At 38.3% G+C, this 72,089-nt stretch overlaps 2 protein-coding genes across 3 annotated transcripts; one reads left to right on the plus strand and one right to left on the minus strand.

The window, feature by feature from the left end:
* Window positions 1–33,317: 33,317 nt before the first annotated feature.
* LOC133803853 (iron-sulfur assembly protein IscA, chloroplastic) lies at window positions 33,318–35,221 on the minus strand. 2 transcript variants are annotated; one of them, XM_062242005.1, is made up of 3 exons: window positions 34,999–35,221; window positions 34,169–34,375; window positions 33,318–33,581 (listed from the first exon to the last, which is right to left on the minus strand). In XM_062242005.1, exons 1-3 carry the CDS (start codon window positions 35,159–35,161, stop codon window positions 33,439–33,441), a joined length of 513 nt encoding a protein of 170 aa, XP_062097989.1. In that variant the 5' UTR covers window positions 35,162–35,221; the 3' UTR covers window positions 33,318–33,438. The 2 variants fall into 2 exon arrangements, with proteins under 2 accessions (XP_062097989.1, XP_062097981.1); XM_062241997.1 differs by having other exon boundaries at window positions 34,169–34,387; window positions 34,999–35,218.
* Window positions 35,222–41,680: 6,459 nt separating this feature from the next.
* Window positions 41,681–42,448, plus strand: LOC133830306 (uncharacterized). The gene has a single exon (XM_062260263.1). The coding sequence runs from the start codon at window positions 41,681–41,683 to the stop codon at window positions 42,446–42,448; it is 768 nt and encodes a 255-aa protein (XP_062116247.1).
* The last annotated feature ends 29,641 nt before the right edge of the window (window positions 42,449–72,089 follow it).

The following is a 72,089-nucleotide window of genomic DNA, read 5'->3' on the forward strand; positions in this document are numbered from 1 at the left end:
GGTGTGAAGCGGTTTGGGAAGAAAGGCAAGCTTAGTCCCCGGTTTATAGGTCCTTTTGAGATATTGGACAAAGTGGGAGCAGTTGCATATAAATTAGCCCTACCACCAACCCTAGCAGATAGCCACAACGTGTTCCACATCTCAATGCTACGCAAGTATGTGTCAGACCCATCTCAATTCCTCAAGTACGATACGATAGCACTCCAGAAAGACTTGAGTTACGAGGAACGACCGGTTAGCATCCTAGATAGAGGGATGAAGAAGTTACGGTCCAAGAGTTCCAATAGTCAAGGTACTATGGAGTAATAATTTCGAACAGGAGGCAACGTGGGAGTTGGAGGAAGACATGCGAGGCCGGTATCCGGAATTATTTGGTAAGTAAATTTCGAGGACGAAATTCTTTTTAGTAGGGGAGAATTGTAGAGTCCAAGAACTTTACTTAGCTAGTTAGATAGTAGTGGTAATAGTAATAGCTAGTAGTAGTTATAGTAGGTTTATTACTGTGGATTTTTGTTCAAGCCGGGACTTAGTTGGACACTCGTAGCAACACTTGTAGATTTTATAAGTTTAACCTATAGTTTAAGAATATTAATTATAACCTAAGGTTTGATTAATATGACTGATTATGAAGATGATAATTATTATACTATAAGGTTTAGATGAACCCAATAAGATATTAACAATTGTCATGTGTATGATTATTAAGATTTAAAGTATTTTTGAGGAATAATTTATTAAGAGTAATATTTGAAAATCCTAGAGTCTGTCAGCAGCTTTGAAATCGTTAAAGGACTTAGTCAAGGCTGTTTACCCAATTCAAATTAGGCTGAAAAAGTGTAATTATGTGTATAATATTTCAGCGTATGCTGATATATCGCAGCTCTAGGGGGCGATATATCGCCACACGGGGATACGAAAAACACGTAACTTCGCACGAAAACTTCGACGAACCTCTGGAATATCAGTCCAGATGATATATCGCCTAGCATGGGCGATATATCGGCTGTGGTGAAAAGTTTTGAAACCGAGGTCATTTTAATCCTTAACCTCTTGATAAGTCCATAATCTTTTTGACCGAGTCTTCAGCCTCTGCTGAACGATTATTCAAATGTTTTTCAATTAAAAAGCCATTATTTTATTCAAGCTAAATGAAGATCTTCTCATTCTTGAACTCTATAAATAGGACCTAGTACCCAGCCATTTCTTCATTCTTCAAGCTGAGTTCAGAGCCTACAAGCTGCTAGGATTACTTTAGAGTGTTAAACACTTGGGTTGGGGTTATAAGCTTTATCATCTTAAGCTTATCAAACACTTGGGAAGTAAGGTTCGATTTCGAGGTGTAGTTCGGGTATAGCAATTTCAAAGGTATCCCTATTCTTAGTTCCATTCTGTATTGTTTCATCAAGTTCTTATAGTTTTTCTCTACTCAATTCCTAACTCAGTATTCTTTATTTCTGGTTAGCCATCTAAGTTCTTTGAACTTGGGGTTCTTGTGGTAAGTATCTTCCTGATGGTTTAGTTCATTCTTTTCATCTCTTTTCTTTTAGAATACTCACCTCTCTATTAATGGTTTTTAGGATTGTTCCAAAATCCCGACCTTGTTCTCATCATCCCGGTATTTTGGTAAGGAAAATAGGATAGTTCTTATGTGATATGTGCTATGTTTATATAAAAGTGTTATGATTATGCTATAGTGTGACTTTATGTGTTATGATATATGTATGTGTGGGGCTTATAGTTGTTATATAGAAAACCCTATTACTTTTATGTTTTGGGGCTTATAGTTGCTATATAGCAAACGCCAACACTTTTATGTTTTTGGGGCTTATAGTTGCTTAACTAGCAAACCTTATTGTAGTCTGAGGCTTATAGTTGCTTAGTTAGCAAACCCCAATAGTCACCATGTACATGGGTTAGAATTATATGTGTTATAGTATATGATATATGTTCATAGTTTATGTGTATGATTATGTTTCATGCTAGTAGTAGATTTTCCTTGCTGGGCATTAGGCCCATTCCTTTATGTTTTATATGTGCAGGAAAATAGTTGTGGCGGCGAAAAGGTTCTTGGCAGCTTAGGAATGTGTATTGAGGCAGAATAGAATCGGTGGACTGCGCGAACGATTCGAGGATGAAGTTGTTTAAGTCTTTTAAATTATGATTTCTATGTATTTCCGCGATTAATTTTGTAACCAATTTATTTAAGTTATGTTCTAATTTATTTCAAATAATGGGATCCCATATCCTAACTAAATTTTATGTATTTTAACTCTAGTTTTAAAGTTTTTAATAAAGTTACGACTGTTTTGTATGTAAGTTTTCTTAAGATTAGTATCTACAAATAGTAGTTATTAATGGTCCAAAGTCTATAATAAGTTAGGTCGCTATAGGTCGCGGCGCGCCTTTCAGGGCAGAGGGCCCTCCTGCCTGGAACCAGGACATGGGCCATGACTTGGCCTAGAGGGTCGCAGCGTGCCTCCAAAGTAGAAGCCCCCACCTGGCCCTGGGTTTGCATGGGTCGCGACGCCCCAAGAACAGAGTCGCGACCTGACCCTACAAACCCAAATTTCCTCTGTTATTCTCCAGCCAAAAACCTACCAAAATCTTCCCAAATGATTCCTAGAACTATAATTCAATCGTCGAAATAATATCAACATAATACCAGCAGCAAAAGCCAACCTAAACTTGATTAAAACCCCATCAAAACTCATAATCCATCACTTGAGCCACAAAGTTCAAGAACACCTCAAGAACTCAAGGAAAACATGATAGTATTCAACTGAAACAAGGATTAAAGCTTTACCTCGACTGTGTTTAATGATCTCCTTGCTTCAATAAATCCCAAATTCTATGCCAAGCCTTCAATTCCCTTTGTTTTCCTCAAGAATTCTCACACCAAAGTTGAGAGAGAGAGAGAGAGAGAGAAAGTCGGTTGGGAAAGAGAACCTGAGTGTTTTTTTGTGTTTTGTTTTCTTAATTCAAGTAACAAAAGCTAATCTCGTGGCTTGGGGTACCAAAAAGGTCCCTGAGGGAAAAATGGTCAAAATCCCCAGTATTCCCTCCTATTTTTACTGACTCCAAGTATATCCTCAAATATTTATTCCCATTACTCGATAACCCGATAAGTTACCTGATACCCAAAATACCTCTTGACTCACCCCAAGTCGTGTATTGGGTCCCGTTGTGACTTTCCAACTAACTTGCTCCCTAGGATCATCTCGTGCCGAGTAACCCAAATAAACCCACATAATAATTTGATCTCTCAAATATATCACATATATGTACATATATACAATTATGCCCATAACAAGCCAAATTACGAAAATTGCTCTTCTAATAAGAAATGGGTCCACATGCATATTTAATACACCTAAACATGCATGTCTAGTCATATTATCATATAACTCACATAATCACATAATTGCACACAAATATATCTCACATAAACATATAATTCCATAAATTTCCATCCCGACCCCCTAAGCCTTATTAGGTGATTTGGGACTGTAGAAATAATTTGAATTATTACTTAGTATTTTACAGCTAAGGTGTAATTAATGTAAATTAGTTTATACCTAGAATATTCCTTTGTACTCAGCCTATTTAAAGGTTATTCCTTTAGAAGTAAAAATAACGATCAAGAGTATATTTTTCCACCTGGTATCAGAGATTTAATTGCTTAAAAATTGAGAATATTTTCCAAATTAGGCTTATTTTTTTGGCCCTTTCTTCCAAAAAATTAGGGTTTGGTACTCTTGAGGTTCAACCTTAGAAAACTATTTTGGAGTTGTTTTCCCTTCTCACCTCCACCACAGAGAGATTGCTCAGCCTCTGATCAACAAAACCCCGACGTCCACCTTCCAGATCACCGGTGAATACTATTCACGCGCATCACTATTCATGCGTGGTACTGTTCACGGAATTTTTTTTCTTCCCATCCAGCACCTTTCCTCTAATTTTTCCTTTCTGACCATTGAAAATCGATCATGATCACTTCTCCAGCTGATCTCAACACCACTTGTGATAATTCCACCATCACTGAAATCTCAAAAATGCTCTCTAAGGTTGTTACCCAGCACTTTGAACAGCCTAATCTTCACCACTCAGCTGCTGAAAACAATTTTAAAGGGTGCGCTATGACTGCTGCTCAGCGTGATACATTCTCTTTCACCACATATCAGATTGTTCCACTCCATAGGTTGCTCAAGTCAACTTCCACACTAGATCTGAACTCTCCAAGATTTTTCTCCACTCCAAACACTTCTACTGCATTTAATGCTCAAACTTCGCCATGGATCGTCGACTCTGGCGCATTTGAGACTGGTCAATCTCATCAGTTCATTACTTATAGTCCTTGTCCAGGTACTAGTAAAATAAAAATTGTTGATGGCTCTCTATCAACTATGGCTGGTAAAGGTTCCGTTTATCTATATCCTCTCCTTACTCTTAAACATGTCCTACATGTGCCAAATCTATCTTGTAATCTCCTCTTAATTAGCAAACTTACACTTGATCAAGGTTGTATTGAAACATTCTCACCCTTACATTGTGATTTCCAAGAATTGTCCTTGGGGAAGACAATTGGAAGTGCGAGAGAATGTAGCGGGTTGTACTACTTTGATGTTGACCCTTCATCTGCTTAAGGAAATAAAAGGTTGCATTTTGGATGTACTGCTTCTAATATTGAAATTATGAGATGGAATTATCGATTAGGACATCCTAGTTTTCCCTATTTGAAACATCTGTTTCCTTATCTAAACATGTTCCAATGTGAAGTGTTTCAATTTGCAAAACATACTCAAAGTGTTTTTCATTCTCGCCCCTATAAGGCATCTCATCCTTTCACTCTCATTCATAGTGACATGTGGGGGCCATCCAGGGTTACAAATATCTCTAATAATCGCTGGTTTATATCCTTTATAGATGATCATACTCGTTTAACTTGGGTGTTTCTTTTAAAAGACAAATTTGATGCCGCTGCCACTTAAAAAAAATTTCATTCAATGATTAAAAATCAATTTCAAGCTAATCTCCAAGTTATGCACACTGATAGTGGTACAGAATATTTTAATTCCATCTTAGGTGATTATCTTATCTCTAATGGCATTGTCCATCAAAGTTCATGTGTTCGTACTCCCCAACAAAATGGGATTGCTGAAAGGAAAAATAGGCATCTGTTAGAAGTTGCTAGGGCGCTCATGTTTACTACTTTTGTTCCTAAGATTTTTTGGGGATAAGCTATTTTCACAGCAGCTTATTTAATCAATAGAATGCCTTCTCGTGTCTTACACTATCAAACTCCAATATCTTCTCTTCTTAAGATTTATCCTCAGACTCACCTACTCTCATATATTCCACTAAAAATGTTTGGTTTTACAGCCTATGTTCATGTTTTAGGACCTAATCATACCAAACTTAATCCTCGTTCTCAAAAGTGTATTTTCCTTGGGTATCTTCCACCAAAAAGGGCTACAAATGTTACAACCCTCTCACTTGTCACCTTAGTGTCTCATCAGATGTCACATTCAATGAAGAGCAACATTTTATCCCAACACTTCGCTTCAGGGAGGGATTATTAAGAATACTCACTGCTGGGATACCTGTTTACCAATGATAGAACATGAATTCAATCCACCCATTGAATCTAATCCACCAACTGAGTCTAGTCAGCCAATTGAGTCTAACTCTGTGCTAAATTTTGAACAAAACTCTTTTGAAATGGAAAAAACAAACCAAATAAATTCAGAAAAAGAGTTGTTAGTTTATACTAGACGACGGGACAAACATCAAATAATGCCGCCAGCTACGGATCTCGTCTCCCATGAGTCTGAACCAGTGACAAATCCCAATGTAAGTGATTCTTTAGGTCCAATTTCATTTGATTCTAATCCTAGTTCGAGTGTGATAGAATCAGATCTGCCCATTGCAAAAAGGAAGGGAGTGAGGAATTGTACTTTACATCCTATATCTAAGTATGTGTGCTAGTCACACCAAAATTCAGAGCCTTTGCTGCCAAAATCGAGGAGACAATTATTCCAAAGAATATTGATGAAGCCTTGTCCATTCTTGAGTGGAAGAAAGCGGTTGAAGATGAAATAGGGGCGTTGGAAAAAAATGGTACCTGGAAAATAGTTGTTGAGCCAAAAGACAAACATGTTGTAGGATGCAAGTGGGTATTCACGGTGAAATACAAAGATGATGGTACTATAGAAAGATACAAGGCGAGACTGGTTGCAAAGGGGTTCACTCAAACTTATTGGGTGGACTACACAGAGACATTTGCACCAATGGAAAAACTAAACATTGTAAGAATTCTCCTATCAATAGCTGTTAATCTTGATTGGCCATTGCAGCAACTTGATATTAAGAACGCCTTCCTAAGCAAAAATTTAGAGGAAGAGGTCTATATGAAGATTCCTCCTGGTCTCGAAGGAAAATATGGAAAAGAAACAACATGTCACTTAAAGAAATCTCTCTATGGCTTGAAACAATCACCACGAGCATGGTTTGAGAGGTTCAATCAAGTGATCAAGAAGCATGGGTACAAACAAGGTCAATCAGATCATACATTATTCTTCAAACATTCACAAGATGCTAAGATTGTAATTCTTATTATCTATGTTGATGATATGATTCTAACTGGAAATGACCTTAATGGAATGGAGGAGCTTAAAAGACTACTAGCCCAAGAATTTGAGGTAAAAGATCTTGGTCAGATGAGATACTTTCTGGGTATGGAATTTGCAAGAACCAAGTAGAGGATTTCAGTCTCTCAACGTAAGTATGTTATTGATCTACTCAAAGAGACTGGTATGCTCGGATGTAAACCAGCAGCAACCCCAGTTGAACCCAAAGGGAACTACAAGAAGAAAGAAAAGGAGAAACCTGTAGACAAAGGGATGTATCAACGACTAGTGGAAAAATTGATCTATTTATCTCACACGAGACCTGACATTGCCTTTGCAGTTAGATTGGTCAGTCAATATATGCACAATCCTTTTGAAGAACACTTGGAGGTAGTTTACAGGATATTACAGTATCTAAAGAAGACACCTGGAAAAGGTCTGTTGTTCAGAAAAAATGGAGAAAGAGGCATAGAAGCTTTCACTAATGCAAACTGGGCAAGTTCAATTGAGGATAGAAGAACAACATCTGGATATTGTACCAAGGTATGGGGAAACCTTGTTACTTGGAGAAGCAAGAGACAGCCTGTTGTTGCAAGAAGCTGAGCTTAAAGCTCTTGCTCAAGGAGTATGTGAATTGATCTGGATCAAAAGAGTTCTTGATGAACTACGACTTCAAAGAGAGAATCCTTTGAAACTATACAGTGACAATAAATCAGCTATTAATATAGCACACAATCCGGTTCATCATGATAGAACCAAACATGTGGAGGTGGACCGTCATTCATAAAAGAAAAAAATTGAAGAAAAAAAACTATGTGTTGTTTATGTGCCAAGCAAACAACATGCTGTTGATTTGCTAACAAAAGGATTATCAAAAGAAAGCTTTCATGAGCAAGTGTGCAAGCTGGGCATGTGGGACTTGTATGCACCAACTTGAGGGAGGGTGTAGAAATAATTTGAATTATTACTCAGTATTTTACAACTAAGGTGTAATTAATGTAAATTAGTTTATACCTAGAATATTCCTTTGTACTCAGCCTATTTAAAGGCTATTCCTTTAGAAGTAAAAATAACGATCAAGAGTATAATTTCCCACAGGGACGTTACAATTATCCCCTCTTTACAGAAATTTCATCCTCGAAATTTTACCTGAACAGCTCGGGATACTGAGTCTGCATATCTGCTTCCAGCTCCCAGGTCGCTTCCTCGACCTTGTTGTTCCTCCATAATACCTTAACTAAATGTATAGTCTTGTTCATTAGGACCTTGTCCTTCCTGTCTAAAATCTGAATTGGCTGCTCCTCATAGGACAAATCTATCACCAGTTCCAGATCCTCGTAACTCAATACATGAGTCTCATCTGATACATACTTCCTCAGCATGGAAATATGAAATACGTTGCGCACACTAGATAGTGTAGGGGGTAAGGCCAACCTATAGGACCCCTGGCCGATCCTCTCTAGGGTCTAAAATGGTCCAACAAACCTAGGGCTCAGCTTTCCCTTCTTCCAAAATCTCTTCACCCCTCTTAGTGGTGAAACCCTAAGGAAGACATAGTCTCCCACTTGGAACTCCATGTTCCTCCGCTTTGGGTCTGAATAACTCTTCTGCCTGCTCTGAGATGCAAGCATTCGAGCTATAATCTTTTCAACAGCCTCAGCAGTCCTCTGAACTACCTTAGGACCCAAATATTTCTTCTCACCCATCTCATCCCAATGAATGGGAAATCTGCATTTCCTACCATATAGCATCTCATAATTTACGACTCCAATAATCGACCGGTAGTTGTTATTATAGGAAAACTCTATCAGAGGCAAATATTTACTCCAGGACCCTTCAAAGTCCAATACACATGCTCTCAGCATGTCCTAATATCTGGATAATCCTCTCAAACAAACCATTGGTTTGAGGATGATAAGCTATACTGAACTTCAGTTGTGTACCCATCGCCCTCTACAAGCTTCCCCAAAACTTGGAAGTAAAAATAAGGTCCCTATCAAACACGATAGATCTCGGAGTCCCATGAAGGTGAACTATCATTCTCACATAGAGATCTACATACTGGTCAACCGTGTAATTCATCCTCACTGGTAAAAAGTGAGCTGATTCCGTATACCAATCCATAATGACCCAGATTGAATCATGCAGGCCCACTATTCTGGGCAGTCCTACCACGAAATCCATCATGATGTCCTCCACTTCCACTCTGGGATATACAAAGGCTGCAACAGCCTTGCTAGTCTTTGATGCTCTGCCTTGACCTACTGACAGGTCAGGCACCTTGCCACACGGTCACATCCATCTTCATCCCAGGCCACCAATATAAAACTTTCAGATCCTGGTACATCTTCGTGGTGCTTGGATGTGGAGAATAAGGGGTAGTATGAGATTCATCCAGAATCTCCCATCTGATCTCAGTGTCCATCGAAACATAGATTCATTCCTTGTATCTCAATAAGCCCATTCTTGACACTGTGTAGTCCTTAGCTACTCTAGCTAGGATGTCACCTCTGATCTTTCCCAACTGTGGGTTGCTTAATTGCTTCTCCTTAATCCTCTCCAAAAGAGTAGACTGCAGGGTGATGTTGGCTAACTGGACCACCACTAGCTCAATACCTGCTCTAGTCATATCGTCTGCCAACTCGCTGGATATCTGACTAGCACTATAAAAATGTCCTGGACCCTTCCGGCTTAAGGCATCTGCTACCAAGTTGGCTTTCCCCGGGTGATAGAGGATCTCACAATCATAATCGTTTACCAACATAATCATAATCAACGTCTTTGCCTCATATTCAAATCCTTCTGGGTGAAGAATTATTTTAAACTCTTGTGGTCAGTGTATATCTCACACTTCTCACCATATAAGTAGTGTCGCCACACCTTTAGTGCAAGAACTACTGCTGCAAGTTCTAAATCATGTGTGGGGTACCCCTGCATATACTCCTTCAGCTGATGTGATGCATAGGCAATCACCTTCCCTGTCTACATAAGGACACAACCTAGGCCCTACCTTTAGGCGTCACAATAAACCACAAACTTGTCCTAATCTGTAGCAAGACTCAGAACCAGAGCAGTGATCAAACTCTTCTTCAATTTCTAGAAGTTGTCTTCACACTTGTCTGACCATATGAACTTCTGATTCTTGCGTGTTAACTCTGTCAATGGTGACGAAATCTTGGAAAACTCCTCTACAAAGCATCTGTAATAACCTACCAATCCCAAGAAACTTCTGATCTCTAAAACATTCTTCAGCCTTGGCCAATCTCTAACCGCCTCAATCTTCGATGGGTCCACCTTAATTCCATTCTAACTAACTATGTGACCTAATAAAGTCACATGTGGCAACCAGAACTCACACTTCTTGAATTTTTCATACAGCCTGTGCTCCCTCAGCCTCTGTAGTACCATTCTAAGATGCTACTCGTGCTCTATCTCTAACTGAGAGTATACTAGTATATCGTCGATAAAGACGATCACAAATCGATCCAGGTAATCTTTGAACACCCTATACATCAGATCCATAAATGTTGTTGGGGCATTAGTTAGTCCAAATGACATCACCAAAAATTCATAATGCCCGTACCTAATGCAAAAAGTTGTTTTCAGTATATCTTCCTCCCTAATCCTCAGCTGGTGATAACCAAATCAAAGATCTATCTTGAAGAATATCGTCCTACCCTGTAACTGATCAAACATGTCATCAATACTTTGCAGAGGATACCTGTTCTTGATGGTCAACTTGTTCAATTCTCTATAGTCGATGCACATCCTTAGAGAACCATATTTCTTCTTCACGAAGAGAACTGGTGCGCCCCACAACGAGAAGTTGGTCTTGATAAACCCCAAGTCTAGTAACTCATGTAGTTGAACCTTCAGTTCCTTCAGCTCTGCTGGAGCCATCCTATAAGGTTCCCTGGACACTAGCTCTGTCCCTGGTGCCAATTCAATCACAAACTCTATCTTCCTGTGTGGAGGTAACTCTGGCAGATCCTCTGGAAATATATCCAGAAACTCACAGACCAATCTGGTATGTTCTGGTCCCACTGGCTTGACCCGAGTGGTATCCACCACACTAGCTAAGAACCCTATGCATCCCCCCTGCAATAGGTCTCTAGTTCTAAGTACAAATATCATAGGTATACGGGGTCCATGCACAGTGCCAATGAATACAAAGGGGTCATCGCCCTCCGGCTCAAAGGTTACCATATTTTTCTTGCAATCTATTGTTGGCCCATACTTCTCTAGCCAATCCATACCCAGAATTATATCAAAATTAGTCATAATCAGCTCTATCAAGTCGACTGACAACTCCCTGCCATCCGCTATCACTAGTAGTGATCTAACCCATCTCTTGGAAACCACTAACTCCCTAGTAGGCAACATAGTACCAAACCCCACAAGATAGAAGTCACATGGTCTACACAATCCATCTATAATCTTACTAGCAACAAAAGACTGCGTAGCACCCGAGTCAATCAAAACAGTATAAAGGGTCCCAGCACTAGAAAGCTGACTTGTAACCACCGAGGGACTAGCCTCGGCCTCTACCTGGGTCAAGGTGAACACCCAACCTGGCTTTGATACCAAGATGTAACCTTCTCCTAATCCAGGACCGTTACACTGTTATTTTAAATAGTGTCAGACTTGTTAATCAAGTCATTTGGTTATAAACGTGTAACTAAGTTTAATGTAAAGGGTTAGGGTTAAAAATTTTGGTCAAAAGAACTGTTGACTTTTCATTTAAAAGTTTAATACATACATAGGATCCCAAAATATTACATACGGATGTTTAAAAGGGTATATACAAGCAAAAGTACAATCAGCCAGCCTAAGCGACAAAATGAGGGATACGACCCTAGTTCCTCTGAGATATCCTCAATCGTGGGGGATGAGCAGCCGCAAATGTACATGTTGCCACTCAAGCTCTCCAAATCATGGCTAGTCAAGCTTTCCTTTTCTCTTACGTGCACCACATAGCACCCATGAGCCAAAGCTCAACAAGAAAACTTAAACATGTGCATGAATAGTAAATACAGATTCCAAATATATTTCTAGCATGCCCAACAGTAATAACCTACTCATGCATGCATACAATTATAAATAAATGATCATTGGATCATTCTTGGGCCTATTGCCCTGAATAGTTGACTATAGAGTTAACCCGGGGCCCTAGGCCCTAGCTACGTGACTATAGAGTCACCTTGGGCCCTTGCCCTTAACTCTGAGTAACTAGTCATAGAACTAGCCAAGCCCTTTTTTTTCCAATTACCATAGGGTCGGGCAATGTAATAGTATGTCCCTGATTGGGCCTAAGCCCCTCGACCAGCGCGCAGTGCGCTATTGCCACCCTTAACCAATAAGTCAAGGCTTTAATCAAACATTCAGATAATCATATACAGATACAAATAAGCATACCTCAAACAATACAAGTATGCATGCACATAAATCATGGTATCTTAACCAATCAAACACAAAGTTATAACTATGTCCTTTAACAAGGTCGAGCCCTACTTATGCAACAAGGCAAGCAGTCATTAAACAATTATCCATATATAGAGCATTCAAGCATAACCAAAATCATGTTCATTCTCAGGGGTCGAGCCCTATTCATAGTTATAATCACCAATCAGGTCAAGCCCTAATCACATATATCACATATTGGGTGCAGTTTTCTTACCTCAGGTCCGAGTGCAAAGTATAATAAGAACGACCATCTAGCACGATCCCAGTTTTGAGCCCCTAATGACAACCTAGTCACAACCAGAGTATAGAATCTTGTCAATAACGAGCAAATAAAGGCTTCCAAACCGAGTCCTAGCCTCCGGGACATTGAACTCTACTAAACTAGGTAGTAGAATCGATCCCGAGCCCTTATGTTTAAGTTCTCGTTTCTCAAGACCTAAGGTGGCCAAAATAGCTACGACTTGCCCCTAAGGGTAGCGATGCGCCTCCTGCCTGGAACCAAGACACGGACCACGACTTGCCCTAGAGGGTAGCGGTGCGCCTCCAAAGTAGAAGCCCCCACCTGGCCCTGGGTTCGCACGGGTCGCGGTGCCCCAAGAACATGATCGCGACCTGACCCTACGAACCCATAATTCCTTTGTTTTTCTACAGCCAAAAACCTACCAAAATCTTCCCAAATGATTCCTAGAACTATAATTCAATCCTCAGAACAATATCAACATAATACCAGCAGCAAAACCCAACCTAAACGTGATTAAAAACCCATCAAAACTCACAATCCATCACTTGAGCCGCAAAGCTCAAGAACACCTCAAGAACTCAAGGAAAACATGATAGAATTCAACTAAAACAGGGATTAAAGCTTTACCTCAGCTGTGTTTAATGATCTCCTAGCTACAAAAAATCCCAAATCCTAACCCAAGACTTCAATTCCCTTTGTTTTCCTCAAGAATTCTCACACCAAAGTTGAGAGAGAGAGAAAGAAAGTCAGTTGGGAGAGAGAACCTGAGTGTTTTTTTTCTTAAGGTTCAAGTAACTTAAGCTTATCCCGAGGCTCGGGGTACCAAAAACGTCCCTGAGGGAAAAATGGTCAAAATCCCGATATACCATCCTATTCTCACTAACTCCAAGTATATCCTCAAATATTTATTCTCGTTACCCGATAACCTGGTAAGGTACCTGATACCCAAAATACTCCTTGATCACCCCAAGTCGGGTATTGGGTCCCGTTGTGACTTTCCCGCTAACTTGCTCCCTAGGATCGTCTCGTGTCGAGTAACCCAAATAAATCCACATAATAATGTGGTCTCTCACATATATCACATATATGTACATATACAATTATGCCCACAACGGGCCAAATTACAAAAATTTCCATTCTAATAAAAAAATTGGGCTCACATGCACATTTAATACACCTAAACATGCATGTCTAGTCATATTATCATATAACTCACATAATCACATAATTACACACAAATATATCTCACATAAACATATAATTCCATAAATTGACATCCTGGCCCCCTAATCAAGGCCCTAAGTCTTATTAGGTAATTTGGGACGTTACATCAGGGGTCTCTCAGTGTATTTTAAGGGTCTCTACTAAGATTGGCACATGCGAATCAGGCTCTCTTAGTGCATTTTAAGGGTCTCTACTATTGATACACGCGACTCGGGGTTTCTCAATGCATTTTGATATTCTGAACAAGAGATCTTTGAGGATTTAATCTAAAATCAATAGGGTATCTTTTAATTTTATATGTGTATTCATATAATTTTCAAGTCAGTGATTAAATCTAACACAAATAAACTTAAAACTACAAGTAATTTCTCCTTTTCAAATTGTATATCAATAAACTCAAAATGAAAAACATTATAATCCATTAAATTGAAAATTCTTTCTTTTTCATTTGATGAGGACTGAGAAAATGTTGTTTAGTCCTCCATTGTTGATTTCTTTAAAAAGAAAAAGTAATTTAGGGCTTTACGAGATTGGGTCTTCTTGTTGTTGTTGAAGGTCGCTGGTGACTGTTTAAAAAATTCAAATGATGAAGCAATGGAGAATAGAGAGAAAGGGGGAGTGAGAGAGTCACGAACGAGGGAGAGGAGAGAGACCTAGGTCTTCAAAAAAAAAAATTAAACAACGTGGGTATTCGACTTTTTGATCTCACTTTTCTTTTTTTATAATATATTTTAAAAAAAAAAAGAGTTTAGGCTACAAGGACTCGGTTAATATCATGTTAATCACTGCCACTTTAGCTTTTTTTAATTTATTAAAAAAAAGATAAAGTCATTTTGCAAATTTTAGTTTTTCATTAGGTTATTCATGCCAATTCCTATTGATAAATTCCACCAACAAAAATCATACAAAAAAAATAACACAATATCCACAAAAATTATTTAACTCCACTGACAATTACATAAGATTAAAGTCATCCAAAACGACTCTTCAACTGAATCATAATCTCTTTGTATATCTATCAAGTTCTTGTGTAAGAGCAACGTCAATTTTTACAAAATATATTTACCCAATATATGGAAACTACATCGTCTACTCTAAAAAAAAAAAGCAGTCTACAAATGTCTCTCAATTTTTGTAGAAGTCTTCATGCCTACCATTCACCATATCAATGCCAATTGTATGATTTTTCAATTAGCATATTTGTTACTTTGTTAATGCCCGAACTCAATATTCTACCAAGAACAATTTGCCTATCAAACTCCATTGGCACCTTAAAACCAATGAAGACAAATAATAAACATATTGAATTATACTAAACAAAAGAAAACATAGATTAACAAAACAAAACAAATAAACCACAACTAATGTTTGTTGGTCCTGTTCGAATACATTTTCCAAGTTTTAGTTCATCAATTTCACCATCTCTTCCTCCACTTAAAACTCAAGGCACATATTATTGTAGAAGCATCTTCATCACGTACACATCACAGTCATACTCTACGCACTCCTAGTGAGAGACTGGTTGATCAATACTAAATTCACAAAAATAGAAATTACTACCATGCAACTCCTTTAACTCTCACTAAATGCATTGTCCGTTGAACATAGTTGCAACACATAAACACATTTTTAAAACGCAAACCAAGTTAAACAAAACAATCTCCTTATGAAAATAATGGTTGATTGCCAGCAACAAAAAAAGTTAACACCCACCATCATCTCAATTATGACAAGCCCAAATGCTCTAGAATGGATTTTTAAGTTATCACATAGTTCGACTTCCTTCTTTGCCAACTGCAATATTGCAAGGAATCAATGTCTATTGGCAAGCATAGGGGCATATGCCTATGAACATCAAACAACCCACATTTCCCTAATGATATAATAAATAATCCCGAAAACTAACAAAAAAAATTACATGTAAAACCTACTGCCAATAAGTACCTTCTCACAATCACTTAGTTCTCCACACCACTCTCGCCATCTTCTTCCTTCACTGTTAGTAGAAAAACTTGATGGATTTGGAAACTACATAGAAATAAATAAGAATTAACATAAAATATAAAGTACTTATTAAACCATCAAACCTATAAGTAAATAATATAGCATCGAAAAGATAAAACTAGATTAGTTAACACAACTAAATCACACTCAACGATAATGATGTAGGAATCCACCAACACCTCATCTTCTTACCACGTCCATCCACCTCATCTGCTGCTAAAATCTCTAGTAAGCAATTCGAATTTCACTAGCTGGAACATCAAACATATGACAATCAAATTTGGAACCACCATACTTCACCACCAACTCTATCTCATCTTTGAAGTGCCACTTTATTTCATCCTTACTAGTGCAAAACCTCCGCTTACATTTTTTCTTCCCACCACTTAACTTTATTCCATTCACATGCAAAGAAAACTCATCTACTGACTCATTATTTCCATCACACACACACACACACACACACACATATATATATATATATCTAAACCCATACAAGGACTATAAATTTTTACACCTTCCTTCTCTAATATCAAAGCTAAATTACTATTCACGTTGTTCTCCTCCAAATCTACTACCACAATTCCATCTCCTTCCACAACGTCTACCTCAACGCAATTCCCTTCCCTAACCATTGTAGAACATTTAGATTTCAAATTTTATTTTACATCTACATCATCGCCTTTCCCAAAATTACAATTGTATTACTTCTTTGAATCAAGGTTCAAATCACTATACTCCATGTTGTGTTCTACATTTGAAACAAGCACATCACCCAAATAATTCAATTGCATGTTAACAACTCCCCTTTCTTCATTCAACTCACCAAAGCCACTAACCTCCCCTACCCTATCACAACTATCATTCGGATGCATATTATTCAACTACACCTCAAAATCTAATGAATTTGTATTACCTAACCCAACAGGAACAAATTCACCTCGCACGCTGTCAACGTTAAAACCAGTCTCCCCATTCAAATCACTTGAACAAGTGCTTCGAATAACTTTATTGCCCACATTCACCTTCGACTGACCAAAAGGAATCGTAAATTTTTCACTGCAAATTTTTAATTCAAACATTATGCGAGTTGCTTCCTTAACCAACCTATCCAACGAATTCTCGTCTTCGACTTCTCTAAATGAATGGACCAGTAACTCTGAAACATCATGCCTTATAGAAGTGAGTTTACGCTTAAATTCTTTTACTTCACCCTGATGTGAAATCAAGGTCAGCAAAATATCACATAACTTACGTTTGTCCATAATTACCTAAGATAAAAGTATTACAAGTGAATAAATGTTCTATATCAATTATATTAAAAGACATTTTATACACAAAGGAAAATGATTCAACGTTCCCATGTTCATAATTTCACTATATACATACTTATATTTACAAATATATGGAAAAAAAAATATATCACTCCATATCCATGTACAAAATTATTTTTCCCGATAAACCATTGAAATTAGTTCTAAGCCCTTGAAAATAAGTTTCTACAATATGCCCATTTTAATTTACATCTTTCAAGTTCACATTTAACAACAATAACAAGCTTTCAATTACATAATCAACATAAACATGGAAGTAGGAGTTCCTACATCAGGTAGAACCCTCAACTATTTCTACTACGGTTCAATGAAAACAATGCCCATGTGAATGTAATTGATGACCTAATTCAATCACATTTAAGGTAAGATCACATAATGAAACAATATAACAAAACTAATATACAAAATTCACCCAAATTTTTCAAAATAAGAAGTAAATATTATCGAACATATCCACCCTTACCAACAACTTCATATCAATCTAATTGTTCTCCCTCACAACAATCCAATCAACGAAGTCAGTAAATAAAATTGCCCATTCGGTACAAATTCAACCCCCAACCACTCATTCCAAAGATCAAAGAATTCATATAATACAATCACCTACCTAAAAGAAATAAACTTTTCAATTCCCTCCAACAAAAAATATAACCCTAAAATTTAAGATGAAAACAAAACCTAAATATTTCCAAAAAAAAAACAAAAATTACCGAAGTTCTACATCCATTGGAACAATTTATCCAATTTCGTCGAACCCTCGTCGCCAACTCTCCACAAATATAATTTCAGACAACCGTAGCCCCTTCACTTCAATTGACGAAAATTTTGAAAATTCTTCTTTCTCACTTTGTTGCATCCATAACAAGGGTTTCTCGAGTACAATTTCTAAAATTTTTTACAAACAAATAAAAACCTATATTATAGAGGACCATGTTTCTTTCACTAGGACCATGTGTTAAATTATCACAAGTGACACGGTATGTAACGCCCTACTTACTTAGAGTCATTACTAAGTGAGTTTAAAATGTGCTAATCACTCGCAAATCGAGGTTTTTGGTTAAAAGTGTAGCTAAGTTGAGATAAAGCCCATTCCATTCATTAAATACAAAATATTTGGATACTTATTGAAATCTCAGAAGGTTTTACAGTTGGGATCCCAAAATATTGTTTAGAAAATATTTACAACTCAAAATAAATTTAAGGTCGACTAAACGACAAAATTCAGGTTAATACATATCATTTCCCAAAAATACCCCTGGCCGTGGCAGCCAGGCAGGCCGAACATGTACACGTCGCTTCACGCTCTCTGTACTCATGGTTGATCGACCTTTCCCTTGCCCTTACCTGCACCATAGAGCACCCGTGAGCCAAAGCCCAGCAAGAAAACTCAACACAAATAATCAACATATGCATATCTATCAATCATGATATAATAAAGCACCCAATAGGCTAAACATATAGCGACCATGCCATCCCAGGCGCTTTACCAGGCCCTAGGTTCGCAGTCTACACCGTGAGGATGACTCAAGCATCCGAGAAGGGTCTCACCCTAACGGCTTACACTTTGCGTGCTAAACACCATTCCCGACCCTTTGTCATACTCGGCCTTGCACTCCACGTGCTTAATGCCATTCCCAGCCCCTTGCCGTACTCGGCTTCCTGTCGTTCTCGACCTTCGCCATTCATTCACAAATATGCAATACATAGCATATAATAAACAAATACTTAAACAAATACATAATATAAACAATAGGGCAACGCCCTGCAATACAATCACATAGGGTCGTGCCCTGCAATACAAATTATAGGGCCTCGCCCTGCTCTACGGGTACAACAGTTTTCTTACCTGTGTCCCAAGCTTCTCAAGCACCGATATCCCGAGCATAGTCCTCTAATTCGAGCCTCACTGAAAACCTAGTCACAACGCATTGACAAAAGCTATCCATCAAGCTCTAATCCATTAAATAACTTTGGAATGTAATTCTAGCCTCCAGGACCTTGGATTCTATCAATCGGGGTGATAAAATCCATCCCGAGCCCTGACAATTGGGTTCCTAAGCCAAAAACCTTCTCGGGGTCCAAAAACCCCCTAAGAGCCGCGACCCGCCTCAACTAGAGGCTCAGCCTCCCCAAGCCTCAGACACGCGTCACGGCCCAGCCATAGTGGCGTTGCGGCCTGCCCTCCTCCTTGGCTCCCATCTTATCTAGAGGGCCGCGGCACACCAAGAACAGAGTCGTGGCCCGACCCCTTCGAACCCAGAAAAACCTCCATTTTCAACAGCCAATTCCCAACCAAATCAACCCAAAATCACCCCAATAACACAATTCAACAAACACAACAACTCTAAAATGTTCCTAGCAACAAAACCCAACAGAAAACCAAACTCAAAACTCCAACTCAATTCACAAACTTAAAGAGTTTGGGAACACTAGGAACCAGCCAAGAAAATACAGAATTGAATGATCAAAACTCATAATTCAAAGCTTACCTTGATAAAAGTTTAGTCTCCCAAATTGCTACTGAGTTAATCCCCAAGACTTTAGCTCAAATCCTTGTGTTTCTAACCCAATTCCTCCTTTTAGCTTCAATGGTTCCCTTGGAAAGGTCTAGAGAAAACAAGAGTGAGAGAGAAGGAAGATAGGGTCAGTTTAGGCAGCTCCCAAGGTGTTCTACTACTTTGTCTTTGCCCCTTAAGTGATTAAGTTAATCCCAAGGCTTGGGGTACCAAAAATGTCCCCGATGGCAAAATGGTAAATTTCTCCAACATTCCCTCCTAGACTTCCAAACTTCAAATATATCTCCAATTATTTATTTTCATAACCCGATAACCCAATAAAATATCTATTGCCCAAAATACCCCTTGACTCGCCCCAAGTCGGGTATTGGGTCCCGTTGTGACGTTCTAGCTAAACTGCTCCCTAGGACTATCTCGGATCATGCATCACAAATATATATCACCACTCACACGTGGTGTCAACCACAATATACACAAATATTGCATTTATGCCCTCAATGGGATAAAATTACAAACATAGCCCTAACATGCAAAATGGGCCCACATGCATATTTAATTCACCTAAACATGCATTTCTAATCACATACTCATCAAATTCTCATATTAACATAATAAATCAATTATTGCCCTCCAGGCACGCTAATCAAGGCCCTAGGCCTTATTAGCAAATTTGGGACGCTACAACTATCCCCTCCTTACAGAAATTTGTCCTTGAAATTACCTGAATAACTCGGGATACCACTCCCACATATCTGACTCAAGTTCCCACGTCGCCTCCTCAACCTTGTTGTTCCTCCACAGCACTTTCACCAAGGCGATGGTCTTGTTCCGCAAGACTTTATCCTTTCGATCAAGAATCTGAACTGGCTTCTCCTCATATGTCAAATCCTAGTCCTGCTCCAAGTTCTCATAACTCAGTATGTAATGCCCCAAATTTCCTAATAAGGTTTAGGACCTTGATTAGGAGGACGGGAGGGCCATAATTGATTTATTATGGTATTTAATGATTATATGCATGTTTATGTGAATTATATTATTATATGATGGTGAATGCATGCATATGGGCTCATATTTTAAATGCAAGGGCATTTTGGTAATTTGGTCGTTGGAGGCGTAATTGTGTAATTTTATGCATATGGGTGAATTATAATTTTACCACATTATATGTGGATTGGTTCGAGCCATTCGACATGAGACGATCATGAGATGCAAGTTTTCGGTCTAGTCATAACGGGATTTAGTTCGAGGCTCGGGGTGAGTCTCGGGGTCATTTTGATGATTAGAACATTACCGGGAATTAAAGGGTAATGGGGTATGATTTATTGGCATTTGAGAATGTTGAGATTAGTGGGAATTGGAGAGCGTTAATTATAATTAATGGTATAGGTTGGAGATGACGAAATTACCCTTGGGAGTGTTTAGAAGCTTTTAAATTGGCCTAGGGGCATTATGGTCTTTTGACCTTAAGGATTTATATCAGCTTTGGGGTTTGGAAGGCTGTGGAAACAGAGCCAAAACAGAGACATCCCTCCTTCCCGTACGTTACTTCTCTCCATTTTCTTCTTTGGTGTTCTTGAGCCCAAGGTGGGATTTTAAGCTAGGGAACTTAAAGGCTGAGGTTGTGGACTTAGTTTAGCTGTTGAGGGAGGTTCAAAGCTGGTTTCAAGGTGAGTTCTAGTCACTAAATTCAGGCTGTGCTCTGTTTTCCTTTTGGCTTTCAGCTTATGGTTTTTGATGTAGAAAGTGGGAATTAAGGGGAGTTTTTGTGTATGTTTGGTTGGGTTTTGATGAGGGGGAGTTATGGGTGATGTTTGGAGGTTTAAATGAGTGTTTGGAAGAGGTTTTGAGTTGATTTGAAGGGCTGGTTTGAGAGGAAAAACGCAGGGGAGTTTGTTGGTGCGCTGCTGGTTTTTAGGCTGATCAGGGTAATGAGCCGCGGCCTGGCTTTAGTGTGTCGCGGCCTAAGGTGGTTTCTGAGGCAATTATGTCTCTGTCAAGGAGGTGAGCCGCGGCATGGTTATGGTGAGCCGCGACCCATCAGGGCAGATTTGGCCAAAAATAGGTTTTTGACTTGGGGATGCTAGCTTAAGGCCTCGGGTCGATCCTACTACCCGGTTAAGTGTGGATTGATGTCCCGGAGGTTAGATATTGGTTTGGAAACCTTTGCTTTCATTTTCATTGATGGTATCTTATATTTTTGGTTATGACTAGGTGACCGTTAAAGGATCAACGGACTGATCATTCTCAAAGGTCGTATCTTTTATTAATTCTTGCTCGAACCCAAGGTAAGAAAACTGCACCCCATATGTGACATGCATGGCTATGATTGATGCATGTTGGATGTTTAAATGTAAACATTGATAGCATAATGAATGATTGGCAATCTTGCCCATTTGCATATGATTATTACTGAGGCATGCTGGATGATTAAGTGTGATGCATGTGATGCACGAGAAACATGTGATTAGGGCATGCCATGAATGATGAATATGAGATTGGTCAGGGCTTGAGTCTCTGAGTTTGTGCATGATCATAATTATGCTAGCAACTGTTTAGTAAGCATGTTGAATGCCCTGTTCTTGGATAATTGGCATATGATACACATTGATAGCATTGCTTACCTGTGCATGGTACTGACTAATTAGTCAGGTTTGGCAAAGGTGCTAGTATCAACTGTGAAGCTGTGACTCATTAGTCAGGTTCGGCAGTGGTATTGGGCACTAGTCACACAGGGCTGACTCATTAGTCAGAATTGGCAAAGGTGTTAGTATCAACTGTGAAGCCGTGACTCACTAGTCAGGTTTGGCAGTGGTACTGGGCACTGGTCACGTTGTGCTAACTCACTAGTCATGACAACCCTAGTGTGTTTAGTGCAAGCTATGTCGATTGGACCTAATCGACCCTCTGCATTGAATGACTCAAAGAGCATTAATGCAGGACCGACCTTAAGTTCGATGAATATAAACAAGCATTTATCTAGCCGAGGGCTAGTCACTTAGAGCCATTGCAGGAAAGCCTAGGTAACGGTGTTGTTACACGGCTATGGGCACTGGGCCCCTAGTGACTTGGTTGTCAGTCACTCAGTATGGTTTACCAGGACCTCAAAGTGATATTCACTCATCTGATCAGAGCTATGAGCTCTGTATGATCATTTTGATCATCATATGCATGGCTTTGGGCACTGAGGCCCCAGTGACTTGCTTGTTGGTCGCTCAGTATGGTTTACCAGAACCTGTTGAAGGTTAGAGGCTTACCCAACAGCCAGCCTTCCATTTGAATTAGTGACTTGCTTGTCAGTCACTCAGTATGGTTTACCAGAACCTGTTGAAGGTTAGAGGCTTACCCAACAGCCACCCTTCCACTTGAGTTAGTGACTCGCTTGTCGGTCACTCCGCATGGTTTATCGGAACCTCAAGTGTTGCGACACTCATCTAATTAGGATTGACTTGATAGTCCTCCAATCAGAAGGCCAGGACTTCTTATCCTGGATACCCCAGCATCTGTTTGAATTCATTTGCATGCTGAATAGAGCTATGAGTGCTAGGCATGCCAGATATGATTTGATATCATGATATGACTGTTTATGAGCATATGAGTTTTCTTGCTGGGCTTCGGCTCACGGGTGCTTTGTGGTGCAGGTAAAGGCAAAAGGAAGCTGGGCCATCCTTGAGTTGGAGGGCTTAGGTGATGACGTGTACATATGCAGCTGCTCGACCAATACTTGGGCGAGGTCTGAAAGTGGAACTAGGGCTGAACCCTGTTTTGCCGCTTAGAACGGCCTGTTGTAAACACTTTCTTGTAATAAACTCTGAAATTATATTTTTGGGATCCCAATGTATACAGTAAACGTTCTAGTGAAACGTTATACCCTAACCAAAGTTTTTAACCCCTAAACCGCTAATCATGCTTAGTTACACGTTTATGGCCAAACTACTCGATTAGCGAGTTTAGCACTGTTTGCAATGTGCACTGTAGCGGTCCCTGGAGTTGGGGCGTTACACAGTACATGCGTAGAATCTGATACGTACTTCCAGAGCATGGACACACAAAAAACATCATGAACCCCTGATAGAGCTGGAGGCATCGCCAATCTGTAAGCTACCTCTCCAACCCGTTCCAGAATCTCAAAGGGGCCAACAAACCTTGGGCTCGGCTTGCCCTGAACACCAACCCGTCTCACTCCTCTCAAGGGAGAAACCCTGAGAAACACATGATCACTAACTTGAAACTCTACGCTTCTACGTCCGAGTAACTCTTCTGGCGACTCTGGGAGGCAAGCATTCGAGCTCTAATATTTTCAATTGCCTCATTGGTCCTCTGAACCATCTCAAGACCCAAGTATTTCCTCTCACTCGTCTCATCCCAATGGATAGGTGATCTGCACTTCCTTCCATATAACATCCCATACGAAGCCACTCTGATAGTCGCCTGATAACTGTTGTTGTACGAAAACTCAATCAAAGGGAGATACTTACTCTAAGATCCCCCAAAATCCAGTACACAGGCTCATAACATATCCTCCAGTACCTGAATCGTCCTCTCAGACTGTCCATCCATATGAGGATGATAAGCGGTACTAAACCGCAACTGCGTGCCCATAGCCTTCTACAGGCTCTCCAAAAACTTGGAGGTGAAGGTGGGGTCCTTGTCAGATACTATCGACCTCGGAGCCCCATGAAGTCGAACAATTTCCTTCACATACAATTCAGCATACTGCTCCACAATATAAGTTGTCCTAACAGGCAAAAAGTGGGCAGACTTGGTATACCTATCCACAATCACCCATACTGAATCATTTTGTCCCACAGTCTTCGACAAACCAATCACGAAGTCCTTGGTGATATCCTCCCATTTCCACTCTGGAACCCCTAGAGGTTGCAATAACCCTGCTGGCCTCTGATGTTCAGCCTTTACCTGCTGACAAGTTAAGCTCTTGCCACATAGTCCACCACATCCCTCTTCATTCCCGACCACCAATACAAGGTTCTCAAATCTTGGTACATCTTCATTGTACCTGGATGTAAAGAATAGGGAGTGGTATGAGATTCATCCAAGATCTCTCACCGGATATCACAATCCATCGAAACACAAATCCGACCCTTGTACTTTAGTAGTACCATCTCTGAAATAGAAAAGTCCCTAGCCGCTCCAACTAAGACACTCTCTCTGTGCCCTCTCAACTGGGGATCCTCCCCTTGCGCTTCCTTGATTCTCTAAAGGAGTGTAGATTGAAGAGTGATGTTGGCTAACTGACCAACCACCAACTCTATACCCGCTCCAGTCATCTCCTCAACTAACTTACAAGATATATGCCTCGAACTGAACAATAGTCCTCGGCCCTTCCGACTTAATGCATTGACCACTACATTAGCCTTCCCAGGATGGTATAGGATATCGCAATCATAATCCTTTACCAGTTCCAGCCACCATCTCTGGTGCATATTCAGGTCCCTCTGAGTAAAGAAGTACTTCAAACACTTATGGTCGGTGTATATTTCTTACTTCTCACCATCTAGATAATGTCTCCAAACCTTAAGTGCAAATACCACTGCTGCCAACTCTAGATCATGTGTGGGATATCTTTGCTCATACTCCTTCAGCTGTCTCGATGCTTAGGCCTTCACTTTTCTGGCTTGCATTAGTACACACCCCAAACCTTATCTGAAAGCATCACAATAAACCACAAACTTCTCATTATCTAATGGCAGACTCAATACTAGAGCGGTGATCAGTCACCGCTTCAATTCCTTAAAACTGTTCTCACACCTGTCTGTCCAAACATACTTAGTCTTATTTCGCATCAATTCAGTCAATGGTGTGGCTATCCTGGAGAACCCCTCAACTAACCACTGATAATACCCTGCCAATCCTAGAAAACTCCTAACTTCTGATACACTGCTCGGTCTAAGCCAATCTCTCACTACCTCAATCTTGCTTGGGTCAACCAGAATCCCCTCCTTACTGAAATATGGCCTAGAAAGCCAAAACTCGCACTTGCTGAACTTAGCATACAACATATGCTCTCTCAACCGCTATAATACCAGGCGCAAATGCTACTCGTGCTCTGTCTCTGATTGTGAATACACCAATATGTCATCGATAAACACCAAATAGTCCTTGAAGACCCTATTCATTAAATCCATAAAGGTTGTTGCAGCATTGGTTAATCCAAAGGACATAACTAGGAATTCATAGTGTCTATATCTCGGCGGAAAGCAGTCTTTGGTATGTCCTCCTCTTTAATCCTTAACTGGTGGTAACCTGACCAAAGGTCAATCTTAGAGAACACTATCTTCCCCTGTAACTGGTCAAACAAGTCGTCGATCCAAGGTAGTGGGTACTTATTCTTAATGGTCAACTTGTTCAGCACCCTGTAGTCAATACACATCCTAAAAGATCCATCCTTCTTCTTGACGAACAACACTGGAGCACCCCATGGCGAGAAACTCAATCTAATGAACCCCAAATCCAGTAACTTTTGCAACTAAATCTTCAATTCCTTCAACTCTGCTGGAGCCATTCTATAAGGTGTCCTAGATACTAGCTCCATCCCTAGCACCAACCCTATAACAAACTCGATCTCCCGCTGTGGCGGAAACCCTGGCAATTCTGCTGGAAACAAATCTGGAAACTCACATACCAATCTAGTCTCACTCGGTCCAACCGACACAACTCTAGAGGTATCCACAATGTTCGCTAGGAATCCTATGCAACCTTCCTACATCAGGTCTCTAGCCTTCAATGCCAAAATCATAGGTACTCACGGTCCGCTAACTATCCCCACAAATACAAAGGGTACCTCCCCTTCTGGTTCAAAAGTCACCATCCTGCGCTTCCAGTCAATCGTTGCCCCGTACTTCGATAACAAATCCATCCCTAGAATCATATCGAATCCATCCATTGCTAACTCAATCAGATCAACAGACAACTCTCTACCGTCTATCTCTACTGGCAATGCTCTAACCCATCTCTTAGAGACTACCAGTTCTCCAGTTGGCAACAAAGTCTGAAATCCCCTAGCATACAAATCACTAGATCTACACAGCTGATCTATCACTCTAGCAGACACAAAGGAATGAGTAGCCCCTGAATCAATCAATGCAGTAAAAGAAGAACCAGCACTAGAAATCTGACCTCAGCCTCAGCCTCAGCCTCAGCCTCAGTCTGGGTCAAGGTGAATACTCTGGCAGGAGCGAGATTGTCGTTCTGCTTCAGCTCCTCTTTCCTAGCTTGTGGGCAGTCCTTCTTCAAATGGTTGACACTCCCACAAATAAAGCAGGCCCTGATCCTGCACTCTCCTTGATGTCGTCGTCTGCATCGAGGACACACTAGAAAAATCCTCCAGTTGTCACCCTGCCCTGACGGCCACTAAAAGCACCCCGTGCCCTCATATCTGAGCTAGGAGGGACGAAAGAATCTGAGGCCTTTCTCTTCTGCTCACTGGGGCCACTACCCCGACTAGCTCTGGTAAAAGAAGGCAACCGTCCTCCAAGCATCGCGCCTAACAACGCTCTCTATCCATATCTGATCCTCAGCCCCCTCAACTGTAAGGGCCTTGTCCACTACCTGAGCATGCATAGTAGTCCCCGGATCCAAGGTTATCTTAACATCACGGGCGATCATAACATTCAATCCCCGCACAAACTGATCCCTTCTTGTCACATCAGTCGACACCAAATCCAGCGCGAACTTCGCCAACTGGTCAAATCTCAAGGCATACTCAGTAACTGTCATACGGTTCTAAGTCAAGTTGGTAAACTCGTCAACCTTCACAACTCTGACTGCAACACTGTAATACTTCTCGTTGAAAATGCTTCTGAACTCTTTCCAGTTCATAGCTGCAATGTTCTTTCTCTGAGTTACCACATCCCACCAGATGCGGGCATCCTCTCTGAACATCTAGCTGGCACAAGCTACCCTATCGTTCCCTTCCACCCTCATGAAGTCCAGAATGGAAGAAATCATGTTCATCCACTACTCTGCCCGCAGTGGGTGTTGTCCACCCTCGAAGGTGGGAGGATGCTGCTTCCTAAACCTCTCATACAAAGGTTCCCACCTATTCTCCATAACAGGCTGAACTGGCACTGGCGTCACATCCTGTCGAACCTGCAACCTAATGCCCTGAGGAGGGGCCTGTTGCCTCAGCTGTCGAAGTTCTTCTTCTGTTCGGTGAAGTCTAGCTTCCATTTCGGCAAACAACTGTTGCTAATTCTGTGGGGCAGGTGAAGGGTCTTGATCCTGGTTGTCATCCTCAGTCCTATTGCGGCGGAGTCTGATTGATCGTCGAGGAATCTCAACAATATGCCTGCAATCAACGACATTGCTCATCAGGCATGATAACAACATCCAAAACCACCTCCTAATTCACGTCAATCAACCATAAACAGCAGTCCACATAACACAAATAACATACAACACTCAAGGGGGCCATGCCCTAGCATCATGCATATGTTAACACATTCATCATGCTCTATATAAAATAATCAGGAAAACAGGGCACTTAAGCACGTAATCAAGCATATAATTCAATCATTACCAACCAACCCTAAGTCGAGCTTGTCATTGGCAGCGAGCGTACATGTTCGGTCAATCTCCAGGAACCATAAACCTTGGCTCGCTCTGATACCAAGTTGTAACGCCCTACTTCCTTAGAGTCGTTACTAAGTGAGTTTAAAATGTGTTAGTCACTCGCTAATCGAGGTTTTAGGTTAAAAGTATAGCTAATTAAGTTAAGATAAAACCCATTCCAGTCATTAAATACTAAATATTTGGATACTCATTGAAATCTCAGAAGGTTTTACAATTGGGATCCCAAAATACTATTTAGAAAATATTTACAACTCAAAATACATTTAAGGTCAACTAAACGACAAAATTCAAGTTAATACATATCATTTCCCAAAAATACCTCTGGCCGTGGCAGCCAGGCAGGCCGAACATGTACACGTCGCTACACGCTCTCCGTACTCATGGTTGGTCAACCTTTCCCTTGCCCTTACCTGCACCATAGAGCACCCATGAGCCGAAGCCCAGCAAGAAAACTCAACACAAATAATCAACATATGCATATCTATCAATCAACATATAACAAAGCAGCCAACATGCTAAACATATAGCGGCCATGCCATCCCAGGCTCTTTACCAGGCCCTGGTTTCGTGGTCTACACCGTGAGGATGACTCAGGCATCTAAGAAGGGTTTCACCCTAACGGCTTGCACTCCGCGTGCTTAACACCATTCCCGGCCCTTTGTCATACTCGGCCTTGCACTCCACGTGCTTAACGCCGTTCCCGACCCCTTGCCGTACTCGGCTTCCTACCGTTCTCGGCCTTCGCCGTTCATTCACATATATGCAATACATAGCATATAATCAACAAATACTTAAATAAATACATAATATAAACAATAGGGCAATGCCTTGCAATACAAATTATATGGCCTCGCCCTGCTCTACGGGTACAACAGTTTTCTTACTTGTGTCCCAAGCTTCTCAAGCACCGATATCCCGAGCACAGTCCTCTAGTTTGAACCTCGCTGAAAAACTAGTCACAACGCATTGACAAAATCTATCCATCAAGCTCTAGTCCATTAAATAACTTTGGAATGTAATTCTAGTCTTCGATACCTTGGATTCTATCAATTGGGGTGATAAAATCCATCCCGAGCCCTAACAATTGGGTTCCCAAGCCAAAAACCTTCTCGGGGTCCGAAAACCCCCTAAGAGTCGCGACCTCATGCCCTTGTGTCGCAGCCCGCCTCAACCAGAGGCTCAGCCTCCCCAAGCCTTAGACACACGCTGCGGCCCAGTCATAGTGGCATCGTGGCCCGTCTTCCTCCTTGGTTCCCATCTGATCTAGAGGGCCTCGGCACACCAAGAACAAAGTCGCGGCCCGACCCCTTCGAACCCAAAAAAACCTCCATTTTCAACAGCCAATTTCCAACCAAATCAACCCAAAATCACCCCAATAAACACAATTCAACCAACACAACAACTCTAAAATGTTCCTAGCAACAAAACCCAACAGAAAACCAAACTCAAAACTCCAGCTCAATTCACAAACTTAAAGAGTTTGGGTACACTAGCACTAGGAAATAGCCAAGAAAATACATAATTAAATTATCAAAACTCATAATTCAAAGCTTACCTTGATCAAAGTTGAATGTCCCAAATTGCTACTGAGTTAATCCCCAAGACTTTAGCTCAAATCCTTGTGTTTCTAACCCAATTCCTCCTTTTAGCTTCAATGGTTCCCTTGGAAAGGTCTAGAGAAAACAAGAGTGAGAGAGAAGGAAGATAGGGTCGGTTTAGGCAGCTCCCAAGGTGTTCTACTACTTTGTCTTTGCCCCTTAGGTGACTAAGTTAATCCCAAGGCTCGAGGTACCAAAAACGTCCCCGAGGGAAAAATGGTAAATTTCTCCAACATTCCCTCCTAGACTTTCTAACTTCAAATATATCTCCAATTATTTATTTTCATAACCCGATAACCCAATAAAATGTTTATTGCCCAAAATACCCCTTGACTCGCCCCAAGTCGGGTATCAGGTCCCGTTGTGACATTCTAGCTAAACTGCTCCCTAGCACTGTCTCGGATCGTGCATCACAAATATATATCACCACTCACACGTGGTGTCAACCACAATATACACAAATATTGCATTTATGCCATAAACGGACTAAAATTACAAACATACCCCTAACAGCCAAAAGGGGTCCACATGCATATTTAATTCACCTAAATATGCATTTCTAATCACATACTCATCAAATTCACATATTATCGTAATAAATCAATTATTGCCATCCAGGCACGCTAATCAAGACCCTAAGCCTTATTAGCAAATTTGGGACGCTACACGGTCCAACATGGAATTTTGAGGTATAGGGAAATATAACATATTAATGTATAAAAAATTATAAAAATTGCACTGCTACGGGCATTCCGTACGCCCTCATAGCAAATTTTTCCTATATATATTTGTACTTAAAACAAACTGTTAACATGAAATGACTAATTATCGTTTTTGAAATAACATATAATGATTACTAATTAGTCTTGAACATAATAAGATGAGGAGATTATCAAGGGTCTCCAAACCCAACTCGTGTTACTTGGGCTGATGGAACCCATTTGACCATTGGCCTCAACCCAAGAACCCTTGATCTTTGGCCCAAATCAAGGATGAGTTAGAAAGTGAAGTTGTGCTCTTATTTACCTGTAAGTTGTATAACTAGCAGTTAGAGTATGTTTGATTGAGAGTAATGAAAATAGAGAAATGAGAATTAGAACAGAAATGGAATGGAATAAAATTTAATATGAAGAAAAAATCTATTAATTTTTTTTTCATTGTACATTGGAATGATCTTTCCTCCTATTTTTGGAAGGAATAACTATTCTACCAAAATAGTGGAAATGTCAATCCATTAGAATGACATTCAAATACATTAATGGTGTATTTACTTGCGCGTAACTTGAATGACTTACAATTATATTCACCAGTAATCAGATTCACCTCTAATTGGATTAATGAATCGAAATCATGATAAGCTGCATACTTTATTAGCATGAATCATAAGTGGATTCAGATTCAAGTATATTCTCATTGGTGTGTTTACTTTATTTTGGAATCAAAATAAATAAATTATAAGAAACACTTAAATAAAATTGATACAAAAGACAAATTACAATTTTAACTTTTAAAATAAGGACAAATATGTCACTGCATTGTTAAAAGGTGGATGGGAATGACAATAACTCCAACCTCGTGGGATTGCCAATAATCCCAAATTTATGTGAGACCCACATAATTCATTCTCATTCCTTAGTAAATTTAGGTAAGTAAACATGTGTAACCATACACATTCCTTATTCTCGAATCCCATAAGTTGCAACCAAACATAGGAATAGAATGAAAATAGATTATTTTTCATTCCATCATCTACAACCAAATATACTTGTGTTCATGTCCTTTTATGTTGGTGTCCATGTTCTTTCATATGTTAGCGCTAGTTTATATATCTCAAGTTAAGTAGGAGGTAGTGGAGAAAGAGTCTCATAATGAAACTTGAGCCTAGTACTCACTACTCAGTAGGGATGTAAATTGGTAGGAGTGGGGGAGCTCTGAAAATGGCCCCCATACCCACCCATTCCTTGTTTAACATGATTGGGGGCCCATCAGGTACCCCATTTAATAAAATACTTTAATTTATTTTCCAAAATTGATAAAGTAATTTAAAAATAAGTAAATGACGGCTAAATTATTCAATGTTTCCAAAATGTTGTATTTTTTATGCCTAATTTTTTCTCGGTAAATATACCAAATATTTTCAAAATGTTGCACTTTTAAACCTAATGTAAGCTCCATTTCATAGTTTGAGTTTTGGTCTTTTGTAAAAGATTAGATATAAAAATGTAGGGTTATTTTCAGTTGTGGTCCTCATTCTTTACACTTTGTAACACTTAGGTCCAAAAAGTTGATTTTGTATTAGTTAGGTCTCCAACATTTTCAAATCGTATCATTTAGGTCCCTAAATGATATTTTTGTTAATTTTTCTTTGAAGATACATAAAAAAATATATAAAATAAATGGTGAATCATTCTTAAAATGTTTTGACATTTAATTTATGACAATAACAAACATGACATGAGAAAAAAATATTTTCATGGTATTTTTTAAAATATTTAATATTTAATATTTTATAAATTAAATTAATGTTTTATTAAAAAAATATTATTACCTACATCGTTGTTTTATAATTAATATTAATAACTATGTTATCTTGATTGTCTTGATATTATTAATTTTTATTATGTTTATGCTTTTTTATTTCATACATTCTTTTTAAAACTTAATAGTGTATATAAAGTTATTTATGTGCATAAATATATATATATAATTAGTTATAAGTTACATTATAGGAAAAATTTGCAAAATAAAAAATATATATATATTATAAATATTGATAATCTCGTGACATTTCAATTATTAATATTAAAAATTTATAGGTAATATTTTTTTTAATGAAAAATTAATTTAATTTATAAAACCACTAAATATTTTTAAAATGTCATGAAAACATATATATTTCTCAATATCATGTTTGGTATTGTTATAAATTAAGTGTTTCAATCTTTTTTAAGATTAATTCACCATTTTTTTATATTTTATTTATGTATTTTGAAAAAATAAATAAATAAAAATATCATTTAGGGATCTAAATGATATAATTTGAAAATATTGGGATCTAACGGATACAAAATTAACTTTCGAGACCTAAGTGTTACAAAATGTAAAGAATGTAGACTGCAACTAAAAAAAACCCAAAAATGCACCATCACCATAAAAAAAAGATTTGATATAAAAGTAGAAGATTTTGAAAATATTAGGTATATTAACCTTAATTTTATTAAGTATAAATATACAACATTTTTTAAATTAATACTATTTTAAAATAAAATAAAAAATAAATAAATAAACTTATACCATTCGTAAATACATTTTTTAAATATAAATTATTATATTATATATATTTACAAATATTTATATTAAAAATAAATTATAATTAAGTAGGGTGGGTTTGAGGTAGGATCAAGCGCCCCGCCCCAGCCCCATCCTCGTTAAGAACCCCCGTACCCGCCCGCGGGTACATTAAATTGACAATTCAGGACTAATACTCTCTACTCGGTAGGTTCAGTTATGTGGTTATCTAAATATAGCATAGTATGGAAATGAGGAAGGCAGAGAGCAGAATAATCGAATTGCGGTTTACTGAGAATTGCTATTGGCGTCGTTCATTCTCACTCTGACTGGGACCTATCAGAACTGTGAACTGATATAACAGGAGTTATAATTAATTTGGAAACCAAATTCAATTTTGGTCTCACAAAGTTACAAATTTAAATGACCCAATCTTTAAATTGAAATATGCATGTCAGTTTCTTTTGGAAAAAGAAGCAATATCATTATAAATTAATTACAAGTGTAATTGTATTAATTTTTGCTGTAAGTTGTTTCATATACATAAGAGTATCCCTACATTTCTGCGGCAAAGGATTTACCACAACCACAAGTTTGTGTAGCATTTGGATTCTTGAAAGAGAATCCTCCACCAATAAGAGCATCGCTATAGTCCAATTGCATCCCAAATATAAAGAGAAGGCTCTTCGGGTCACAAACTAAAAAACAAGTAAAGAATGGATGAAACTTGTCAGATCAGATAACAGGATCACTATAATATCATACCCAAAAAGAAGATATTATTGATAAAAACTGCTTTGGTTCTGATATAGAGACCCGCATTAAATTTTACAAAAGTGATTTCATTTTTATTTTTGAAAAATGAGACAATTTCCATTACAACTTGGAATCCCGTGAATTTTGTCAATGATGTATCTTCTAAAGGAGCTAAAAACTCTATTTTACACACTCTCATTGATTATATAACGTGTGACCCAATCTAATACACATTGTGGTGATGTTGGCACTACTGATACCCCTTACCAACCTACTTGCTGTTTCTATTGTCTCAACAAGTTCCAAATCAAAATTTCATGAGATTTTTTCCTTTTTTTTTTCCTAAACAGAGAAAATCTTCACCAAGAACGTGAATGTTTCTCTACATTGGCATTGTTAACGAATTTCAGCATGCTCCTGTATATCCCTAGAGACAAATTATTCTTGCTCTAAAATGATGATTTAAGACAGGAAAAGCATGATTATCATATTTATTTAATTCATCATTAAAAAACATAAGAACACATACCAATGACGAAACCATTGTATTCGATGATCGAGTCGTCAGGTCTAGCGTTTGATCTATTCTCAAACTCCATTGTGTAAGACATGCCAGAGCAACCACCCTGCTTAACTCCAATTCTTAAGCACAAATCTTCATTACGTTCGGATCTCATCTTATTCAAGTGCTTCAATGCATTATCTGTAAGCTGGATCGCAGGTGCGATGCTCTCAGCTGTTGGAGCAACTAACACATTGGTAAAATTAGAACAAGTATAGCCAAAGAGATACAAATGGTAACGAGAAATAAAAGAAAAATTGATTAATATAATTGAGGCATAAAGTTTTCTTTGAATTAAAATTTAAAACTTTTCCAATTCTTCTTACTTATTTAGTAACACTATTGATTGTGTATGCCAGTTTGGTCACTAAATTAAAAAGTTTTCGAAACGAAAAACTCTCTTAGGGAATAAAAAATCAGTAATTGAAACCCAAATCCAACAAAATGTTACAGATATAAACATTACAAGTTACAACAACATACTATCTCACAAAACAACTATTGGGGCAACTCTCAACACGACCAAACAAGGCAAATCCAATGTCAACGCAAACTAAGTAAAAAAAAATTAATGTTAATTCAAATCATAATTGAATACTAATCTAATCTAATTCCCCAAAATTCAATAACAATATTACTATACCTATAAATCGTCCCAGTCAAGAAATCAAATTTCTAGAAACAAACATCAAAATCTTCCCATTCACGTTGTTCCAATAGTTTGACAATATAATCCCGCAAATATATTGAAGCGCAAAAAGGGAAAAAAAACCTAGAAATATGAAAATAAGTAGTACCAGAAGGAGAAGAAACTGCTCGAATTGAAAGGCGTTTCCGGGAGCTGAGTTTCAAATCTGGGAAGCGAAAAGAGAGTGAGTTCCGAGGAATATAAGATGAAGGTAGATTTTTGGGCAAGAGAAGAAAAGAAGGGCACCGCGGAGTAATTGCAGAGAACGCCATTGAAGAATCTTCGAAATTGATTTTCTATTTTTCGTTTTCTCTCTCTTCGTTAAAAATGAGTGCAAGAAGGTACTTGTGTGGATTATGGAGAACGATCGGATGGACGAGATCTCAGCCGTTGAAAAATACGTAATTGAGAGGATTCTGGAGAAAGATCGGACGGACGAGAGGTTACTTTCTTTAAGTTGGAGGATTGAGATTCATATAATTAATAATTGATGTGGTTCCCTATTTTTCTTTCCTTTTTTTTTTTTGTTTGGGAAATGACAATTTTATTTTTCTGGTGCATTTTGTTCTATTCTTTAAAATTCCAACATAATTAATTGATTATCCAACATTAATTAATTGCATAATAAACCTATAATTATAATAAGGCTATTTAAGATTTTTACCCGGGAACTATTACCACTACCCCTAATTTTTTCAGGCAGTTAAAACTTCCCTCCGAAATATTCACAGTAATGTAAAGAAGGACTTCCGTTAACTTTCAACACATGTGGCTAACAAAAGGCTGACATGGCTCTTTATACGTTGATGTGTCTTGGCCATGTCAGCGCCATGTGTGTAATTTTAAATTAAAAAATCTATAATCATATTAAAAATTAATGAATTAAACACTAAAAAATAGAATTAATAAATTAAACCATTTTTTATACATTAAAAAAAAATAAAAACCATATTTAAAAACAATAAAATTACACACATGGCGCTGACATGACCAAGACACATCAGCATGTAAAGAGTCATGTCAGCATTCTGTTAGCCACATGTGTTGAAAGTTAACGGAAGTCCTTCTTTACATTACTGTGAATATTTTGGGGGGAATTTTTAACAACCTGAAAAAATTAGGGGGCACGATACGGTAGTGGTAATAGTTCGGGGGGTAAAAATCCTAAATAGCCTTATAATAAACCACATAAATGTGTGTAATGTATTTCTAGCAAAGTACTCTAATGGATAGAAATAAAGTTGTCTTACAAGTGAGCATTAGGCTCCTATTTATAGAGTTTGAGATACCCTTTTAATTTCAAATTCTACCAACCCTCATGGCTGTTACCAATGTTTAATTGGATGTTTATGAAATTAAAATGGAGGTTTTGAAGTTACTTGGGATGTTAGAATCGTTCAAATTGGAAAAAACTGAAAAGAGAAATTGGTTGTCAGCACCCCTGGCCGCGACCACTAGCCTATGTCCCCCAAGCCGCGGCCAGGGATTATCAGTGGTTGCGGCCACAGCTCCAATTTTAGCAACAAAATTTTTAGATTTTCCAAAACACCCCAAACTCTTTCCCACATGGTTTTGTAACCTCCATACACCAAATGAGAGTTAAAAACATGTATCCAACAACCATATTTCATAATGGTTTTGTGAAATCCAAACTCAAATGTGTAACACACAATCTACACATTATTGGGAAATATTTGGGAGTTACAAATTTGTAACTGATTTTGTAACTCCAAAATATGTCACATTTGGGCACACACATGTGTCCAATTTTGTAACTCTCAATAATATGTTGCAAGGTGTGACAAATCACATTTTGTCACATTATTTAATCTAACATTATATTATTTAAAATAATATAACATTCCCCCACTTAGATTAAATAATCATTTTTTGTAACACTTATTTATTCAATCAAATATTATATTAAAATACAATATTCTCCCACTTGATTAAATAATTACTCTCTATAGAAACATTTGTATTGGTGCATAAAGTAAAATGTCTTTCGAATTGAATTTTACCTTAGTGTAATTATCACAAAATTTGTTGAAATTTTTGTTGGAAATACATATTGCGGGATCTTTATTTATTTTCATGCAATTTACATATTATCAAACAAACATGTAAATTCCTAGAACATGCTCCTATGAAATTGATACAAATACATAGTAAAGTAAAAACTTACATTACGCAACGAAACTGGAACAGCTCTATCCTTCAATCTCTCTAACCCTTGATTCCTTTCTGTAGCAGAGTATTATCAAGAGATTGAACAAGATTAACAACACAGTCTTCCTCACTAAGTCTTTGATCAACCTAGAACTAGTGTGGGATGGTTCTCAACACATGAAATAGAGATCTACAAGAGAAGAAGAGATAGTGGCTAAGAAATTATTAGAGTGTCTAGGTTTTCACTTACCCATCAACTGAAGCTCACTTCCTTATGAAAACCCTAGATATCATATTCCTTATATAGGCAACTTAATGGGTTTTATTTAAATTAATTAAAAATAAAAAATAAAAGCCTTGGGCTGCCATAAATGGATTTGGGCCCAATCTCTTTGTTTTAAATTTAAATCCCAATTGGGCCTAAATTCAAAACTTTTTATTTATTTATTTATTTAATTAATTAAATATTTATTCAAATTAACTAATTATAATTTGAAACTTGATTTAATATTATTTATTTATATTGACACCAATTTATCAATATTAATAAATTTACCCGAAAATTCTCTTTTATTATCTAAATCTCATATCTCTGTAAATTTTCCAAAATTGACCTAGTCAACTTTAAAAATCCTAATTGATAATTAAATTAATTAATTGAGACATTCTAGATGATTTACTCAAAGGTGATGTGGGGACCATGGATCCATGAAATAAAGCTCCAACAAGTTACCGTGAATTTATTTACGAATAATTTCACTACCTTATTAATTCCTCGTGACTCCACAATAGATTTGGAATTGAACTCTTGAATTCATAGAACGTATTTTCAAAACCATAAATACGTTATTCATTGTTTTTTTTTATCAAGAAATAGAAATTTATATTGAACAACCAACTAATACAAACACAGGCCGGAGCAGAAAACTCCCCCTCAATTACAGTCTAGAGAAAAAATGTAACATCAATTTCTCCCTCACATTCAGATTTTTACTCCTACGGCTAAGGTTATTAACTCTAGCCTTAACCAAATTCATAATAAGAGAATCAACATGGGCCACAGAATAACAGTTGTTTTCCAACCAGCACTTGTTTCTATTTTTCCAGATGAAATACACTGAAGCAGCCAATGTAGCTGCAACTACCCGAGACAAGTCATCTTTACTGGGCTCTTCCAGCCAGCAACACCACTTCTGGAAATTCCCAGGCCAAATAAGATTTCCCAGCCAATTGGCAACCGACTGAAGTACTTTCCTAGAGAATAAACAGTCAAAAAATAGGTGAGCATGGCTCTCCATATCAGTCTCACACACCGGGCAACATTGAGAGATAACAGGGATATTGCAATGATATAATAAATCTCTGGTAAGCAGCTTCTGATGATAAGCCTGCCAAAGAATAAACCTGTGTTTAGGCACTGAGAGTTTGCACCAAATTTTCTTCATTCCTGTGCTAGGGGAACCAGAAATGGTTAGCAGATAAAGTTTGCTCAGCTTAATTTTCCCCTTACAAACAGCAGCATTCATAATTGATTCAGACAGAAACTTGCTCACCTTAACTAGCTTTCTCCAGTACCAGCTAGTATCTTGGTGCAAAACATAATCCCAAATCCGGACGCCTTTTAAGTAGATGCAATTAACCCATTTGACCCACAAACTATCTTGTTTAGAAGAGATCGTCCAAACATATCTTGCAAGGTTAATCTTATTCCAGAGGACACCCTCTTTAAATCCTAAACCACCATGGGACTTAGGTCTGCAAACATGGTCCCAAGAAGCTAGATGAAACTTACTTCGAACACCATTGCCACCCCATAAGAATATTCTACACAAACAGTCAATTTCTTTAATAACTTTCTGAGGAAGAAGAAATATGCTCATCCAAAAATTCCTTATCCCCAATAAAACAGACTGAATAAGTTTCACACGCCTAGCATAAGACAAGTTACGGCTGGCTTAACCATGAAGTCTTTGTCTAATTTTTGAAATTATGAGATCACAATCCATAGCTTTCCACTTAGTAGGCCGCAAAGGAACACCAAGATACACTAAAGGAAATCGCCCTTCTGTCATATTAGAAATACACAGAAGTTTCTCCTTCTCAGTTGTAGAAATACCCCCAAAATAAATGCGAGACTTAGCTTGATTAATACTCAGACCAGAAGCTTTTGTAAAGGATTTAAAAACCTGCTGCAATAGCTGAATAGAGCTAGTATGAGCTTTGCAAACTAGCAACAAATCATCCGCAAAACAAAGGTTAGTTATGTTCAAAGTCTTACAAAGCGGATGAAATCTAAAGTTCTTATCTTTAGCAGCCCCATGAAGAGCTCGTGTGAGGTATTCCATAACTAGGACAAAGAGAAGGGGGGAAATAGGGTCACCTTGACGCAGCCCCTTACCACCCTTAAAATTACCATAGAGTTGACCATTCATAAGAATGCAATAGGAAGATCCTCTCAAACAAACCATAATCCATTTAATGAACCTACTAGGGAACTTGTAAGCATTCAACAGATTTTCAAGAAAATCCCAATCAATAGAATCATAGGCTTTGCTAAGATCTATTTTCATTAGACACCGAGGCCACACTCTTTTCCTACAATATCCTTTAAGAAGGTCTTGAAGAATAAGAACATTATGAGCAATAGTTCTATTCTTAACAAAAGCACCTTGGTTCTGATTTATCAACTTGGGAAGGATAGGGATCAACCTGTTACAATGCATTTTAGATATACATTTGTATAGTGTATTGCAGCAGGCTATTGGGCGATATTCAGAGGCATTTGAGGGTTGACTGACTTTAGAAATAAGAGCTAATATGGTACTATTCAAACTCTTCGGAATGAATCATGTATCAAAACATTCAGTCACTGCTCTAGACACTTCATTCCCTATAACAGACCATAGGCTCTTGTAGAAACCAGCCCCAAACCCGTCCGGACCCGGGCTCTTTATTGTCTTAATGCTAAACATAGCTGTTTTGACTTCTTGGTAAGTGAAAGGTTTGATCAGGAAAGCTTGGTCTTCAATGCTAAGAATAGGACCCGAGAGCACTACTGATGTCTCAATTAACCCAGTTGCTGCATTAGTTCCACCTAAGAAAGATTGAAAGTGTTGAGTAAAATGATTTATAACCTTTGGATAATCCACTTCAACTCTGCCAGTTTCATCTACAAAGGATACAATTCTGTTAAGAGCTTTCCTTTTCTTCATACTGGCATAGAACAAGGCTGAGTTCTCATCACCGAATCTGAGCCAATCAACCTTACTTTTCTGATACAAATAACTCGCATAAGCAGCCTCTTTCTTTTTGAATTCCAGGTAAGTAGCTCTCTCAATTTCACTCAGGTTTTGACTTTTCGGATCAGTGAACAAGTTGCTTTTAGCTTGCTAGTACAACAACTTACTTTCATCATACTTCTTAACTATGTCACCAACAATCCTCCAATTGAACCTCTTCAAACGAACTTAAGACGTTGTAACTTCCTCGAGACCTGTTGTAAACCACAACCCTCTAACGGTAAAGGATTATTCCAACTAGCCAAAACAGTAGGCTTGTAATGCGGATGAATAGTCCACATGTTGAAGAAACGGAAAGGGCGCAAACCATTCTTGAGGACAGAAATATGCTTCAAAATGATGGCACAGTGATCAGAAACAATCTCCCAATTTGCTATAGCATTGACATTTGGGAAAGTATCAAGCCAATCCTCACTAATGAATACTCTGTCTAATTTGGAAAATATGCGATTATTCCCATCTTGATTATTCGACCAAGTGTAATAAGAACCCAGCAGTTTCATTTCTTCCACAATCCCAAGATCGAGCCATTTCCGAGCATCCTCTAATTCTTTAGGAGAAATGACCTTACCCCCTATACGGTCTGCTACATCAAAGGCAGAATTGAAATCTCCAATAACTAACCACGGTTTGACAGGGTGAGAGATTACAGCCAGCTCAGACCAGATAATTTTCCTCAACTCTAACTGATTTAAGCCATAAACCACAGTTAAACAAAATGATTGGCCTGTTGCCCAGATCTGAACCTTACAATGAATAAACAAAAAAGTGTGAGCTCCTCCTTCTCTCTGCCATGGCGCGGCGACGAAAGGTGGTGCAGAAGCTTGCTCAGGCTGACCCACGACAAGAGCTCCCTTCATCCATAGATTTACCGTCAGATGCTCCATCGGCTGAGCTGGTGTGTGAGAAAAAAGCAGATGAGACTATGCCCTCTGAGATCCCTGAGATTCCAGATAAGGCGAAGTTAGCTTCTTCTTCGATTGTTCCGTTATCGCCAGTGGTTAGGTCCGATTCGTGGGCGGAAGAGGTAGAGACTCAGACATTCCAAGAAGCGGCTAAGGCTACATGGTCACGATTCAAGGAATCCCTTCCATTTCAGGGGGTACGAAGCTAGAATTTACGGAGCCTCTTCAGAAGGATGGACAAAAGATTGCCCAGCTGGATATAGAGGAAATAGAAGTAGAAGCCTCATTCTAGAATTCGGCTTTGATCTGTGTTGTCATTGGTGCTAATCCACCATTACCAGTTTTTGAAGGTTTTATCAACCGGATTTGGGGGAAGCTTGGGATTGACCAAGTGGCAAGGATGAATTCTGGATTTACGATGGTTAAATTCAGAGATGAAGCTACACGTGATTTGGTTTTAGAATCAGGGGTAATTCATTTTGATAGGAAGCCAGTTATCTTAAGACCTTGGACAACTGATATTGATACTCTGAAATCGATCAAATCGGTTCCTGTTTGGATCCGTCTCCCTGATCTTGGTTTACAATACTGGGGCACCAAATGTTTGAGTGCATTGGTTAGTACTATTGGAAAACCAATCATGATAGATAAGGTCACTAAGGACAGATCGATGATTAAGTTTGCTCGGATTTTGGTTGATATGGAGATATCAGATACTCTTCCTAAATTCATTAATTATATAAATGAGAGAGGTCAAGTAATGGACCAATTGATAGACTACGAGTGGTTGCCTACCAAATGCTCTAATTGCAAAAAGTTAGGGCATACAGCTTCTTCTTGCAAGCATGTGGAAGGTATGGTCTGGAGAAAGAAAGAGGCCCCAGTTGATGCTTCAGAAAACAATACTATGCATGAAGCTTCAGGCAGTAAACTTAACCAAAAGCAGGACAGTTCAGCTCAGTTATCAACTGAAATGGAACCGAAATCCCAGATTGAGGTGCTTCCTAAGGAGCAAGGTTGGGCCACACCGAAAAAACCAGGTACCATGAAGACGAAATCCCCTGTTACTGGTCAAAATACAAAAAATGCTTTCAATGCTCTTCAAGAGCAGCAGCAATTTCTAAATGACCCTTCACTGTTATTGAATTTGAATGGACAATTTCAATATAATGAGCTGGAATGTTAGAGGGTTAAATAAGAGGAATAAGCATATATCTGTTGTTGATATTTGCAAGATAAATAAGATAGGTATTGGGGCTCTTTTGGAAACCAAAATAAAAGGTGATTGAGTAAAGGATGTTATGAACTCTAGTTTTATGGGTTGGGATTATTACAGTAGTAGGGCCCTTGAAGGTAGAATCCTGTTAATCTAGAAGGGCAGCTGGGTCAAAGTAGATGTTTTGGTTGATCATGATCAGTTAATACGTTATCCATTGTTATAACCATTACAGTCAGTCAATCCTCTATCGATGACTTACTAACAAGATTGGTGCAAATTACCATTTTACCCCTCATCAGTATTTTATCCTTAACTCCCACTAAGTTCCTTATAAATGATATTTCTGTGAACTTAATCACAAAAATGAGATCTCAATCATTTAACCTTTTGAACAAAGCAATTAAGGAAATCATCTTTTCATTCTCGTACAGAAGTTATAGATTTCATATCTATGAATAATACTCCCACTTAATTACACTACTAAATCTCCAAGATGTAAGTATGGGCTACACCGTAGGGTAAGCTGGTAACGAACAAGTCAAAAGATTTAAATAATATAATTTGCAGAATATTATCACTCAGAATTAAGATCGACTTAACATATGGTCAACGTTGTGACAATGATTAGATTTGATAACAAGGATACTTATTTATCAATCAATAATCAATAGCAGTCCTAGTCCAATGTAACTAAATACATCCGATCTTATCTACTTGGTCGATGCCTTGGACAAGACATTACACCCCGAGTGTGTAAGTAGATCATATCATAGATTGCCTAATTAGTGAAAAATCTATGCATTAATCTAATCTTAAGACTCGTTCTTTTGAACATATAATTACAACTATAATCCACCATGACCTAGTCACTATAATTGTAACTATCCATATGTTCGGGATTTTATAAATGTTCATATTATTACAGTAATCATGTAATAAAACAAGCAAGCAACACGGTTGTCAAACTAAATGATTCTTACTACTTTTATTGATAATATGAAATCTTGCTACATGTCCGACATGGTTTTATAAGGGCATAAAACCCAACAAACTCCTACTTGCCATTTTAAAACAAATGGGACATGCTTCTCAAAACCATGCATTCTACATGCTTCACAATTATGCTCTCTGCTTATATCTTTGTCAAGGGATATGAAAGATTGCCTTCCAATGCTATCTTCATCACCTTCACATCACGCCTTCGCCACCCATCCTCGATAATTTGGTGCTTTCTCTCTATATGCGTTGCTCTTTTATAGCTTCGAGGTTCTTTCAAATTTTCTATTGTCTCATTACTGTCACTAGACAAAATGAGTGGTTTATCCATTTTTGGAATAACATTGAGATCCGTATAGAACTTCCTTAGCCAGACTATTTCCTTAGTCGCCATAGACGCAACTATGTACTCAGCCTCCAAGGTGGATTCTGAAATGGCAGATAGCCTAACGCTTCACCAAATCACAGCTACTGAGATGGAAGAAAACCTATCACTTCTCCAAATCATAGTTCCACCCCCAAGAGTAAACACATTTTTCAGAAGTAGACTTCTTTTCAACATCAGTCTAAAATCTGAATCTGTGTAGCCTAACAGGTTCAAAGATCCACCTGAAAAGACTAACATATAGTCTCTAGTCCATCAAAGAAACCGACCTCCATCTATTGTTCATTTCCAAGGTACCCTTGCTCACCACTCCCACTGCATAGCAAATCTCCAGTCACAGCACACAATCATAGTATGCATTAAACTTCTAATTGCAAATGCATAAAGAATTTGTTACATCTTTTCTTTCTCTTGAGGAGTCTGTGGAGACTGCTGCTTAGAAAAATAAACTCCATGTCCAGATGCTAAACATCATTTTTTCGGAATTTGTTACAGAGTAACGAACAAGCACCTCACCAAAGTAGGTCGCTTGAGTTAGAGCCAAAATCCAATTATTTCTATCCCTGATGTTCTGGATACCAAGAACACGACTTGCTACAATGAAATCTGGAATTTCGTTTCCAGCCAATTCTTTATGTTTGATGATTTCTTTACATTGTTTCCAATGAATAATATATCATCTACATAAAGGATTAACAACACCACAATGCCTTTTTCCCTAAGTTGTCAAACACAAGGGTCAACTACATTTTGTTCAAAACCTTAGGTCTTATTGTTTTCATTTAACCTTAAGTTCCAGGAGCGCGAAGCTTGTTTAAGTCCATAGATTGACATACTCAGCTTGCTGACTTTCTTGTCCTACTACTTTAAATCCTTCTGATTGATCCATGTTAATGGTCTCATCAAGATAGCCATTAAAAATGCTTCTTTGATGTTCATTTGCCTTATATCTTAATCAAGAGTTGTAGCTATGGATAAGAGTATACTAAATGAATTTTAACATGGCTACTAGAGAAATTTTTTTCTCTAAGTCAAAATTTTCTCTCTGCCATGAGTCAAGCCTTTATTGTCTCGACCTTTCTATCAGCTCATCTCTTCTTCTTATAGATCCACTTGCACCCCATGGGCCCAAAGCCCAATGGCACATCTACACGATCTCAGACAAATTAAGAGTACTTAGACTTTATTTCCTGGTACTTGGCTTCGAGTCAAAGATCCTTTTCAAACTTACCCATTGCCTATTTAAAGGCCAACGGGTCATTGTTACTTGTGTCCCCAACCAGCTTGTGGGTTTCACTATCCATTTCATAGGTACCGGGTTCCGAGGAACCCTCCCACTATGACGAGGCATCGTAACTTTCTGACTTGGATTAGTGGTTTCTAAATCTACCTTGTTTTCATCGACTTGCATCGGTGAGGATGGAACAATAGTTGATCTTTTTTCCATCTAATACTATTTTGCTATGAGACTTGAAATTCATTATGTAGTCGTTATCCTAATAAAATAGCATTTGTAGAGCCAAACACTTTCTTGTCTACTGGACTATAAAACCGACCACCCTGAGTACCTTTAGAATAGCCATCAAACAAGCAAACCCTAGTTCGTTGTTCTAGCTTTCTACCTTTTTCCTCAGGACATAAACATGACACCGCCAAATTCCATAATGACGTAAACCAAGTTCACGACCATTTCATAATTCTAGTGGTGTCTTGGAGACAGCTTTTGAGATGGCACAACATTTAAAAAATGTCACATGTGGTCTAGGTAGTATGTCTCCAGAAAAAATCTGGGTAAGAAGTTGGTAGAGTTGAATAGCTTATCTTAGAACACACATGTTCATAAACGCGTGATTCACGCCGTTTAGCAACACCGTTCTATTGCGAAGTCCTTCGGACAGTTGCTTTAGAAAATTCTCCAAGTTCAATTAAATAATCTTGGTTCTGATTATCCAAATATCCTCCACCCCAATCAGATCACAAGATCTTTAACGTTTTACCTAATATGGTTTTAAAGCCATAGAAATGAATTCTTTGAACTTCTTAACAAATTCGCAGAATTCCTATGCTTTAGGTACTTACATGAGTCTCTAGTGCAATCGTCGATGAAGATAACGAAATACTCATAACCACCCCTCACTTGAACATTCATAAGTCCCCAAACATTTGAACATACTAGCCCTAGTGGTTCTTTGGCCCTTTCTCCTATCACAGAGAATGGACGCTTTGTCATTCTGCCCTCGAGACTAGATTCCCAAACAGGTAGGTCACCCTAGGTGAGTTCCCTGAAAGGCCCAACATTTGTTGGTCTTTGAATCCTATCATAGCAAATATGACCAAAGCGAAAATGCCAAAGGTACGTCATTTCTAACGTTATTGACCTTTTGTCGTTTAACGGTCCTAGATTTAGCTATCTTAAACAACTCATTATTTATAACATAGGGTTCGTTTAGTTGCAATAGGTATAGCCCGTTTTTCATACATCCACCCCACAATTCACATCCATTTACAGAAATAGGATTTTTTTACTTGTGAAAGTAACTACAAATTGTTGTTAATGTAATAAGAAAAAATGAAATTAAAATTTCCATTGAAAATCAGAATAAAATAAACATTGTCTTAAAAAAATATATTAATTTCCAAAATTCATTCAAGCTTATCCTTTTGCCTTGTTTGATACGAACAACCCTTGATGGATTCCAAACTGTGGCTTTTTATCCTTCATGGCTTTCCCAATGCTAAAAAGGTGTAAAAAAGGTACATGCATGTTTCGTAGATTTTGATTTAGTGATCCAAAACTGAAGTATCATCCTCTAAAATCACATGCATCCAAGACAAATTTAATCATCTTGGGTTCCATATGCCTTGAGTGTTGGGCAATCTTGTTCCAATTCCCAGTCTCTTTGCAGTTGGAAACACTCCCTTTTTTTGTGTACTTATAATTAGGCCCTGCTCCAAGATGCTTTGTAGCATTTGGTGCCTTGTCATTGGAATTCTTGTTCTTTTTGTATGAATTTCTTCCTCTCTTGCTCTTCGAAGAAGAAGCTTAAAGCAGCTTCTCCTTGAGCTTGTTTAGTAGTATTAGCATTCTTTCATTTGCTCGAATCACCATCAACAATCCTCTTTGAAGGATTTGGTGATCGTTGCATAGGAAAAATAAGAATATCTTTGATTATCATGAATTCGATGTTATCCATAATCAACACCATGTTGACGTTGGACTAACATTTCGTGAGGTTCTCTCCATAGAGTAACATTTTAGAGATTAGAGAGAGTATGAGGTAGGAAGCCTAGAGCTACGATTATCAACTAAGTAGAATTCAACGCATTGTTTGACAAACATTTATTCATTAAATTTTTAGAAATAGCATAACATACAAAATGTTTTGAGATAAGCAAAATACTAAAACACTTATCTTAAATTTCTTAGGTACTTTAACTAGCCATGGACCACTGTGTCCCGGTAGGCGAGAGTCATAAATATTCACTTAGTTAAATAGAGAAACATCTCAATTAATAAAACTTTAGACTTTTATTAACTACCTATTCCATTCGATCAAAGTAACGAAAACTCATGTGTCCCAATAGGCGAGAGTCACAAATATTTTTTACTTGATACGGCAGGCCTATCCATGTTTTATCCAGCCTTTGCTTATGAGTTTGACCCACGGTTTCGATTATAATAGACTTAATTCCTATAGTCACCGTAGAGATGAGTCTATAGAAGGTCCATTTATCCTAAGAAATTTAACCATGTTAAGAAGTCCAGTGAACACCTTCCGTAGGGAGACGAAATCAAAGCGCCATGAGGCCTCACTTGACTCTAACCTTGTTAAATCAATGGTGGAGATCGAATTTAAATTTTTAAAACTCATTATTAAATATTTTAGTATTTCATTCTTTTTGAAAAATATCAACTTAGGTTTGCCAAATTATTAAAATAATTAATAAACCAACTTAGGTTTGCCAAATTATAAAAATAATCAATAAACCAACTTAGGTTTGCCAAATTAATAAACCATAGTTTATAATTTTTTTCATTAATTCTAAAATTACCTTCGAAAATTAATTCAAAAAGTAGAATTAATATGTTTCTAATCAATTATTAGGTCCAACTAAAAAGAATAACATAATACAATTAAGTCCAACTTAGGTAAATGGGCCTTAACAATTCGAGATTGCATGGAGGAGAGCTGGGTTCAGTATGTCAGACCCACTACTAAGGCTCCCTAACTTTCACACAAAGCCCCAAAAGACAGGAATTTAAACCTTTGTTTTATTAATTGTTATTCAATTGATTAGGCATAAACTATTAATGCAAAGCAAATGGCCATTCACAAGTGGAATCACCCCACAAGAGAGGAATTTAAACTTTACATGTTCAATTGAGCCCAAATAAAACCTAACATTTTATTAAAGTTTTATTTGAGTTTTCCCACATTTTTCAAACACAAAAATTGGGCCATCATTATACTTATATTTAAAGCCCAAATGCAAAAAATAACTTAATAATGATGCTTGATATGTAAATAATTGGATGGACCTAACATGTTACTCTATAACCATGTATTATTAAATTATGTGTTGATCCCAAAAGATGGTGTTTTAATATTTAAACTCGCAAGTGCACGAATCATTTCGGAATATAATGTTCATGTAAGTACGAGGTCAAACCCATGGGAGTTGACTAACATCAAAAGAAACTATTTCAAACAAAGCAAGAATATTCTAACCTAGTTCCAAATATTTGATGAGATTTTGTTTTAGAAAAATAAAAGACAAGTAATAAAAAGATTAATGATTAAATAAAAAATGGTTTTCAAATGAGATATGTAAAATAAGATTATTAAGATATTAGAATCCACAAAATGTAAGTTCAATAATATTTATAAGTATATTGATTCCCAAGTTTAGATATAGTTGAAATAAATCACACTATATTTTTTTCAAAATACATTTTCTATTCAAGCACAAGTTACTTTTTCAAAAAGGTAGGATTTTTCTTCACTTATATAAGATATAATTTCTAAGCATTAGTTGTGTTACAACCTAATGAAACTACAAAAAATCAAAGAGATTATGTTTAGGCAAAATATGATACTTATGCTCTAAGAATTAGATGTGAACAATTTAATGAAAAACATTTAATAAAAGAATATCATATTTTTGCATAATGAAGAACTGAGTGTAATATGCTTTAACAATCAATAATAGATGAAAAATGCATATCTTTGATAGAAAAATCCATAAACAATGTTGCACAAATGGGAAATCAACATACAACAAAAAATACTATCTAGTTACATTTTGCTTCATCATCATCTTAATAATCTTGAAAAAAGATTAGAAGCTCATAACTAGATTGAAATAAAAATTACAAAATAACATACTTGACACGCTCTTCAAAAGATGAAAATGGTAGAGAGAAAATAGTGAAAAATATGAAGTGTAGAAGAGGTTGAAAAGATGAAGAAGAGCTCCCCAAATGGTCTTACAAGACTCTATTTATAGGCAAAATATGGAGATTAAATTAATCAAATTAAAATAAATAAATTGATTAATTTAATTGTGTTGGGAAGTGGTAGGATAAATAGAGTAAGTGTAAGAGTATTGGAAAGATGAAATGTTTGGTTGGGTAAAAGATTAGTGAAAAGCTAGGGTAAAAAAAATAAATTAGGAATGTTTATTTAGGTAAGAAAAATAGGGAAGAGTGAATTGATATTTGAGTGAAAAGAAAAAAAATATTGGGAAGAGATATGATTTTTAGCCATTTTGGTGGCTGTGTTCGGTTGCTTGGTCTAGGCAGATGGTGCAGGCGGGCCTGATTGGGCTGATGGTGCAGGCGGGCCTGATTGGGCTGAGAGGCCCACGGCTGAAGGTTGATGGTTGGAAAGAAAGGCAGGTGTGTGGTGCTTTGGTATGGTTGAGCTGAAGTGAGGCATGATGCTATGTAGCTGAGGAGCATGCGGCTGGGAAGCTTCAGATATGCAAGGAGGGAAGCTTCAAGAGGCCAGGTCTTGGGCCTGGTGGCTGGCGGGCTGAAGTGGCAGGCGTGGGCCTGGAGAAAAATGCCACTTTCCTTGCTTTTCCTTAAAATGCCATACTTTTTCTTCATTTTTCTTGACTTTTCAAACACCAATGCAACATTGTTTTCTACAAAATGATTATAAACTAAATTAAAATTAAATATTTTCACTAATAAAATATACCATGTGACTTCCATGAAAATATTAATTAAAATTTAATTTACATAACATTTATTTTCAATAAAATCATATTTTTAGCATTCAAACTAACAACACTAACTTCAAATAATTAAATTACAACATAAAACAATAAAATATCTATAAAACATATAAAAATCTAGAGAATTACAATAATACTAATAAATACAAAATTACTTAAAAAATTAATAAATCAATTAAACACTCAAGAATTAAACAACAATTAGCACATTAAAAGTGGTAAAATAACTCTATTTTGTAGAGTTATCATTATGCAAATATACCACAACAATATATTATTTTGCAAAATACCATAATTAATTAACATAGAATTCATCAAACAAAATTCAATATAATTAATTAAACAAGTTACAAAATATTAAATTAATTAAAATAGAATTTATCAAACAAAATTCAATTTCAAATAATTAATTTAAGCTAGACTGTTAAGTTGTTAGGAATGACAAGATATTTTATTTTTAAATATTTTAACCAATTTTAAAATATCAAAATATCTTTTACCCAATTTAAAAATATCTAAAATATCTAGAATTATCTGATAACTAATTATAAATATTTTAAACAATAAAAATATCTTGAATAATCAGATAACTAATTTTAATATTTTATTTATAACAAAATAAAAAAATATCTTAAAATATCATGATTATCAGATAACCAATTCAAAATATTTTAAGAAGCTAAAATATCTAAAATAATCAGATAATCAATTTTAAATATTTCAAACCTAGCTGCACAAAATATCCAATTTAAAAAAATAAAAAAATAAAATTTTATTTTAAGAAAAAATGTCGCACGGGTTCCAGCACCGACGCCATACAGATCCGTACGGCGTTCGTATGGCTGGGTCCCGGCGGCGGCTCTATGTGTGCCCAGCATGCACACTGCAAAATCAGTCCAAAAAAATTAAAAAAAAATGTGCAGTTTTTTTTAAAAAATCCAAAACAAGCCAAAAACAACCAAATTATTGCTAAATTTACATAAGAAAACATAACACATGCACCAATAACATGTACCATCCAATTAATACGAAACATATCAATCAATTTCATACATGTTCATTCATGAAAATAAACTAGCAACCTTATGGCTCTGAGGCCAATTGTTGGAAATACATATTGTAGGATCTTTATTTATTTTCATGCAATTTACATATTATCAAACAAACATGTAAATTCCTAGAACATTCTCCTATGAAATTGATACAAATACAGAGTAAAGTAAAACTTACATTATGCAGCGGAACTGGAACAACTCCATCCTTCAATCTCTCTAACCCTTGATTCCTTTTTGTAGCAGAGTATTATCAAGATATTGAACAAGATCAGCTACACAGTCTTCCTCACCAAGTCTTTGATCAACCTAGAACTAAAGTGGGCTGGTTCTCAACACATGCGATAGAGATCTAGAAGAGATGATGGCTAAGAAATGATTAGAGTGTCTAGGTTTTCACTTACCCATCAACTGAAGCTCACTTCCTTATGAAAACCCTAGATATCATATTCCTTATATAGGCAACTTAATGGGATTTATTTAAAATTAAATTAATTAAAAATAATAAACAAAAAATAAAAGCCTTGCACTGCCATAAATAGATTTGGGCCCAATCTCTTTGTTTTAAATTGAAATCTCAATTGGGCCTAAATTCAAAACTTTTTATTTTTTTTAATTAATTAATTAAATCCTTATTCAAATTAACTAATTATAATTTGAAACTTGATTTAATATTATTTATTTATATTGACACCAATTTATCAATATTAATAAATTTACCAAAAAATTCTCTTTTATTATCTAAATCTCATATCTCTGTAAAATTTCCAAAATTGACCTAGTCAATTTTAAAAATCATAATTGATAATTAAATCAATTAATTGAGACATTCTAGATGATTTACTCAAAGGTGATGCGGGGACCATGGATCCATGAAATCAAGCTCCAACAAGTTACCATGAATTTATTTACGAATAATTTCACTACCTTATTAATTCCTCGTGACTCCACTATAGACTTGGAATTGAACTCTTGAATTCATAGAACGTTTTTCAAAACCATAAATACGTTATCCATTGTTATAACCATTACAGTCAGTCAATCCTCTATCGATGACTTACTAATGAGATATGTGCAAATTACCATTTTACCCCTCATCAGTATTTTATCCTTAACTCCCACTAAGTTCCTTATAAATGATATTTCTGTGAACTTAATCACAAAAATGAGATCTCAATCATTTAACCTTTTGAACAAAGCAATTAAGGAAATCATCTTTTCACTTCTCATACAGAAGTTATAGATTTCATATCTATGAATAATACTCCCACTCAATTACACTACTAAATCTCCAAGATGTAAGTATGGGCTACACCGTAGGGTAAGCTGGTAACGAACAAGTCAAAAGATTTAAATAATATAATTAGCATAATATTATCAATCAGAATTAAGATCGACTTAACATATGGTCAACGTTGTGACAATGATTAGATTTGATAACAACGATACTTATTTATCAATCAATAATCAATATTGGTCCTAGTTCGATGTAACTAAATACATCCGATCTTATCTACTTGATCGATGCCTTGGACAAGACATTACACCCCGAATGTGTAAGTAGATCATATCTTAGATCGCCTAATTAGTGAAAATCCAATGCACTGATCTAATCTTAGGACTCGTTCTTTTGAACATATAATTACGACTATAATTCACTGTGACCTAGTCACTATAATTGTAACTATCCATATGTTCGGGATTTTATAAATGTTTGTATTATTACAGTAATCATGTAATAAAACAAGCAAGCAACATGGTTGTCAAACTAAATGATTTCTACCATTTTTATTGATAATATGAAATCGTGCTACAGTCCGACATGGTTTTATAAGGGCATAAAACCCAACAATTTTGGTTGCCGAAGCATTAAACCACTATCATTTGATAACAAACCAGTGATAACACACACACCTTTGCTATATTAACTTGAGACCTCAATGTCTCGCTTTTGCACTGTTAATGGCCATGTGCACATTCCATTCAAGACTTTTCTTAAGAATGACTCCTAAGTTTCATGAGGGCGTGACACCACCCATAGGTCTATATAGGTAGAACTCTTACAATATTTTGTAACCCTGAAATACTTGTCTTTTCAAGATTGAGCTCTATTAAAAAAAAATCTTTTGGTTTTAACCCTCATTTTGGTAACACTCTAGTACTCATATCTCATATGGGACAAAAATTTTGAGAACTATTACTATTCACTTTATTGACTTGTTATTATCTATTGAACATAATATTAGGAAAACTTATACAAGATATTTATTTATTTTCATGTAGATCTAATGTTAAACTAATTAATATGAGATAACCTAGAACATGTTTCTAAAATTGAATTAAAAGAGAAACAATACGCAGCGGAATGAATGAGTCATTCCTTCAGTTTCTCTAACCCTTGTATCCTTTCTGTCGTAGAGTATTATCAAGAAACTGAACCGATCTTCTATTTTCTTCATAGTCTTCCAAAGTATCATTAGAATCACCTAAACTAGAGTGGACAATTCTCAACACATGAGATAGATACAGAGAAAAGAAGAGAAAATAACAAAGAGGCTTAGAAAAAGACTTGTGTTTAGAGAGAATCTAAAACCTATTAGAAAATCTGACTTCTGAACTTGTGTTTAGACTTGTGTTTTGACTTCTCTCTAAGCACTCCTTTTATAGAATCAATTAGGCCATTTAATTTAATTAAAAAATCAATAAAATAATAGCCAATTTGAAGCCCTAGGTCGAAATTGTCATGGGCTTTAGGCCCGTGAAATTTCTCATTTGATTATAAGTCCATTGGACTTAAAATCAAGGTCTGTATTATATTCTATTGATTTAATTAATTAAATAATATTTAAATCATTTATCAAATTAATTATTTATAATTTGAACCTTGATTTAAACTTATTTATTAATTTAGATACTAATTTATCTTAATTAATAAATCTGCTCTAATTTATCTTTTCTTCTCAAAATTACATAACTCTGTGAAACTATCCAAAATTGACCTGGTCAACTTTAATAATTCTAATTGATAATTAAATCAATTAATTGAGACTATCTAGATGATTTTATCCAAGGTACAATGGGGACCATGGGCCTATGAAATCAAGCTCTAATAAGTTATCATAAATCTAACAAATAAATTTACTAACTTATTAATTCCTCGTGACTCCACTATAGACTCGGAATTGCACTCTTGAATTCATAGAACGCTCTATAACAAATATAGATACGATATTCATTATTCATTGTTACAATCATAATTGTCACTCAATCCTCTATAGACGGTCTACAATGATATGGGACTAAAATACCGTTTTACCCCTCATTGTATTTTATCCTTAAAACACTTAGTTCCTTGTAGGTTTTTTAGCTATGGGCCTAGCAAAAGAAAAATTTGGATAGGATCCTATAGGATCTCCCCCTTTCAAAATCGGACGTGAAAGTTTCCTTTCATCCGGCTCAAGTAGTTACACCAAATAAAGATAAAAAGGGGGGGTTTTCACTTTCAAATTCTATAAAACCCCCAATCTACTCCTTACTCAAGTTCCTAAAGAAGATCAAGCAACATTTCATTGATTCATTCTTCTTTATTGATTTTTTTTATTTATTGGCTTTTTATTATATTTTCTGAATTCTTTTTTTATTGAATTACTAATTCATGATATTTCAGTAAACTAATTTATTTACTGAAATGAGATCTCTATCATTTAACACCTTGAACCAAACTAAAAGGAAACCATCGTTTCACTTCTTCATCAGAAGCTATAGATGTTCATATCTATGATTAATACTCCCACTCAATTATACTACCGAGTTCCCAAGATGTAAGTATGGGCAAGTCCGTAAGGTAAGCTGGTAACGAACAAGTCAAAGAACTCAAATAATACAATCAGTTAGAATACTAACCACTCAGAATTGAGATTGAATTGACCTATGGTCAACTATATGATATGACTAGAATAGATAATAACGGTATGTTTACTTATCTTATCAACTGTCAATATCTGTCCAATCCGATGTAACAAATACATCCGATCTTATCTACTTTGCTAATGTTTTGGAAAGAACATAACACTACAATGTGTAAGTAGATCATATCGTAGATTGGCAAGTCAGTGTAAATCATGTGCACCGACTAATCTTAGAACTAACTTATTTTGAACATATAATCATATTTATATTCCACTGTGATTCTGTCACTATAAATACAATTAGCTATATGCTCGAGATTTAATAAAAGTTTATATTATACAAATAATCATGAAAATAAAACATGTGAGCAAAGTGATTGACCAAGTCAAAAAATGATTTCTATTCTTTTATTGATAATAAATGAGATTACAAAGACATTGGGTTTTAATTAGAGCATAAAACCCCAACAAACTCCCACTTGCACTAATTGAAACTAATGCCTTAATTCTACTAATCTCATTTCCTTGATATGCTTATCAAATGTAGCTTCTAGTAATGTCTTTGTAAACGGATCCGCAAGATTGTCTTCAGATGCAATCTTCATAACCTTCACATCTCCCCTGGCCCCATATTCTCGAATAATGTGATACTTCATTTCTATATGCTTACTCCTCTTGTGACTTTGAGGTTCTTTCAATTTGGTTATCGCTTCAGTATTGTCCCAAAACAACACAAACAGTTTATCCATTTCTGGAATAACACCAAGATCCGAATAGAACTTCTTTAGCTAGACTATTTCCTTAGCTGCTTCTGACACGGATATGTACTCAGCCTCCATGGTGGAATATGAGATTGTAGACTGCTTTACGCTTCTCCATATCACAGCTCCACCCCCAAGAGTAAACACCATTCAAGAAGTAGACTTCCTGTCATCGACATCAGTGTGAATATCTGAATCGGTGTAGCCTACAGGGTTCAGAACACTACCATTGTAGACTAACATATAATCCCTAGACAGCCGTAAATACTTCAGGATATGCTTAACTGCTATCCACTGTTCTGGTCCTGGGTTTGACTGATACCTGCTCATTACTCTCACTGCATAGCAGATATCTGGTCTAGTACACAACATGGCATACATCAGACTTCCAACTGCAGATGCATAAGGAACTTTCTCATTGCATCTTCCTCTTCAGGAGTCTAGGGAGACTGCTTCTTTGAAAGATGAATTCCATGGCAGGACGGTAGACACCCTTTCTTGGAATTTGTCATTGAGAAACGTTCAAGCACTTTATCAATGTAAGTTGCTTGAGATGGAGGTAAGAGTCTGTTCTTTCTATCCCTGATAATCTGGATACCTAGAACATAACTTGCTTCACCCAAATCCTTCATCTGTAATTGAGTGCTCATCCAATTCTTCACATCTGATAATTTCTTAACATTGTTTCCAATGAGTAAGATATCATCCACATAAAGAACCAGGAATACCACTATTTGATTTGCCTTCAGTTGGTAAACACAGGGCTCATCAATATTTTGTTCAAAGCCATAGGTTTTGATTATTTCATCAAACCTACGATTCCAGGAATGAGAAGCTTGCTTAAGTCTATAGATGGACCTATTCAACTTGCAAACTTTTCCTTCTTGTCTAGCTACTTTAACTCCTTCAAGCTTATCCATATAAATGACATCCCCAAGCTTTCCATTAAGAAAAGTTATCTTGATGTCCATTTGCCAGATATCATAGTCGAGAGTGGCTGCTATGGATAGGAGGATGCAAATGGACTTGAGCATGGCTACCGGACTGAAAGTTTCCTCATAGTCCACGCCTTCTCTTTGGGTATAACCCTTTGCCACTAATCAAGCTTTATAAGTCTTGATATTTCCATCAACACCTCGTTTCTTCTTGTAGATCCACTTGCACCCAATGGCCCTAAAATCACTAGGTGATTCCACAAGATCCCAGACAGAATTTGAGTACATGGACTCCATTTCCTGTTTCATGGCTTCGAGCCATAGTTCCTTTTCAGAGCTAGCCATTGCCTGTTTGAAGGACAATAGATTATCATCACTAGTGTCACCAACAACCATATTGGTGTAATGCCCTAAACTCCAGGGACCGTTACAGTGTGCATTTTAAACAGTGCTAAACTCGCTAATCAAGTTATTTGGCCATAATCGTATAACTAAGTATGATTAGTGATTTAGGGTTAATTTTTTTTGTTAAGATATAACATTTCACAAAAACTTTTACTATATACATTGAGATCCCAAAAAAATAATTTAAAGATTCATTGCAAGAAAATATTTACAACTAGCCGATCTAAGCGGAAAAATAAGGTTTAACCCTAGTTCCTCTTTCCACCCTCGGTCGTGGCAATCGAGCAGCCGCATATGTACACCTCGTCACCTAAGCTCTCCAACTCAAGGATGGTCCAGCTTTCTTTTGCCTTTACCTGCACCACATAGCACCTGTGAGCCGAAGCCCAACAAGAAAACTCAATATTGCAGGAATATAACATCAACCAATGACCATAATAATCTTCTAGGGCTTTTAGCCCTAAATAGAAGAGTGAGCGTTGTAAAATTCACTAAGGCGGGTTCCATTTCCACTAGCCATGTGACGATACAGTCACCTGGGCTTTACAAATAAGTGATCACGTCACTAGCTTAATCAGAATAAGTGATTGATAAGCAAGTCACCAATGCAAACCAACTGAGTGACCATCGAGTCACTAATGTGGGTTCCGTTCCCTCTAGCCATGTGACGATACGGTCACCTGGGCCTTTTGGCCGTGGTTCCGAGTAACTAGTCATAGAACTAGGCAAGTGCTTTTAGTTTTCATCGAACTAAGGGTCGGTCCGGCATTAATGCTCATAATGAGTCATCCAATGCAGAAGTCGATTAGATCTAATCTTTCATTGGCTCTGCATTCTTGACGCTTATGCCATTCCTGACTCTTAAGTCAATAACATACGACTAGTGCTCCATACCGTGGTTGAACTTGACTAGTAAGTCACAGCTTCACAGACGGATTTGACACCATTGCTGATTTTGACTAGTTAGTCAGCGCCACACACAAGTAAGCAATGCTACCAGGCATATATCATATGTAAAATATCCGAATATAGGGCATTCAACATGCTTACTTAACAATTGCTAGCATAATTAGGATCATGCACAAACACAGAGACTCAAGCTCTGATCAATCTCATATTTAGCATTCATGGCATGCCCTAACCACATGTTTCTTGTGCATCACATGCATCACATTTAAACACTCAACATGCCTCAATAATAACCATGCATGTCAAATACGGGGTGCAGTTTTCTTACCTTTGGTCCAAGCACAGGTTACCAATAAACAAGCCACAAGCACGATCCTGATTTCAAGCCCCTAGTGATAACCTAGTCACAACCATAATATAAAACCTCATCAAAATGAGTAAATAAATACTTCCAAACCCAACCCCAAGCCTCCGGGGCATCAAATCCCACTCAACTAGGTAGTAGGATCGATCCCAGGCCCTTAGAGTTAAGTTCCCACGACTAAAACACAATTCTGGAAACTTTTTCCCTTAAGTGTCGCGGCCCTCCAGACACCATGCCACGACTCGCCCCCCAGATAGAGCCCTCCTCCTTCTTCTTCAAGCTTGGGCCGCGACCCAACCACGAACCAGCAATTTCCCCTCATTTTTATCATTTTAAAACCTTCCAAAAGCCTACCCAAACATCTCAAAATCCCAAAATCAAAGTTCCCAAACATCCCCATGATCCAAAACCAACAAAACCCAATCTTCAATTCAATCAAAAACTCATCAAAACACAAAGTCCAATTCAAGCTTAAAAACTTTAAAAACTTAGAACTTAAAACTTGAATTACCTCTGATTGATTTGTTTCCCAACCAGATCCTTCGGCTAATAAGCTTCTAATCTTCCCTAGAATCGCTATGCCTCGATCCTCGCTTGAATCCGAGTCCTAGAACTCAAGTTTTCTTCGAAAATGCGATCGGGAGACAAAAATGGAACTTTGAAGGAGAGAACGTTCTGATCGTTCTGATCGTTCTTTTTATTTCTTAATAGGTTACTTCCAACTTAAGTAGTCTCAAACAAATCCTAATGCTCGGGGTCCCGAAAACGTCCCCAGGGGAAAAATAGTCAAAACCTCCAGAATTTCCCCCAGATCTTACTAACTCCCAATTTATCATCAAATACTTATTCCCATTACCCAATAACCCGATAAGGCTAAATACCCCTTGAATCACTCCGAGTCAAGAATAAATCCCGTTGTGACTTTCCCACTAGCTTACCTCCTAGGATCGTCTTGTGCTGAGTAACCCTAGCATAACCAAATAATAATGAACCACCACACACATATCACATATATGCCAAATATGCACGAAATGACCAAAATATGAAAATCCCCCAATTAATCAGAAATGGGTTCACATGCATATTTAATACACCTAAACATGCGTATAATAATTTAATAACATAATAAATCAATTATGGCCCTCCTGGCCTCCTAATCAAGGTCCTAAACCTTATTAGGAAATTTGGGGCATTACAACAATCCCTTCCTTACAGAAATTTCGTCCTCGAAATTTATCTTAACTGCTCGGAATAAAAATTTTGCACAACTGATTCCAGTTCCCAGGTCGTTCCCTCGACCTCACTGTTTCTGTAACATACCTTAACCCAAAGTATAACTTTGTTCCTCAGAACCTTATCCTTTCTCTGTCTCATATCTGAACGGGCTATTCCTTACAGGATAACTTAGCCTCAATCTCCAGATTCTCATAACTCAACTCATGAGTTTCCTTTAATCCATGTCCTCAGCATAGAAATACTTAATACACTGTATACGACTGACAGTGCCAAAGATAAGGTTAATCCAAAGTCAACCTGACCAGTCCTATCCAGGACTCAAACTGTTATACTACTCCAGGGTTCAACTTGCCCCCATCTCCTCACCCCTTTTCATGGTGATACTTGAAGGAAGATACAATCTTCTACTTGGAATTCCATGTTCCTACTTTTCAATTCAGTAAAAAATTTCCATTTACTCTGAGAAGTGAGCATCCAAGCTCTAACCTCTAATAATCTCAATGATCCCCTGAACTAACTCAGGATCCAAACTCAACACCCCACCCATCTCATTCCAATGAATGGGTGATAAACATTCTCAAACATACCTCATCTCATAAGGTACATTTCCAATACTGGATAACTCACTTTTTCTCTCTCTGATTTACCATCAGTCTGAGGATAATGAACTGTACTAAATTCCATTTATATACTCATCACCTTCCTTAATCCTTTCAAGATTTGAAAGTAATAATAGAGTCTTCATCTGATAAGATAAACCTCAGATTCCATGAAGGCGCACTACCTCTTTCACATAGAGGTCTGAAAATTGATCAGCTGTGTTACTTGTTCTCACTGATAGAAATGAACTCACTTGGAATACTGGTCCATAATGACCCAATGCCAACTCATACTAGCCCCTTCCTGGGCAGCCCCACCGCGAAACCCATCGCGATGTTTCCCTATTTCCACTATAAAATATTCAAAGGCTGCAATGACCTTACTGGTTTCTGATACTCTAATTTGATCTGCTAACAGGTTAAGAACTTTGCCACATATACCATTATGTCCCTCTCCATCCCAGGTCATCAATATAAAGCTTTCAAACTCTGGTGTACTGCCACGATGCCTAAATGAAGAGAATAAGAGAGTAGCATGAGATTCATCCAGAATCTCCCAATTAATCCCAGTGTCCATCAGATTCCAAATCCGATCCTTATACCATAATAAACCCATACCTGACACTGCAACACCCTTAGCTAATCCAGCTAAGAATTCCCACTCGATCTTTCCTACCTGTGGTTCACTTATTTATTCCCCTTTTGATCCTTTTTGAAATAGTATCCTTAAGCATAAAACTGGCCACCTGGCCCACCATAAACTATACTCTAGTTCTGGTCAGATCCTTTAACCAACATGTTGCATAAGCAATCCTTTTCCCTGTCACTGAGATGTCATAATAACCTGCAAACTGATTCTGATATGTAAGAAGACTCAGAACTCTTTCCCAAGGTACATGTAATATCCTGCTCATCCAAGGAAACTCTTGCCTACCGAGACGTTCCTTCACCTGGGAAAATCTTCGCAAGAAATACATCACAATACCATCGTCCAAAGCGATCACAAATCCCATTCAAATAATCCTTTGAATGCTCTGTCCATCTAATTTATCAAGACACTCAACATTAATCAAACTCTCAAATCATAACTCAGCACTTCCAGTGCCCTTATCTGATATATAATAGTCTTTTGTTTAACTTCCTCTCTGATCTCCAGCTGGTACTAACCAGATCAAAGATCCACCTTGGAGAACGCCATATTACTCAATAACTGAACCTTTAATTCTTACAACTCTGCTGAGCCATTCAATACAGTGCCCTAGATCTGGTTCCATTTCTGACACCAATCCAATCACCATTTATCTTTTATATAAAGGCAACCCTGGCAAGACCCCTGGAAGCACATCCAAAAACTCACAGACTAGTCTAGACTGTCCTGATCCCACTAGCACATTCTATGGTATCCACCACACTAACTAAGAGTTCTATGCATCTCCCTGCAATAGATCTCTAGCTCTAAGTACAGACGTCATAAGCATACCAAATCCATGCACAGTGCTAACTGCCACAAGGCTTCCCACTCTCAAGCCCAAGCGTTACTATCCTTTCCTTGCAATTTTAATATTGCCCCATAGTTACTTAACCAATCCATATCCTGAATCATACCAAAGTATGTCATAACCAACTTTATCAAAATCACTGATGAGTCCTTTTCATCATAACTGTAACGCCCTACTTCCTTAGAGCCGTTACTAAGTGAGTTTGAAACGTGCATTTAACTCGCTAGTCGAGGTTTTAAGACAAACGTGTAATTAAACCATAAACAGAGTCATAAACTTTGAAAATAATTCCATTTACTGAAAATCATAAAGTGTGTAACATTTGGGATCCCAAAACACTGTTTAGAAATGTTTACAACACATAAATACAAGCAGAGTCGACTAGACGACAAAATCTAGGTTTAGTACTATCATCTCCCAAAATACCCCTGGCCGTGGCAGCCAGTCAGGCCAAACATGTACGCGCCGCTTCACGCTCTGCGTACTCGTGGTTGGTCAACTTTTCCCTTGCCCTTACCTGCACCACAGAGCACCCGTGAGCCGAAGCCTAGCAAGAAAACCCTCACAAGGAGATAACATATGCATATCAAACACTTATCATATAACAGGCCATCAATAGGCAATACACATACGACCATGCCGACCCAGGAACTTTACCAGGCCCTGGGTTCGCGGTCCACACCGTAAGGATATCCCAGGTATCCTCTAGGGTCTCGCCCTGGCAACTCGCACTCCGCGTGACAAACACTGCTCCCGGCCCCTTGCCGCACTCAGCCTTGCACTCCACGTGCTGAACATCGTTCCCGGCCCTATGCCGTTTCCGGCCCTGCCGACCTCGGCCTGCGCCGTTCTTGACTCTTGCCAAACATTAACACACATGCGTACATAGAATAATAAAGCAAATATTGAACATGAATAAACTCAATCAAAGGGCTGCGACCTGCAACACAATCATATAGGGCCCTGCCTTGCATACAAGCTCTATGGGAACAATAGTTTTCTTACCTGTGTCTTGAGCTTTCCAAGCATCGATGTCCCGAGCACAGTCCCCTAATCTGAGCCTCGCCGAAACCCTAGTCACAATGCATTAACAATATTCATCCATCAAGTTCCAATCCACTTTATAACTTTGAGCCACAATTCTAATCTCCGGGACCCTGAATTCTATCAATCCTGGTGATAAAATCCATCCTGAGCATTAACCTTTGAGTTCCCAAGCCTAAACACACCTTAAAGCTCAAAATTGCACTAAGATCCGCGACCCCATGAGGCCATGTCGCGGCCCGCTCCCAAAACAGAGAGCAATCCCCAAATCAGGGCAGGCGCGCTGCGGCCCTAGCTAGAGCATGTCGCGACCCGCCCTTCTTCCATGCCACCAAAATGCTTCAAAGGGCCGCCGCGGCCCAGCAAGAACAATGCCGCGGCCCGACCCTTCGAACCCAGAAAAATCCTCCATTGATGACACGAAAACCCAACCAATTTATCCCAAAATCAACCCAACAATACAAACCATTAACCACAGAAGTCCTAAAACAATTTCAGCAGCAAAACCTAGCAAGAACTTAGCTCAAAACCTCATCAAACTCATAGAATGATCCTTCACCCAAAACACATGCAACACTCTAATATTCAGCTTAAAACCAGTGTGATAAACCAAGATCAAAGCTTACCTTGAGCTGAGTTAAGTCTCTTAATTTGGTCCTTAAGCCTCAAGCTTCTAGCTCCAAAGATTTCTCGGCCCAATTCCTTATTTTGATTAGCTGCCACCACAATTTTTCTTTGATATGTCGTAGAGAAAATAAAGAGAGAAAAGAGGAAATGCTTGGGTCGGTTTCTAAAAGTTTCTGTGTGTTTCCCTTTCTTTTGTTTTATTTAACTTAGCTTCAAGGTTACCTCAAGGCTCGGGGTACCAAAAACGTCCCCTAGGGAAAAATGGTAAATTTCCCCCATATTCCCTTCTAAACATTCTAACCTCAAATATATCTCCAGATATTTATTTCCATAACCCGATAACCCCATAAAACATCTAATACTCGGAATACCCCTCGACTCGCCCCAAGTCAGATATTCAACCCCGTTGTGACTTTCACACTGATGGCTCCCTAAGACTGTCTCAGATCGTGCTACACAGATATATCACAAACATACCACATTTATCACATTTATGCCCTCAACGGGCTAAAATTACAATCATACCCATAATATCCAAATGGGGCCCACATGCATATTTAATTCAACTAAAGATGCATCTCTAATCACATATTCACATAAATTCACATATTATAACAATAATTCACTTATTGCCCTCTAGGGACGCTAATCAAGGCCTTAAGCCTTATTAGCAAATTTGGGTTGTTACAACTATCCCCTCCTTACAGAAATTTCATCCTCGAAATTACCTGAACAACTCTGGATACCGCTCCCTCATCTCTGATTCAAGGTCCCACGTCGCCTCCTCAACCTTGCTATTCCTCCACAACATTTTCACCAAGGCGATGGTCTTGCTCCGCAAGATTTTATCCTTCCGGTCAAGAATCTGAATCAGCTTCTCCTCATAGGACAAATCCTGATCCAGCTCCAAATTCTCATAACTCAGAACATGCGTCAAATCTGATACATACTTCCAGAGCATGGACACATGAAAGACACCATGAACCCCTGATAAAGCTGGAGGCATCGCCAGTCTATAAGCTACCTCTCCAACCCGTTCCAGAATCTCAAAGGGGCCAACAAACCTAAGGCTTAGCTTGCCCCGAACACCAAACCATTTTACTCCCCTCAAAGGTGAAACCCTATGTAACACATGGTCACCAACCTGAAATTCCACGCTCCTACGTTTCAGGTCTGAATAACTCTTCTGGCGACTCTGGGAGGCGAGCATTCGCGCTCCAATCTTCTCAATCGCCTCATTGGTCCTCTGAACCATCTCAGGACCCAAATAACTCTTCTCACCCATCTCATCCCAATGGATAGGTGATCTACACTTCCTTCTGTAAAGCATCTCATACGGAGCCACTCCGATAGTCGCCTAATAACTGTTGTTGTACAAGAACTCAATCAACGGGAGATACTTACTCCAAGATCCTCCAAAATCTAGCACACAGGCTCGCAACATGTCCTCCAATATCTGAATCATCCTCTCAGACTGTCCATCTGTCTGAGGATGATAAGCGATACTAAACCGTAACTACGTGCCCATAGCCTTCTGCAGACTCTCCCAAAACTTGGAAGTGAAGGTGGGGTCCTTGTCGGATACTATCGACCTCGGAGCCCCATGAAGTCGAACAATTTCCTTCACATATAACTCAGCATACTGCTCCACACTATAAGTCGTCCTAACAGGTAAAAAGTGGGCGGACTTGGTATACCTATCCACAATCACCCACACCGAGTCATGCTGTCCCACGGTCCTTGACAAACCAACCACGAAGTCCATGGTGATATATTCCCACTTCCATTCTGGAATCCCCAGAGGCTGCAGCAACCCTACTGGCCTCTGATGCTCAGCCTGGACCTGCTGACAAGTTAAGCACTTAGTCACATAATCCACCACATCCCTCTTCATGCCCGACCACCAATATAAAGCTCTCAAATCCTGGTACATCTTCGTCGTACCCGGGTGCAAGGAATAGGGAGTGGTATGCGATTCGTCTAAGATTTCCCGCCGGATATCAGAATCCATCAGAACGCAGATCCGACCCTTGTACTTTAGTAACCCCATCTATGAAATAGAAAAGTCCTTAGTCGCTCTGACTAAGACGTTCTCTCTGTGACCTCTCAACTGGGAATCCTTCCCATGTGCCTCCTTGATTCTCTTAAGGAGTGTAGACTGAAGAGTGATGTTGGATAACCGGCCAACCACCAACTCTATACCCGCTCTAGTCATCTCCTCAGCTAGCTTATCAGATATCTGCCTCGAATTGAACAACTGTCCTGGGCCTTTCCGACTCAATGTATAAACCACTACATTAGCCTTCCCATGATGGTAAAGGATGTCACAATCATAATCCTTAACAAATTCCATCCACCGTCTCTGGCGCATATTCAGATCCTTCTGAGTAAAGAAATACTTCAAGATCTTATGATCGGTGTATATCTCGCACTTCTCACCATAAAGATAATGTCTCCAAATCTTAAGTGCGAATACCACCGCTGCCAATTCCAAATCATGCGTGGGGTATCTCTGCTCATACTCCTTTAATTGTCTCGATGCATAGGCTATCACCTTACCAGCTTGAATCAGCACACACCCCAAACCCTGTCTGGAAGCATCACAATAAACTACAAACTTCTCATTCTCTGTCGGCAAACTCAATACTGGCGCGGTGATTAGTCGCCGCTTCAACTCTTTGAAACTGTTCTCACATCTGTTTGTCCAGACATACCTTGTCTTCTTCTTTGTCAATTCTGTCAACAGAGTAGTTATTCTGGAGAACCCCTCAACAAACCGCCGATAATATCCTGCCAATCCCAGAAAACTCCTCACTTCAGGAACACTGCTCGGTCTAGGCTAATCCCTTACTGCCTCAATCTTACTTAGGTCAACCAGAATCCCATCCTTACTGAAAATATGGCCTAGAAATGTAACTTGCGGTAACCAGAACTCGCACTTGCTGAACTTAGCATATAACCTATGCTCCCTTAATCGTTGCAGTACGAACCGCAGATGCTGCTCATGCTCTGTCTCTGACTGAGAGTACACCAAGATGTCGTTAATGAACACAATCACATACTTATCCAAATAATCCTTGAAAACCCTATTCATCATATCCATAAAAGCTGCTAGGGCATTGGTTAATCCAAAGGACATAATCATGAATTTATAGTGTCCATATCACGTTTGGAAAGCGATCTTTGGTATGTCCTCCTCTTTAACCCTTAACTGATGGTAACCTGATCGGAGGTCTATCTTGGAAAACACAGTTCTTCCCTGTAACTGATCAAATAAATCATCAATCCTAGGTGGTGAATACTTGTTCTTAATGGTTAACTTATTCAGTTCCCTGTAGTCAATACACATCCTAAGAGATCCATCCTTGTTCTTGACGAACAACACAGGAGCACCCCATGGCGAGAAACTCAGCCTGATGAACCCCCAATCAAGTAACTCCTGCAACTGAATCTTCAACTCCTTTAACTCTGCTGGAGCCATTCTGTAAGGTTTCCTAGACACTGGCTCCGCCCCTAACACCAACTCTATAACAAAGTCAATCTCCCGCTGCGGTGGCAATCCTGGCAGATCTGCTGGAAATAAATCCGGAAACTCACACACCAATCTAGTCTCACCCAGTCCAACCGACACTACCCTAGAGGTATCCACAACATTCGCTAGGAATCCTATGCAACCTTTGGCATCAGGTCTCCAGCCTTCAGTGTTGAAATCATAGGTACTCGTGGACCACCAACTGTCCCCACAAATACAAAGGGTACCTCTCCTTCTGGTTCAAAAGTCACCATCCTGCGCTTGCAGCCAATCATCGCCCCATACTTCGATAACCAATCTATCCCTAGGATCATATCGAAGTCATCCATCGCAACCTTAATCAGATCAGCAAACAATTCCCTACCATCTACCTCTACTGGTAAAACTCTAATCCACCTCCTAGAGACTACCAACTCCTCAGTCGGTAATAAAGTCTAAAAACCCCTAGCATACAAAACACTAGGTTTACACAGTTGATCTATCACTCTAGCAGACACAAACGAATGAGTAGCTCCCGAATCAAACAATGCAGTATAAGAAGATCCAGTACTAGAAATCTGACTTGTCACAACCGAGGGGCTAGCCTTTGCCTCAGTCTGAGTCAAAGTAAATACTCTGACGGGAGCGAGACTGTCACTTTGCTTCGGCTCCTCTTTCCTGACTTGTAGGCAGTCCCTCTTCAGATGATTGGCACTCCCACAGAAAAATCAGGCCCTAATCTTGCACTCACCCTGATGTCGTCGTCTGCACCATGGACACACTGGAAAACTCCTCAAGTTGTCACTTCCGCCCTGACGGCCAGTAGAAGCACCCCGTGACCTCCTATCTGAACTGGGAGGAACAAAGGAATCTGGGGCCTTCCTCTTTTACTCACTAGAGCCACCACCCCGACTAGATCCAATAAAAGGAGGCACTATCCTCCTAGCATCGCACCTAACTGCGCTCTCTCTCCAAATCTGGTCCTCGACCCCTTCAGCTGTAAGGGCCTTGTCTACAACCTGAGCACAGGTAGTAGTCTCTGGATCCAAGGTGATCTTCACATCACGGGCAATCATAACATTCAATCCTCGTATAAACCTGTCTCTTCTTGTCGCATCAGTCGGCACTAAATATGGCGCAAACTTTGCCAATCTGTCGAATCTCAAAGCATACTCGGTCACGGTCAATCGATTTTGAGTTAGGTTGATGAACTCATCATCCTTCGCATCTCGAACTGCAACACTGTAATACTTCTCATTGAATATGTTTCTGAACTCTTCCCAAGTCATAATGGTTACATTCCTTCTCTGAACTACCACGTCCCACCAGATGCGGGCATCCTCTCTAAACATGTATCTAGCACAAGCTACCCTCTCGTTTCCCTCAACCCTCATAAAATCCATAATTGAGGAAATCATATTCATCCACTGCTCTGCCCGCAGTGGGTCTGATCCACCTTCAAAGGTGGGAGGATGTTGTTTCCTGAACCTCTCATACAAAGGTTCCCACCTGTTCTCCATAATAGGTTGAACCGGCACTGGCGCCACAACCTGCTGAACTGGCAACCCAGTGACCTGTGGTGGGGCCTGCTGCCTTAACTGCCGAAGTTCTTCCTCTGTTCATTGCAGCCTTGCCTCCATTTCGGCAAACATCTATTGCCAATTCTGTGGGGTAGGTGGAGGGTCCTGACCCTGGTTATCATCCTCGGCCCTACTGTCGCGGAGTCTAGATGATTGTCGAGGCATCTCAACAAATATGCCTGCAACCAACAATGCCGCTCATCAGGCATGATAACGAAATCCAAAACCACCTCCCAATTCACGTTAGCCAACCATAGAAACAATCCATATAACATACAAATAGAACATAACACACAACGGGCCATGCCCTGACATCATGCATATGTTAACTCACTCATCATGCTATATATGAAATAAGCAGGCAAACAGGGCATTCAAGCACATATTCAAGCACATTAGTCAATCATACCAACCAACCCTGAGTCGAGCTTGTCACTGACAGCGAGCGTACATGTTCGGCCTATCTCTAGAACCATAAACCTTGGCTCCCTCTGATACCAAGTTGTAACACCCTACTTCCTTAGAGCCGTTACTAAGTGAGTTTGAAACGTGCATTTAACTCGCTAATCGAGATTTTAAATAAAACGTGTAATTAAACCATAAACAGAGTCATAAACTTTGAAAATAATTCCATTTACTGAAAATCATAAAGTGTTTAACATTTGGGATCCCAAAACACTATTTAGAAATGTTTACAACACATAAATAAAAGCAGAGTCGACTAGACGAAAAAATCTAGGTTTACTACAATCATCTCCCAAAATACCCCTGGCCGTGGCAGCCAGGCAGGCCAAACATGTACGCGCCGCTTCACGCTCTCCGTACTCATGGTTGGTCGACTTTTCCCTTGCCCTTACCTGCACCATAGAGCACCCGTGAGCCGAAGCCCAGCAAGAAAACCCTCACAAGGAGATAACATATGCATATCAAACACTTAGCATATAAACAGGCCATCAATAGGCAATACACATACGGCCATGCCGACCCAGGCATTTTACCAGGCCCTGGGTTCGTGGTCCACACCGTAAGGATATCCCAGGTATCCTCTAGGGTCTCGCCCTGGCCCTGCCGACCTCGGCTTGCGCCGTTCCCGGCTCTTGCCGAACATTAACACACATGCGTACATAGCATAATAAAGCAAATACTGAACATGAATAAACTCAATCAAAGGGCTGCGCCCTGCAACACAATCATATAGGGCCCTGCCCTGCATACAAGCTCTATGGGAACAATAGTTTTCTTACCTATGTCCCGAACTTTCCAAGTACTGATGTCCCGAGCACAGTCCCCTAATCCAAGCCTCGCCAAAACCCTAGTCACAACGCATTAACAATAATCATCCATCAAGTTCCAATCCACTTAATAACTTTGAGCCATAATTCTATTCTCCGAGACCCTGAATTCTATCAATCCGGGTGATAAAATCCATCCCGAGCCTTAACCTTTGAGTTCCCAAGCCTAAACACACCTTAAAGCTCAAAATTGCACTAAGAGTCGCGGCCCCATGAGGCCATGCCGCGACCCGCCCCCAAAACAGAGAGCAATCCCCAAATCAGGGCAGGCGCGCCACGGTCCTGGCTAGAGCATGTCGCGGCCCGCCCTTCTTCCAGGCCACCAAAATGCTTCAAAGGGCCGCGGCTCAGCAAGAACAATGCCGCGGCCCGACCCTTCGAACCCAGAAAAATCCTCCATTGATGACACGAAAACCCTACCAATTTATCCCAAAATCAACCCAACAATACAAACCATTAACCACAGAAGTCCTAAAACAGTTTCAGCAGCAAAACCTAGCAAGAACTTAGCTCAAAACCTCATCAAACTCATAGAAGGATCTGTCACCCAAAACACATGCAACACTCTAATATTCAGCTTAAAACCAGTGTGATAAACCAAGATCAAAGATTACCTTGAGCTGAGTTAAGTCTCTTAATTTGGTCCTTAAGCCTCAAGCTTCTAGCTCCAAAGATTTCCCAGCCCAATTCCTTATTTTGATTAGCTTCCACCACAATTTTCCTTTGATATGCCTTAGAGAAAATAAAGAGAGAGAAGAGGAAATGCTTGGGTCGGTTTCTATAAGTTTTTGTGTGTTTCCCTTTCTTTTGTTTTATTTAACTTAAGCTTTAAGGTTACCTCAAGGTTCGGGGTACCAAAAACGTTCCCGAGGGCAAAATAGTAAATTTCCCCCATATTCCCTTCTAAACATTCTAACCTCAAATATATCTCCAAATATTTATTTCCATAATCCGATAACCCCATAAAACATCTAATATTCGGAATACCCCTCGACTCGCCCCGAGTCAGATATTCAACCCCATTGTGACTTTCACGCTAACGACTCCCTAAGACTGTCTCGGATCGTGCTACACAAATATATCACAAACATACCACATTTATCACATTTATGCCCTCAACGGGCTAAAATTACAATCATACCCATAATATCCAAATGGGGCCCACATGCATATTTAATTCAACTAAACATGCATCTCTAATCACATATTCACATAAATTCACATATTATAACAATAATTCACTTATTGCTCTCCAGGCACGCTAATCAAGGCCCTAAGGCTTATTAGAAAATTTGGGTCGTTACAATAACCCAACTCATCTCTTAAATCACCAATACAATATCGCATTCCCATCATAACATAACCATGTGATCTACATATCATCTTTATGCTTCTTTATATGGAACAAACAAAGAAACAACATGCTTCTTTGTATGAAAATACTTACCTTTACCTTTCTTATTTTTCTTGTTCTTCCTCTTAGGTGTTTGTGCATTTGGTTGTGCACTCGTCTTTGCAGGCTTGGGGTTGGTGTTTTGTCCACCTTTCCACTTGTTTCCAGCTTTCGAAGACGAAGCTTGGTTAGCTTCAGCCTTAGTTGGACCAGCAACAATAGTAGTTGTCTTCTTTTCTCCTCCCTGACTTGGTCCACCCATGATAGACTCAAAAGTCTGAAGCTCGTTCATGAGCTCGTCAGACCATAGTTGAGTTTATTCAAAATATAGTTGGTGGTGAATGGCAGGAAAGTTGGAGAAAGACTATTGAGGATTAAGCCAACTTGAGTTTCCTCATCTATTATGGCTCCATGCAGTTCAACTTCCTAAAAGTAGTTTGTCATCTTGATCAGGTGATCACAAACATGTTGAGAAGGTGCCATCCGAGCATAGGCATATTTCTTGGTGGCCTCAAAACGAGTCTGCGCTGACTTGGCACCAAACATTTCTTGGAGTTGATCCATGATTTCGTAGGCTGTCTCGACATTCTCCATCTTTGTCTTGAGAGTGTCGACCATACTAGTCAACATGTAGTACCGCGCCTTGTTGTTAGCCACCTGCCAACGCTCATACTTGTCCCTCACAGACTTGGTAGCTCCTTCAGCTGGAACTTCCGGGGATTCCTCAGTCATGATGAACTTGGAGTTGTCACCAATCAACACAATGTTGATGTTTTGCTTCCATTTAAGGAAGTTTTCTCCAGTGAGTTTCTCCATCAAAAGTTGAGAAAGGATGGGAGTAGACACAGCCATAATTTATACTACAAATT

The sequence above is a fragment of the Humulus lupulus genome, chromosome 1 (assembly GCF_963169125.1).
Source record: "Humulus lupulus chromosome 1, drHumLupu1.1, whole genome shotgun sequence".
Lineage (NCBI taxonomy): Eukaryota > Viridiplantae > Streptophyta > Magnoliopsida > Rosales > Cannabaceae > Humulus > Humulus lupulus.

Bases quoted from the DNA above. Each gene is read 5' to 3' on its own strand.
- LOC133803853 (XM_062241997.1), bottom strand. From the start codon at position 35,161: ATGGCGTTCTCTGCAATTACTCCGCGGTGCCCTTCTTTTCTTCTCTTG. The intron at 34,388-34,998 runs GTACTACTTATT...CCAATGTGTTAG, and splicing joins AGCAGTTTCTTCTCCTTCTG to TTGCTCCAACAGCTGAGAGC. The intron at 33,582-34,168 runs GTATGTGTTCTT...CTTGTTTTTTAG, and splicing joins ATACAATGGTTTCGTCATTG to TTTGTGACCCGAAGAGCCTT.
- LOC133830306 (XM_062260263.1), top strand. From the start codon at position 41,681: ATGGTTAAATTCAGAGATGAAGCTACACGTGATTTGGTTTTAGAATCA.